Source organism: Lycium barbarum, chromosome 6 (assembly GCF_019175385.1).
Source record: "Lycium barbarum isolate Lr01 chromosome 6, ASM1917538v2, whole genome shotgun sequence".
Taxonomy (NCBI): Eukaryota; Viridiplantae; Streptophyta; class Magnoliopsida; order Solanales; family Solanaceae; genus Lycium; species Lycium barbarum.
In genome coordinates this window covers 89,248,436-89,320,524 of record NC_083342.1, presented here as the reverse complement: position 1 = coordinate 89,320,524, position 72,089 = coordinate 89,248,436, and the positions used below count along the sequence as shown (strand labels likewise).

Genomic DNA, 72,089 nt, shown 5'->3' with positions numbered 1-72,089 from the left:
AACACATTTTTACAGCATATCTTTTAGCACATCCGCTGTCACATCCACTGTATTCTTTCGCACAACACAGCATGTCTTCCAGCACAACCACCGTACTCTTTCTCATAACACACACAGTGATCCCATCACAAATATTAATTCTTTCCTCTTTTGGCATCATCAGAAAAGCAACCATAGTACAGCCAGTAAGAGGTACAAGTAGAGAATATTACAAGCAGAATCAACATGAGCAAGCAAGGAAAAGTGCATAAAAATATAAAAGCCCAAGAATACGAATTAGTACAAACAATACAAGTATATGTCAGAGTAAACTACTAATGTGCCAGTCAGACAAGAAAGATAGAGAACATGGGGGTTAAGACATCAGCCAAGGGAGGACAAGGGAAGGAAGCATAGACTAAAGGAACATGCTAAGAGCTGATTACTAGGGGTGATCCAAGGCTTGAAGAAAATTGTCAATTTTCTCAATATAAGCGCCCTGATCTTGGGGCATCTGTTTCCTGAGATCTTCCACTTTGATCTTTAATTGATCCCTCAGAAGAGCATTCTCATCTTTCATCTGCTTGATTTTTGCATGTGCTGCCTTCAGGGCTTTGGTAAGAACATAGTTAGTGGAGCCTGCTCCTTTAGGCGCACATGCACAATCTTCCAAAGTAGCCATGGAGATCACATTCTTTTTTGTTCTCAAGGTGGATGGGCTAGTTAGCACATTAAAATGCCCAAGGATCTTTGTCAGAAAGAATCCATAAGGAAGACCAAGATCATTTTCACTAGTGCTCACTGCAATGATCATTATTAATTAGTCGATTCAATAATTGACAAAGCTTCCATAAGTACCATATGTTCTGAAGTGACACTGTCATCCCTTCCACTTCTTGGTATGAGCACTTTGTCCACAAACTCGAAAACAGTTGACAATTGGGCTCGAGATCCTGTTTGAGAAGCTTTCCTGGATGGACTGACCTGCCTTCTGTGACAATCACGTTTTTGAAGAAGGTAGAAGCTCTTCTGGTCATATCCCTCAGCCCTTCGGTTGATACTCCCAAGACTTCGGCTAGTACTGCTTCTGTTAGTACAAAGTTTATCATATTCACTGTTAGGGCCAGAGCACTATCATCAAGATGAAGTAGATTTGTATACAGTCCCATTACTTCAGCTCCATACACACAAGGAGCCGGTGGAGTAAGAAGATGAGTCCACTTTTGAAATTCCACCATCTCCCATAGTTCTTTCATCCCCGTCTCTTCTTTTAGGTTTACATCAATTATCATCCCAAAAATAATCTTCTGCATTTGGAGATGTTACTTTCTTACTTCAATTTCAGGTCTCTCAATGGCACTTGGCCTCCGTTTCTTTTGTGAGGCAGATTGAGTATCACTTTCTTCTCCTCCTATCATTTCCTTTGATTTCCTTTTTTTGTTTTCCTTCATACCCCTAGAGATCTGATTACGAACAGAGCGAAGTATGATATCACCATCGGAGTCAACATTTTCTCCTGAGTTTCCTTTTGAGACACCAGGTACTTTAATGCAGATGGGACACCAAGTTTTCTTCTCAGGGTTGTAACGGTTCGTAGTTACGCGGGTGCGTATAAGCTACTACGAACTTATTGGTGCTCTTTCGGACTTTGTTTTAAAAGAATCGAAATCTTGAAAATTTGGAAAACTGAGGGTGAAGGGTTTATTCAAATACCGTGAAAAAATCTTCGTAATCCAGAGTTTCAGGTAAAGGTTCTGATGATCCCCTGGGGAAGGTGTTAGGCACCCCAGTATTAAGGATCCGTACTATACTGTTGACCTTCGAATTCCAATATATGAGTATTTGCATGAACTGTTTATTTAGTGTTTATTCCCGCAAAAACCTTTGTCACTTGCATATCATTTTTTTTTAAAAAAAAAAGTTTGAACAGGTTCCCTTTATGTATAGGGTACTTATATTTGGATTTACAGTATCCAGGTGAAATAGTCTCCCTTTTATAAGGGTAGTATATTTTGTTTGTAAAGAGAGTACAAAAATTGTCATCCTTTTATATATGTCGTTTATTAGAGAATATAAAATTGTCATGGTTTAAATACAGAGTTTTGTCCATACTTAACTCATACTTTGTTTGGGTCGACCCATTTAATACATTTGGAGATAATATGTTTGGAGCGCCTTATCTAAAAACTTGTATATACGAATGTTTTGGTTTGAAGCACATTTATATTAAAGAATATACGTCCTTTATAAGTCTAAAATTGATCTCGGGTTTATAGCCAAAATTATAATTCTCCATAAAAGGGTCCATCCATTTCTTGGGTTTAGCAAAAATAAACTCATGTGTGAAACTTGTTTAAAAGCTTAATGTCACAAACCCCTTTTTACGTCCAAGTGGGCTTCAGCCCAAAAGTCTTTTATTATTTATTTGGTTGGACTTGGCCCATTATAGGTTTATTATCTTTCTGAAAAGAAGAGGTCAGCGAGGATTTTCAGCCCCTAAACTTTTGCCAAATTTGTTATTTGGATCAGGTCCAAAACCATTTACCCTTATTCTTGGTTTGGGTCTGAAAACTTGGTTTGATTTTGTAAAATGTGTGTGATTTATTTCAAGAACCAGTCGGTTTTGCTTAAAAAAATGTCATTTACAACCTTTTGATTTTGAAAATTCCTTTTATTCTTGTTAGCCCGTGTTAAAACAGTTTGGCCGATTATCCATTTGGTCTTGACAAAATCGTTATGCTAAATCCGATTTTTTGAAAACAAAAGTTTTGGGGACTTAAAGCCAATCTAAACGACTTAAGTACCGTTATCCTAAGACAACTAGATCGGACAATAAGTATTCCACTAAATGAGTTTTTTACAAGTTTTGTACAAATACACACAATGCTCAAATGAAGGAAATGGAAACAAAATAAAGAAGAGAGAAAGACTAGGGGCGTGCCAAGCCCCTAGTATGCCATTTTCACCCATGGTTGGGCCTTTTACGCGCCAAGCTATTTAATTCTATCTTTGTGGACTCGATATCTTCGGTTAGTTTATAATTTTCTAAACTTATCACATGTATAACTTACGCACATATGTATCAAACTCTTTCAAGTTACATAATTATGGCATTTGATCACACTGTTGGTTTTACTGGTCGAGACCTTCACAACATAAAAGGAAAACAGTCATCACCACCCATATTCCCGACACCGCACAAGTTCCAAGGGGTTTCATGAACCCTAGGCATGGCTGGACATCGAGGAATGGCTAAGACCTATCCCCAAATCATCTCAACTCCCCAGACCAGTATTGCCAAAGAATGCATCAAATTCCCATAATTATGAACAAGTATCACCACACGTGGAAACAATTTATTTTACAAACAACACTGAAAATAAACTCAAGACCATAGTAGGAGGATCAAACAGATATCATAATATGATGACATAAGATAACAAAATAACTTCAAAAAAAAAAGGAAACATTTAATCACAAGAAGGACCAAAACAGAACTGTCCTCTTCATCCCCTGCCCTTGGGACTGGGTGAAGTCTAGCCTATTTTTAACTAAGTTTGAATTGGGCCAGGCCCAATTGCCTGCTAGAGGGAGATATGATCAAGAGTTGAGACCTAAGTGAAATTTCCATCCCCTTTTTCCATTTGTATATGCTCTGTACATGACTGACATGTTTACTCATATACACCTAATGCATCCCTAATATACACATACGATATGTATATCAAGTGTGTACCCTTCCTTTTCTTCACTAACCTATACATGCCTTATGTATCTAGTCTCTAAGCCCTTATCCCTAAAGTCCATGGCCCAGTGATCAATTAATTACACCAACAATTCATTGAAGGTCTGAACTTTAGAAGTCCTCTATCTTTTATCTCTCCCAAGACCTTTCCCCTCTTATGATCTCATCCTCATACCCCAGTGACAGCACTAAGGACCTTGGGAAGATTTAAAATAGCTCATCACTATCACAAATTTACCACAATTGACTCATTAAAACCTATCCAAACTCTAGAGGTCTTATGGCCAAGTTACAAGCATGATCACTAAAATAGACCCAACATAAATACTTCGGGCAATGACACAGATTAATGTTCAAAGGCAATCTCAATCCAAAGCTCTAACTATGAAATGATTTTGCTCTTTTTATATCACACAGTATCTCAAAGCATATATGTTCTCCTTTAGGACTAACTCATACATAATAAGCAAGACAGAATCAAATACCACTCATTTAGCTTTTACAAAATCTTAAACATCACCATTAGTCTTCTTCTTGGCCATGGCTGCTTATTCATTTTTTGACATTTAAAGCACAACATCCAAAACAGTACAAACAGTTGCACAAAGAGACCTGGACCAACCTTTCCCACTATTTCCCTTCTTCCTTTGTCTTTTTAATTCTCAAGTCTTAAGTGATCAGTATTGGGAAGGATGATTTCTCTACACATAGCACACACATAGACTATTTCACACATGATAAAACAAGACAAACTCACACATGACCAATCTTTAACACATATATTTTATGTTAATCTGCCAACCCTAGAAATTCCTTCTTAATTTTTTTTATTTTTTTGTTGAGAGTCTAGCATCTCTTCACTGAGTTAAACCAAACATAGCTATTGTCACCACTTAATAAGCATGTTTTACTAGTTGGCTGGCCATTTTAGACAAGATAAATATCATCTTAAGGCTATCCTAAATTCACCTTTAATTAATAGTGTCAAAATACCTTTCAAACTACCTAAATGCATTCTCATTCAAACAATATCATCAGAGATCAATTCAAACAAGTCATGATAATCACTATCTAAGCCAAGCTATCATAATCAGAAAACCATCAACAAGTATGAGATTGATAAACCTTTCACATAATTCAAGCCAAGAAAAATCATTCCTTAAACATCAAAATAAGCATATTACTAGTACTAAACTACATTTAACTACACATATAACACTCAACCATACTAAGCTATCATTAATATAGGCAGAAATTTAAATAAAAGTAATAAAATAATAAATTGTTACCTTTTTTTAGTGTAACCGGAGCAAGAATGGACTTGGAGCCTACCTTGTGCTTCCAAAATCAAACTCAGCCACACCAAATGCAAGACATGGAAAAGAAATAAAATTTTAAAACTAAAAAAAGACTCAACCCTTTTGTTAAAGTCTAAATATCACTAGTGAGGCCTAGATTTCGAGTGAAACTCAAAATTCAAGCCTCTTTTGGGGTTGTCCAACTTGTTTTAACATTGAGGGATAGGGTTTTATTAAAATAAAACCCTAAAACTTATCTCAAATCTTACAAAAATGATGTGGGACTTGTGAGTTTTCCACAAGTCTTCATTTTCACCTAACGCCCATTGTAAATCGACGAAAAATTAAGAAATTTCAAAGATTTTACCTTAAAGGGGAATTTGGTAGGATTTTTGTGGAAGAGAAAGCGTGAAGAAGGATGAGAGCAATAAATGCTCCGCCTTTTCCACCACGCCTAGCTCTGTTCACGCTCAGGTGGCGATGGGACATCGCAGTAGAGGAGGGAGTAGGGTGGCATCTAGGGTTTTGAACCCTAGCCTTAGGAAAGAGGAGTGACCCCTTTAGGGGTCATTTGGTTGAGGCGGGGGAGTATTTTATGCCACCTTGGGCCGGGTCTGGGCTGTTGGGCCGGGGCTCTGCCATTTAATAAAATGAAGGGGTGGGGGTGGGGGTCTTTTGTATATAGTATATGTATACAATGCGTATATCAAGTGTATACATACATGTAGGGGCAAGGTGGGTATTTTAATAAAATAGGAAAACACTCAAAACAACCAATTGGTGATCGTAGTAAATAAATCATGGTCAAATTAAGATGTAGTTAAATTTAAAACACGACTAATAAATTCATTTTCACATATACAGCCTCAATTGGCTTTAAAACTAAATGATTGTTACAATTACAACCTTTTATCTAGCTAATTGCAAAAATATCCTTCACTAATCTTAATCTGATTAATTATTTAAAATATAGCCTTATTTTGTTACTGATTAACCAATTAAGGCTAATTTGCGCTAATGACCTTAATTGATTTGCTCATGGACTTGGTCATCTCAATTAAAGCCACTAAGAGGCTAAATTTGCAAAACAACCCCTCTAATTAACCAAATCAATTACCAAAATAATTTATTAATTATACAACTATGCAAACCCACAGAATCAAAGGTTGAGGGGGTAAAATGGTCAATTTCTTTAATTACTCAAATTACCTTGGACAAAAATAGAATAATTTATTTATTAATATGATTTTTCCTTGATTCAACAATTAAGTAAATAATTATTCAAAATTGTTTTGGTTTTAGTTAACCCAAATAAAGTATTCCATCAATGTCATAAAATATCAATTAATTTCACATAATTGATAATGTCCTGAAAATCTCTTTATCAATTTAAAGAGGTGAAATATTGTCCTGAGCAATTTAGACCCTTTAAAATGCACAATTTATTTCATTTGTTATCCAAGGACTCTGAATAATTAAAATAAATTACGGGAGGTCAAAAATTAGGCGTCAATAACTGTCCCTTTGGTGTTCGAGGATGGCGGGACCATCCATGAGCAATGAAATTTGACTAACCCTAATTTTTTGACGGACCCGATTCATCTCACCCTTCAATTTCATGCAATTCACATATGCGGCCGGACCCTGGCTTCTGGGTTTCCTATATATCTCGAGTTATACGAGAATTCAGGCCACCTGTAATTTGACTCAATTAAAGACTTTCAAGTGATTTAGCAGGAAAATCTCGAGATTCCCGGTGTTGTGACCAGGGTTTCTCCGGATGGTGGTTAGAGTGCAACCGACTCTCCGGTTTTGATCCCGCCTACATATCCCTGGTCTCTGGGAATCAGGACACTTGTAGTTCAACTCGCAGGAGAAGAGTATGTCCCTTTTGCATGAATACTTTCAGATTTCCCCAGCGTATATCCGATCGGTCGCGATTTTTAATAAAATAGACAGATTGCGGCTAAGTCTGCGATTGGATGGCTTCCAAGTCTTGGCCGGAGAGCTTGACTCTCATGGGCACCCTATCTTGACTGACTGTGTAATAAACGCTCCACGTTTGCTACACAATTTGTCCGGATTTGGTTCAGCAAGCTAGCTCCTTTTTGGAGGTTGCGCACCTGCTTGCGAAGTTCGACAATATTGCAGATAATTTCATGATATTTGTGTGAATAGCCCTCTCGGCAGTTTGTATGAATGAATGGACTTTTGGCAGTTTGTATGACTGGCCCTCTCAGCAGTTTGTATCAATGGCCCTCTTGGAAACAAAAAGATAAACGTGTAATGGCCCTCTCGACAGTTTGTATGAATGGCCCTCTTGGCAACAGGAAAGTAAATGTGCAATGGCCCTCTCGGCAGTTTGTATGAATGAATGACCCTTTTAGTTGTTTGTATGAATGGCCTTCTTGGCAGCAGGAAAGTTAATATGCAATGGCCCTCTCGGTAGTTTGTATGAATGTATGTCCCCTTTGGCTATTTGTATGAATGACCCTCTTAGCAGCAGGAAAGTAAACGTGCAATGTCCTTCTTGGTAGGAAAGTAAATATGATGGAGATAACAGATATGGCCCTTTCGACTGGATAATCTTTCTTTCGTTCATTGTGTTAGTTGTTGGCCCTTGTGGCCGGATATGCCTTTTCGTCGTTGTCATGACCCTTTTGGTCAGATGTATCTTTGTGCTTATTTATTGTGATCGCCTGATATGCCTTGGTTGCTCCTTCTTTGTATGACCCTTGTGGTCAGATATGTCTTTCTTATTTGTTTGTTGCATGACGCTTGTGGTCAGATATGTCTTTTTTCCTTCATTGTGAGTGAGTCGGTTGATGACGTGTCTGCTGTCCTGTTAGAAACCTACATTCACAGAAAAATTATGAGTTTCCTAAGAGGTCAATTAGCGTCGTTTTCCTCCCGTCTGGTGTCTCTTCTTGATGCTCCTTCGAACCCTCTCAGGATCGGTATTTCGAGAGATAGTTTTAGAGCGTACTTTATACTAGTGGATATATATATATATATATATATATATATATATATATATATATATATATATATATATATATATATATATTTATTGAAAATCTAAATTAAAAATTTATAAAGTGCGTGTCATTCTTTTTTAAAGTATCTTTTTTTTTTTGTGCAAAATCTCTTGTCATGACATGTGTCTCTGAACGAGGTCTTCCGACGCTCCTGGGAGGTATGATTGTTGACTTCTGAACTGGTAGAATTTTTGAGATTTTTCTCAAAACTTTTTCCCTAGTTTCCGGATCTGCTCTGAGCGGCCCTTGCTTTGTCTTGTTATGAAGGAATTTTTGCGGTTCCCTCAAAAATTCTGCCCCAGTGTAGGGTTGACGCTGGCTGACTCTTGTGCCGGTCCCTGTAGCTTGATCTCGTCTATTCCTCCTGCTTTATTGTCTCTGAGGTTGTCCTAAGGGTTCCTTGGGGTTTTTCTTTTATGACGACCGAGCTCGAAAGCACGTATTTATCCCATCGTAGTAGGAATTCAGGTCGAACGTAGTTCAGAATAAAGTAACTGAGCTTTGGTTTTACTAATAATGTGACCGGGTCCGATATGGACTGCCTACGTATCCCGCCGTGGGGAAGTCAAGTCATCGAGTAGTTCATTACTTATATGATTTATTTTTCCTATTCTATTACAAGATATGATTACATGCAAAAAATGATTACAAGGAAATGATACAGCGATTACAAGCAAATGAAATCCCAAACATAATATCTCTTCAGTGCGTCCGCATTGACAGCTTTGGGCCACTCTTGTCCGTCCATCTCGGCTAGGACTATGGCTCCTCCTGATAGAACCTTCCTGACCATGTATGGTAGGGTTATATATCGGTCGGTTCGGTTTGAGTTTCAAAGTTATCGGTTTAACTTATTGGTTATCGGTTTGTAGACATGTTAAACCGTTAAAGAACCATTAAGATATTGATTAATGGGTTATCGGTTAATCGGTTGTTGTTTGTTATCAGTTCGTTTATCGGTTTAACCGTTAAGATTTCACACAAAAAATATACAAGAACAAAGAACCCATAAAAAAAAAAAGGCTTGACACTTTGTACAACATCACTTGCATTAGCTATATCGGCGCACAAAAAACTGATTGCAGCACCACATCACTACTTCATTCAAAATGTATCATAGCACTAAAAACTGACAGCAAAAATATCACCTCATGAAAATGCAGCGCAATGACAACACCAAAAATCCAGCAACTAAAAAATGCACAAGTACCCCTTTGTCAAGTAAAATCGCCGCTTGAGACTTGAGAGAGAGAGACTGTTTATGAAGTGGAAATCAAGTAACCCTAAATCAAGTCAAGTGACTATATATATTAAATGGTAGAATTATAATTAAATAAATGGTTATCAGTTCACCCGTTAACAAAAATGGCAAAACCGTGACCCAACCCAATAAGCCAATAACCACAGGGCACCACCCGATACCCAAACCAGTAATCCTTTAACCCGAACCATTAACCCAATAACGCAATAAGCGGTTCGGGTTATTGGTTTAACCATTAAAATGCACAACCCTAATGTATGGTCCCTGACAGTTTAGCGCAACTTTCCCTAGTATTCTTCTTGATGGGGGAAGACTCCTTGAGTACGAGTTGATCGATTTGAAAAAGTCGGGCTCTAACCCGCTTGTTGAAGGCTTGAGATATTCTTTGTCTGTACAGCTGTCCATGGCATATCGCCATCATTCTCTTTTCATGTATCGTGGCCAGCTGCTCGTAGCGGTTTCTGACCCATTCTACATCATTTAGCTCCGCCTCTTGGATGATTTTGAGTGAAGGGATCTCTACCTCTATGGGTACGACTGCTCCTGTACCATAGACAAGGAGGCACGAGGTTGCCTCGGTGGAAGTTCGGTTGTTGTTCTGTACCCCAATAAAGCATAAGGCAACTGCTCGTGCCAATTCTTATGGTTGTCGATCATATTTCTCAGGATCCTCTTGATGTTATTGTTAGCAGCTTCTACGACTTCATTCATCTGTGGTCGGTAGGCGGTAGAGTTTCTATAGTTACTTTGAATTATTCGCAGATGTCCTTCATCAAATGGTTGTTTAGATTGGCACCATTGTCTGTGATGACGGATTTCGGTACACCAAAACGACATAACTGATTATTTTTTACGAAGTCAGCCATGACTTTCTTGGTTACTAATTTGTGTGAAGTTCCTTCTACCCATTTGGTAAAGTAGTCGATGGCGACTAAGATAAAATGATATCCATTGGAGGCTTGAGACTCGATGGGTCCTATGACGTCCATTCTCCATGCCACGAATGGCCAAGGAGAGCTCATCACATGTAATTCTATGGGGGGTATGTTATACCCTATTTTAACCGAAGTCAAAATAGTTTATAACATTCCGGTAATTCCGGGGTTATTTAAAGTTCGGGAGTCGCCACCTAATTATCTATGGTGAATTAGGACACCTAAATTCATTAAAATTATTTTTAAAGTTAACTCCATTTTAAAGGTCTACGAAACTTAAGATTCTAGGTAAGGGTTCAATTAGTCTAAAGGGAAGGTATTAGGCATCCTTTAAGACCCATTAACAATGGTTAACCGACCGGACTTATGTTAGTTAATTAAGGCTCAGTGTAAGTGTAAAAAAAAAAAAAAGTATTATCCTATAAGGTAGTTGATTTAAACTAAGAAGAGTGGGAATTAGTGTTTAAGAGTGACAGGTAGTGACTAACTTTGTACAGAACTCATAGAGCTAAACGGACGTTGCTAATACGAAGGGGTATCTTTAAAATTTACTTTTTCAACTTAAGCTAACTCCAAACCATGGTTTCTTGTACATGTATTTAATTAGCGTAATACCACATGGCAAGAATTTCTTTTTTAATGTTGTAATAAAACATGAAAGTATTGTCACTATCAATGCTAATGGCTCCCCAACACGTTCTCAATGCACAATTTCTTTTAAGCTAAAACTAATGAAATCCTAGAATATGTTCTCAGTGCATGCTGTCAATAAGTCCATAGATGTAAAAGGAACTGCACAGATAATAAACCTATAAAGAAGTGAAGCCATATGACTTCATGTTAACATTGATTCTCTTTGAGGATACGATGATCCAGAAGGACAAGCTACGAATATTGGGTGTGATGCTATGCACGATGCCACTTAGGCAATGTAAGAGGGCATAGGCGGTGAATGATGTGCGGATTCCGTAAGCGGTATCGTTGAGTCTCAAATGAGACTCTTCGGCTCCGGTGTACATGCAAACAAAGAAAAGAAAGTGTAAGGGATTAGAGTAACGATATAGTTCTTTAATACAATAAGTAAACGAAGTAAAGTGGCACTATTATTCGGCTCACATCCCATAAATTCGAGAAAGTCACCACAAACATATACATGAACAAGAACCTTAAAGACATGAACAATTAATTAATGTTGCACACTAAAATATACATGTGAATAAACAAGAAGCATACTCTACGTGAAGTTGCAAATGCGTGAATAACTTCATGAATTTGTTAGACCTTCAGTGAGTTTAATGTTTTATACCTTGCTCTCATACTTTCTAGTAACCAAATAGAGTGGATAAAGAACTGAAAAGATAATGTTTTAACTGATACTCATCAGGAATTGAACTGGAACTATGTGTTTGAGGGGGCGTTATCATAGCTTTGACTCTTCTCTTTTTAATTATTCAAAGTAGGTTCTGCTAAATTGGGAAGACTTTAATTGCTTCATATCTGTCTCGCTTCTTGGGAGCAGAAGACTAAGGACTATCACTAAACAAGTCATGCTTTAAATTAAGTCATCAAAGTCAAGCAGCAAACTGACCTATATAGGACCATGTAAGGCCATTAAGTTACCAATCCTCAATACGACTTCAATAAATAAAAAAACATTGAACAAACAAACAAGTATCTAGACTAAGTAGTATAAAAATTAGGCAAACTATCACTAACACTAAGTGGAAACTGGACCCGAAACCACTGAACTAAACTAACATTCAAGTCGGTAGAAATCTAAAGAAAGAAAGCAACCTTAAGGGTAAAGAAAAATAGGCAATTAAGTTAGCTTAACTTGAAGTAAGTGGACATAGACGACATGAGGCAGCTCAAGGATATTTCGTTCGACACACATTTTCACACAAAGACCGTAAGCATAATTTCTAACCTATGTAGAAGACTATGCACATTCTGTCCATGAATTTTACACTCGTTTTTTAGCAATTCGAAAAAAAAGAAACTTCCAAATGTGGTTCTTGAAATATGGAAACCTCAGTTAAGTGCACGCTTCGACAATGATTGTATGTCCAAACAGAACAATAGGAGCATGATTTCTACCACGCTCAAATACTATGACCTCCGAGATTCAGAGGCGGAGCCACATTGGCTCCAGGGGGTTCATCTGAACCCCCTCGGCGAAAAATTACAGTGTATTTTCAAAGTTAAAATTATTTTGTTATGTATATATAGTAGATGTTGAACCCCCTTTCTTCGTGTATTTACCTTTTAGAATTTTTGAACCCCCTGGATGAAAATCCTGGCTTCGCCACTGCCGAGATTCAGAACAGTAACCAAACATGACTAATCATAAACATATTTACATACAACGGGATCCCAATAGATTTTCGAGCGAAACACAGAACTTAATTGAAAGAAACCGACGGGTCCAAAATAGAATCTGAGTTTACCTCTTGTTGGTGCAGTGAACGGGGCGCGAAGCCGCGGATCTATACTCGACTCCAAAGTAAAAGTCGAATTGATAAGAGTGAATACTTAATACTTCAAAAAATATTCCAAGATACAGTGATCGGAAAAAATATGTCTTTCAAAGGGTGTTCCCAAATATAGTGATTGTGAAAAGTGTAAATATTTAGGAAGGGCTAAGGTGGCTGAAGAGCTCCCTTCAAATGGGTAAAGAAATGAACATTTATAGTAGCACGTTTAGGGTTTTGGATTCGAAATTGGGCGGGACTTTTGGTATTGGATTCAAATCGAGTCAAAAATGGTCCGTTCAAATCTTGAACGTTGAAAGTATTTTGAGCAGGTAGTCACGTGATTGGCTTCAGATCTTACTCAAAATGGCTAGACTTTCTCTGATTTTTGGAGATTATCGCGTGTTTGAAGCAAGAAAGGGAGAGTTTTGTTATTGTCCACGACAGAAAGCTCTGTAAAAGCAAATATACGAACAATTCGTGTATGGAAATGGTGTGGACAGAACTGTGTAAGGTTAAGGGTGCTTTGGTTTTTTACTGGAAATGGAGGGGATGAAGAAGACGACAGGGAGAGGAGAGAGAGCGTAGGGAGAGAGAGGGAATGCAGCTGTGTTCATTAGGTTTTGTTTAGGGTAGATGAATAGGATTTAACGCATGGGCCGGGTCGGGTAAGGTGTTGGAGTGGACCGGAGCGGGTAGAGTAGAAGGGATAATGGGCCAGTCCGTTGGAATTGTTTAAGGGGTGTGGGCTGCTCCTTTTGCGTTGAATTGCATGGCCTTTTTCTCCTTTATTTAATTATCCCCGAGCTTCTAATTTAATAACTAGTAACTAGTACAATATATATTATGTAAAGATGATTAGTAATTAATATGTAGAAAGTAAAGGACTTACTAAAGTATTAACTTATAATTAATTTAACGAGTATGATGACAAATCATAAAAATTCGTGATAAAGTAACGCCGATAATGTTGACAGAAAACAGTGAAGATGAAAATAACGCTATTAATAGTAGTAGAAAATAAAAATAGTAGTGAAAACAAAGTATTTATTTCGTTAATAATTTTAGAAGCTCCAGGAAATAAATTAAAATAAAGGAGGGACAAAATTGGGTGTCAACAGGGTACCTTTATCAGATCTCCATGTATCTGGCACTTATGGCACTTCTACACGAATTTGCACGAATCATGCTCTACGATCATCCAGTAATATCCTATCCTTAATATTTTCTTTGCGAGGAAGAATCCATTCATGTGGGGTCTGCATGCCCCAGCGTGCACCTCTTTCAGCAATTTTGTAGCATTTTCGGTGTCTACGCACCTGAGTAACCCAAGGTCAGGTGTTCTTTTGTACAATACTTCTTTGTTCAAGAAGAAACCATTAGCCAAGATCCTGATGGTCTTCTTCTAATTTGCTGAACTCTCTGGGGGTACTCTCCTTTCTCTAAGTACGTCTTGATGTCAGCATACCATGGTTAGCCATTTGGCTCGGCCTCGACGTGGGCGCAATGAGCCTGTTTTTCTCTCAGTGTGATCTCTAGAGGGTCAATGTGAGCACTCTCAGGGTGCTGGTCATGGAGGCTATCATAGCCAATGCGTCTGCAACTTATTTTGAGCCCTCAGAGTATGCTTGAAATCGATATTCTCGAATCTCCCGCACAATCTTTGCACTAGATTTACGTATATGAGTATTTTATCATTTTTCGTCGCCCAATTCCCTTTTACTTGATTTAAGAGCAAATCGGAGTCCTTGATTACCAGCAACTCCTGTATATTCATGTCCAACGCCATCCTGAGGCCGAGGACACACGCTTTATACTCCACCATCTTGTTGGTACACCTGAAGTTGAGCTTTGCGGTCATCAGATAGTGTTGTCCTGTTTCCGATATTAACACCGCCCCGATGTCTGATCCTTTATAATTAACTGCTCCGTCGAATAACAGTCTCCATCCTGAGTATGGCTTTTTCACCTCTTCTTCCATCGCCATTACTCCCTCATCTGGGAAAAAGTATGTAAGCTAGACGTCGGCGGGACTTTCTGCCAGCAAGTCAGCTAAGGCTTGTCCTTTGATTGCCTTTTGTACTACATATACGTTGTCGAATTCGCTCAGTAGCATCTGCCATTTAGCCAGCTTCCCCACGGGCATTGATTGCCGAAAAATATATCTCAATAGGTCCATCCTTGATATGAGGTGAGTGGTGAACACTGACAGTTAGTGCCTCAGCTTTTGAGAGATCCGGGTCAGAGCACAACAGGTTTTCTCTACGAGCTTATATCGTGACTCGCAGGATGTAAACTTCTTACTTAAATAGTAGATGGCATGTTCTTTTTGCCCTCTTTATCATTCTGGGCGAGCATTCACCCAAAAGCATTTTCCAACACTGACAGGTATAGTAATAGAGGACTCCCTTGCCTGGGTGGCACTAAGATGGGAGGATTGGAAAGAGATCTTTTGATTTTATCAAACGCGTTTTGGCATTCCTCCATCCAATTCGTGGGAGCGTCTTTCTTGAGCAATTTAAGGATTGGCTCCATATCACAGTTGATTGGGCCATGAACTGCCCAATTTAGTTTAACCTTCCCAAGAAGCTCATGACTTCTTTCTTTGTCTTGGGCGGCGGCAACTCCTGAATTGCTTTGATTTTGGTAGGATCCAGTTCAATACCCCTGCGGCTGACTAGGAATCCTAGCAACTTCCCTGCGGGCACTCCAAATGCGGACTTTGCAGGGTTCAGCCTTAGATTGAACTTGCGAAGTCTGTCAAAGAATTTTCTCAAGTGCGTGGTATATTCTGAGATTTCCTTTGATTTTATGATGACATCATCCACATAGACTTCAATCTCTCGATGCATCATATCATGGAACAGGGTAGTCATAGCTCTCACGTACGTAGCGCCAGCATTTTTTAGGCCGAACGGCATTACCCTATAATGGTAGACTCCCCAAGGGGTGATAAAGGTTGTCTTCTCAGCGTCTTTTTCGCTTAGGAGTATTTGATGGTACCCGGTGAAACAATCCACGAATGACTGCAGCTCGTGTTTAGCGCAGTTATCTATTAGAATATGGATGTTTGGGAGAGGAAAGTTGTCCTTTGGACTGGCCCGATTGAGATCTAAGTAGTCCATACAGATTCGAATTTTTCCGTCCTTCTTGGGTACTGGCACTATGTTGGCCACCCAAGTGGGGTAGGATTTCACCTCCTCTATCCCAAACTTGATTTGTTTCTCCACTTCGTCCTATATCCTAATACTTATGTCTGGCTTAAATGTCCGCGTCTTTTGTTTGATCGGGACAAAACCCTCCTTGATGGGTAATATGTGGGCAACTATTTCAGTGCTCAATCCCGGGAACACGAGCAGACAACTGGGTTGAACCGTTAGAGCTGTTGGACGACCGCGAACCAACCCTGCATTATAACGGTTCCAAAAGAAGTATTTTGGTTTTATACTGAAGGAACGACCACGTGCTCTGCGAAGTTGCCCTTGGAATAAAATGTAAAATAAATGCCAGGAATGGCAGAGTTATCATATGCATGCAATGACAGTTAATAATTCTGAGAAAGTAAACACATAGATAGTTAAGGCAAATATACTCATATTATATTGAAATCCTTATGGTTCACATTTACGCGGATGCTTAAAAGCTACTACGAACTTGTTGGTGCTCCTTCAGACTTTGTTTTAAAAGAGTCGCCACTTAATTTTTAGGAAATTAGAAAAACCAAGGGTGAAGGGTTTATTCAAATACCGTGAAAAATCCTTCGTAATCCAGAGTTCCAGGTAAGGGTTCTGATGATCCCCTGGGGAAGGTCTTAGACACCCCAGTATTAAGGATCCACACTATATGGTTGCCTTCGAATTCCAATGTATGAGTATTTGCATGAACTGTTTATTTAGTGTTTATTTCTGCAAAAATCTTTGTCACTTGCATATCTTTTTTTTTTTTAAAAAAAAAAAAAGTTCGAACATGTTCCTTTATGTATAGGGTACTTAGATTTGGATTTACAGTATTCGGGTGAAATAGTCTCCCTTTTATAAGGGTGGTATATTTTGTTTGTAAAGAGAGTACCAAAATTGTCATCCTTTTATATATGTCGTTTACTAGAGAATATAAAATTGTCATCGTTTAAATACATAGTTTTTTCCAATGCTTAACTCATACTTTGTTTGGGTCGACCCGTTTAATACATTTGGGGCGCCTTATCTAAGAACTTGTATATACGAATGTTTTGGTTTGAAGTACATTTATATTAAAGAATGTATGTCCTTTATAAGTCTAAAATTGATCGGGTTTATAGCCAAAATTATAATTCTCCATAAAAGGGTCCATCCATTTCCTGGGTTTAGCCAAAATAAACTTATGTGTGAAACTTGTTTAAAAGCTTAATGTCATAAACCCCTTTTTACGTCTAAGTGGGCTTCAGCCTAAAACAATTTACCATTATTCTTGGTTTGGGTCCGAAAACTTGGTTTGATTTTGTAAAATGTGTGTGCTTTATTAAAAGAACCAGTCGGTTTTGCTTAAAAAAAATGTCATTTACAACCTTTTGGTTTTGAAAATTCCTTTTGTTCTTGTTAGACCATATTAAAACAGTTTGGTCGATTATCCATTCAGTCTTGACAAAATCGCTATGCTAAATCCGAGTTTTTGAAAAAAAAAGGTTTTGGGGACTTAAAGTCAATCTAAACGGCATAAGTACCGTTATCCTAAGACGACTAGTTCATACAATAAGGATTCCACTATATGAGTTTTTCACAAGTTTTGTACAAATACACACAAAGCTCAAATTAAGGAAATGGAAACAAAATAAAGAAGAGAGAAAGACTAGGGGCGTACCAAGCCCCTAGTGGGCCATTTTTATCCATGACTATGCCTTCAAGCTATTTAATTCTATATTCACGGACTTGATATCTTTAGAGAAAGAATTTTCCTTATTGGGCCTGAGGCCCAATAGGCAGGTTGATCTTGACTCGAGTGGTCATGTGGTGAAGAGGGAATGGGGAAAAAAGAACCCAGTTAGTTTATAATTTTCTGAACTTATCACATGTATAACTTACACACATATGTACCAAACTCTTACAAGTTACGTAACTATGGCATTTTATCACACTGTTGGTTTTACTGGTTGAGAACTTCACAACACCAAAGGAAAACAGTCGTCACCACCCGTATTCCCAAAGCCGCACAAGTTCCAAGGGGTTTCATGAACCCCAGGCATGGATGGACATTGGGGAATGGCTAAGACCTATCCCCAAATCATCTCAACTCCCTAGGCTAGTATTGCCAAAGAATGCATCAAAGTCCCATAATTATGCACAAGTATCACCACATGTGGAAACAATTTATTTTACAAACAACACAGAAAATAAACTCAAGGCCATAGTAGGAGGATCAAACAGATATCACAATATGATGACATAAGATAACAAAATAACTCCAAAAAAGGAAACATTTAATCACAAGAAGGACCAAAATAGAACTATCCTCTTTATTACCTGCCCTTGGGACTGAGTGAAGTCTAGTCTATTTTGAACTGATTCTGAATTGGGCCACGCCCAACTGCCTGCTAGAGGGAGATATGATCAAGAATTGAGACCTAGGTGAAATTTTAATCCCCTTTTTCCATTTGTATATGCTCTGTACATGACTGACATGTTTACTCATATACATCTAATACATCCCTTATATACACATATGATGTGTATATCAAGTGTGTACCCTTCCCTTTCTTCACTAACTTGTACATGCCTTATGTATCTAGTATCTAAGCCCTTATCCCTAAAGTCCATGGCCCAATGAATCAATTAATTACACCAACAATTCATTGAAGGTCTGAAATTTAGAAATCCTCTATCTTTCATCTCTCCCAAGACCCTTCCCCTCTTATGATCTCATCCTCATACCCCAGTGACAACACTAAAAAAATAGCTCATCACTATAACAAATTTACCACAATTGACTCATTAAACCCTATCAAAACTCTAGAGATCTTATGGCCAAGTTACAAGCATGATCACTAAAACAGACCCATCATAAATACTTAGGGCAATGACACAGATTAATGTTCAAAGGCAATCTCAATCCAAAGCTCTAACTATGAAATGATTTTGCTCTTTTTATATCACACAATATCTCAAAGCATATATGTTCTCGTTTAGGACTAACTCACACATAATAAGCAAGACAGAATCAAATACCACTCATTTTAGCTTTTACAAAATCTTAAACATCACAGTTAGTCTTCTTCTTGGCCATGGCTGCTTATTCATTTTTTGAAATTTAAATCACAACATCCAAAACAGTACAAACAGTTGCACAAAGAGACCTGTACCAACCTTTCCCACTATTTCCCTTCTTCCTTTGTCTTTTTAATTCTCAAGTCTTAAGTGATCAGTCTTGGGAAGGATGATTTCTCTACACATAGCACACACATAGATATTTCACACATGATAAAACAACACAGACTCACACATGACCAATCTTTAACATACACATATCTTATGTTAACCTGCCAACCCTTGAAATTCCTTCTTAATTCATTTTAATTCTTTTTTTTTTTTTGAGAATTTAGCACCTCTTCACTGAGTTAAACCAAACATAGCTACTACCACCACTTAATAATCATGTTTTACTAGTTGGTTGGCCATTTTAGACAAGATAATGATCATCTTAAGGCTGACCTAAATCCGTCTTCCATTAATAGTGTCAAAAGACCTTGCAAACTACCCAAACGCATTCTCATTCAAACAATATCATCAGAGCTCAATTCAAACAGGTCATAATAATCACTATCTAAGCCAAGCTGTCATAATCAGGAAACCATCAACAAGTATGGGATTAATAAACCTTTCACATAATTCAAGCCAAAGAAAAATCATTGCTTAAACATCAAACTAAGCATATTACTGTTGGTTGGCTACCTGAACTCTCACCTTATTGGTGAGGGTTCGAATCCCCACATTGTAATCCCCTTCCCCATTTTCCCTTTCCCTACGCCCTATGTAATAAAAAAAAGGAAAAAAAAACTAAGCATATTACTAGTACTTAACTACATTTAACAACACATACAACGCTAAACCATACTAAGCTATCATTAATATAGGCAGAAATTTAAATAAAAGCAATAAAATAATAAATTGTTACCTTTTTTTAGTGCAACTGGAGCAAGAATGGACTTGGAGTCTACCTTGTGCTTCCAAAATCAAACTCAGCTACACCAAATGCAAGACACAGAAGAGAAATAAATTTTTAGAACTAGAAAAAGACTCAACCCTTTTGTTAAAGTCTAAATATCACTAGAGAGGCCCGGATTCGAATGAAACTCAAAGTTCAAGCCTCTTTTCGGGTTGTCCAACTTGTTGTAAAAACTTATCTCAAATCCTACAAAAACGATGTGGGACTTGCGGGTTTTCCAAAATTCTTCACTTGAATCCAAACGTATACGGTCCAGATTAAAGGAAACTAAAATCAACGGCTCATTTTCACCTAAAACCCACTGTAAATTGACGAAAAATAAAGAAATTTTGAAGATTGTACCTTAAAGGGGTGTTTGGCTGGATTTTTGTGGAAGAGAAAGCGTGAAGAAGGACGGGAGAAATAAATGCTCAGTCCTTTCCACCACACTGAGCTCTGTTCAGGCTCAAGTGGCAATGGGACATCGCAGTATGGGAGGGAGTAGGGTGGCGGCTTGGGTTTTGAACCCTAGCCTTAGGAAAGAGGAGTGACCCCTTTAGGGGTCATTTGGTCTAGACGGGGGAGTATTATATGTCGCCTTAGGCCAGGTCTGGGCTGTTGGGCCTGGGCTCGGCCATTTAATAAAATGAAAAGGGAGGGGGAGGGGAGGTCTTTTGTATATAGTATACGTATACAATGTGTATATCAAGTGTATACATACATGTAGGGGCAAGGTGGGTATTTTAATAAAATAGGAAAACACTCAAAACAACCAATTGGTGATCGTAGTAAATAAATCATGCTCAAATTAAGATGTAGTTAAATTTAAAACACGACTAATAAATTCATTTTCGTAGATACGACCTCAATTGACTTTAAGACTAAATGATTGTTACAATTACAACCTTTTATCTAGCTAATTGCAAAATTACCCTTCACTAATCTTAATCTAATAAATTATTTCAAATATAGCCTTATTTTGGTACTGGTAACCAATTAAGGCTAATATGCGCTAATGACCTCAATTGATTTGCCCATGGACTTGGTTATCTCAATTAAAGCCACTAAGAGGCTAAATTTGCAAAATGACCCCTCTAATTAACCAAATTAATTACCAAAACAATTTATTAATTAAACAACTATGCAAACACACCGAATCAAAGGTTGAGGGGTAAAATGGTCAATTCCTTTAATTATTCAAATTACCTTGGACAAAAAATAGAATAAATTATTTATTAATCTGATTTTCATTGATTCAACAATTAAGTAAATAATTATTAAAAATTGTTTTGCTTTTAGTTAACCCAAAAAAAAATACCATCAATGTCATAAAATATCAATTAATTTTCCCATAATTTATAATGTCCTGAAAATCTATTTATCAATTTAAAGAGGTAAAATATCGTCCTGAATAATTTTAGACCCTTTAAACTGCATAGATTATTTCATTTGTTATCCAAGGACTCTGGGTAATTAAAATAAATTACGGGAGGTCAAAAATTAGGTGTCAACAAGGGTGAGAGATGGACACTACATTTGTAGCCATTTCTTTCCTGTTAAGATTTCCAACCTGTTTTCCTTCAGAGTTGTCGATGTTGTCTCTTCTCATTTCAACCTCTCTGCTTTTTTCGTCCGATTCTTTTAAAGAGGAGTCTGACAATCTTTCCTCAAGATTCAAGGGTCCTCTTAGTTTGAAGATGTTACACCCCGTAGTTCTGTACATTGAGATTTATAAGTGTTGGTTGTTTTGAGTATGGACTCTGGAGTTTCCTTCAAGGATATACACACAATTTTATGCGTTTATCTTATGGATATGAAGGTTTATTTCATATAATAAGCTATGGGAGGATTGGAGAGCAAGTGAATTAAGGAAACTAAGTTTATTGGAACTTTGCAGAAAATATGAAGGGCAATTTTGGTCCAATTTGGAGAAAACATATCTTGTAGTGTATGAGAAGTTTTGAGGCAAAGCAAAAGCCTAAAGTGCAGCTCATGAAGTCTAGTTTCCAACGCAAAAAACCGTTCATCGGTACGGCATTGGAGTGAGGAGATATGGACGTTACAAGTCTGGCTGGCAGGCTAGGAATTTGATCTGCGCGAACGCGCAGAAGGGTGACAAATAACCCAACGCGAACACGCCACTACCCAGCGCGAACGCGCTGAGTACTTTCTAGGTCAGTGCAAACCGAATCTAGAAAAGTATAAAAGGGGGATTACCCCCTTATTTTCAAATCAAAACACCCATCAAAAGTTCCCAAATACTCTGGAATATTCCCCTAACCTCCATCAACTAAATTTTAGCGCAAAACACGGGCAATTCCTGAATTCAAGTTCGGGAAGTGTATAGTTGTGATTAAAATATCGTATTGCGGTAAATCTTGGCTTGAGACCAAGACGAATATCGAAGTTATTACTACCCTAGCGAAGAATAAGGTATAAATCTCTCCTTATTAGTATTGATTTCGGTTTATTTATGGGGATAAAGTTATTAAATAGTCGTATAACAAGTTGGTTAGTTGAGAAATTTGGAAAACATCGTGTGGGATGTTTTATGGAGCTTATTGGTGTTGATGATGTTATTGTTGATGTTGGTATTGTTATTGTTATTGTTGGTTGTTGGATTGTGATTTCGGGCTAGACATATAAAAAGGGGAGATGCTGCCTGAATTTTGGCAGATTTTAAAGGAGTTTAATTTGAAGGTTTAGGATAAGTATATGACAATAGACCTAACCATAATATGAATGGTCCTATATGTAGATTGCGAGGCCGGAAATAGGTGGGAAGGTCGAGAAGTGAACTTCCAGGTATGTTAAGGCTGGTCCCTTTCTTTCCAAAGGCATGACTCCTTTCTTGTGAACCATACATGTTTTCTAAAATGTCCCTATTCTCAAAAGCTAGAGATTCATGATTCTGAAAGTTTCTTATGATGCTAAAGATGAGTATGCTTTTATGATGACGTTGATGATCTTATTTCTAAAAATTCCAAAGCTTATGATTTTAATGCTATTATGAGATTATTGAGCTTATTTTATGATTTTCTTGATTTTATTCATTGTTGTTAATCTCACCTCATGATACTTGTTCCTTGGGGGTGAGATAAAGCGATGATGATTGTTCCATAAGATAATCGGAGGTTACCGACCTTACGTCACTCTAATAGAGTTATAGCTTTTACTTGGGCTCTCATGCATGCTACTGATATTACATATGTATGGACTATGGGGAAAGGGCGAGGCGTTATATATGCATAGCCACCTGATCAGTTAGTATATTATGATATCATCTCGGACGCGGGATGCCCGGACGCAGGATGTATGGGTATGGATCGGGCTGCACGTTCTGCAGCAATATAATATATATATATATATATATATATATATATATATATATATATATATATATATATATGGACCGGGCTGCACGTTCCGCAATACTATTATGTTATATATGTATGAGAAATATTTTTTTTATGAAAAAGGCTAAGCATGCATGATATTCGCCTTAAAAGGCAATCAGATGAACAGGTTATCCTTATCTCATGTTATGTTCTGTATCTCCTGTTATGTTGTTATTCATGCCTTATATACTCAGTATGTTGTTCGTACTAACGTCCCTTCTTGTGGACGCTGCATTCATGCCCGCAGGTTCAGGTAGTCAGCCAGACGATTCAGCCCGGTAGGACTTCCACTCAGCTGCAGTCAGTGCGCTCCATTTGGTTCGGAGGTGCAGCCCTTTTTGGTATGCTATCTTGACATGTAGATATATGGGTACGACAGGGCCTTGTCCTGTCTTCTCTACAGTTCATATTCCATAGAGGTCTGTAGAAAGTTGTGTATAGTAGGAGTATCGTGTAGCTATGTCAGCTCTTATTTTGTTGTACAGCATATGCAGTGGCCTAGTTGGCCTACACTGTTATCCTTGGTAGGTATGATTGTTTATATATATGTATGCACGGGTTATGAGTTTTCACTGCAAAGTTCATTGTGTTAATTTTACATAAGACTGTGTAGTTCAGTTATGAGTCATGTATGAGCCACCAGGTTAATCAGTGAGAGGTAGGTATGAGTATAGGGGTGCTTGGTCAGCAGTGGTCCGGCACTCGTCATGGCTCATTGGTCTGGGTCGTGACAAAAGACACCAGATAAAGATGTAGATATACTTTGGTTAGAGAAGATTCAGTGCTCTAAGGATGACGATAAGAGCTCATTTAGATTTGGCTTGAAGGAGAGTTTTGAGATATTTGTACTCGGTAAGAGTGATGAGATAGGAGTTGTTTCAGACGGCCTTGTATAGGACAAAAGAAATAATGAGAAGTTCGACAGTCTGACAGTTTTGGTAAGTGAAGAGAGAGAAGGACTAGAGAGATGCATTTAAGGTGTACGAGATGACATTTTTTGACAGGTGTGTGAGACGAGACAGATTGGGTCAGAAGTGAAGCGTCGATTGGAAGACTTATGGTTTGAAATTTGAATTAGAGGACGCTTGACCGACTTGGAAATTAAATAGTTAAGAACATATGAAGGTACTGAAAGAACTACTAACCTGAGTCATAGATAGACCGGGTCACATGTGTGCATACCCCTTCTTTTGTCACATCCACCTTCCTCTTCTCTCTCCTCGACCTGCATATCATGTCAGTGTTTTGTTTTGGGAAGCCAAACCAGCTTGGGTCCCTTATGGTTATAAAAGGGATGGATCAAGTTCCTCTTCGCCAAACAGGCAGCACATTCCCTTTCTTCTTCTAAGGTCATTTCTTTTAAGAACTGGTTCCTTTTGTGCCTAAACTTGCTTTTTATTTTTATTTTTATGAAGTCTCTGTTCTTCTGAAAAGATTCAATTCTTGCTTTGCAAGACTCGTTGTAGTGACCTACTTGCCCGCAATGAGTTTAAATCCAATTCTCAGTGGTAGAGACATACTTGTTGTGGGAATTGTAAGGTGTCTTCTTGTAAGCAATTCCTTCCCTACCACTTTCTTTACTCTTATACATGGAGGTAATTATGTAAGAGGAACAAGTCCACTTGAGAGTTTTATCAAGAGCAAGCCTAATTCTGTTCAAGTCTTCCTTAAATTGCTTCCTTCTTTTGACTTCAGTAGTGAGACTTAGCTTTGCCTTTTTTATCTCATCTTCAAGCTCTAAGTAAATTTTACTAGCTTTACCTTTCTCTTTAACAGAAGCTCATGAATCCCCTTTTATTTGACTTTCCAGGATAATATTCACCTGATTTTTTCATTAACCTGCTCTCTCATCTCTCTTATCGACACCAATATTTTTTCTCTATCAAGTTCAGATTTTTTTATTTTAAGAGTCAGTGCATCCTTTTCAGCAATAAGGGCATGATAGACATCAATTAACACACCTGACAGTGACATGAGTTTATTTAGAGAGTAGGCTTTCAGATTTTTCTTTACCTCCAAGAAATTTACCTCTCTCTTCTACTTCATCACTCTCGTCACTATCGTCTGAATCTGACTTTGACATGAGGGAAAAGATAGACTTATACTTGGGGGCTTCATTTTCAATGACCACCATGGATGTATCCCCTCTGTCGTCCTCATCTTCAGACTCACTGGAGGAGTCCCTTAATGCAGCAAGTGCCTGCTTCACTATCTTATCAGCAGCTTCATTTCTTCTGAGCCTTTTGTCGGGGAGTGGGTTTCTCCCTGCTGTTCTGTCATAACTGCCCAGTTTACTTAGAGAGCACTTTTTATCGAAGTGACCAAGTATACCACACCTATGGCAGAGATAGTCATTTCCTCTGGAATTTCTGCTGGAGCTTCCTGCCTTCGGGATCCCACCACTTCTTCGGATCAATTTAATAAATCTTCGTGTGGGATACGCCAGCTCAGATTCATCATCACTTGAGTCTTCAGCCATGATGAAATTGTGCATCCTAGTCTTCCACTACCCATAGTATTGTCAATTAAATCTAGATGGCCCGATGAAAGACTCTTTCTTCCATATTTGGTGGCGCTACCATTTTACAGATTCTTTCTAGGTGTTAACCTTTTAGAAATCACCCGCTCTGATACCAATTGATACAGGCTATGCGTCCATCAAACAGTATATGAGAGACCTGGTTGTGTACCAGTTCCCTTATGCAGTGCTGTATGTAAAGGACACATGATGTTATCGTGGAAAACTCCTTGCTCAATGGATTAAAAATCACGACCTGGCCCAATAGGATTTCAACTCTACTACATGAGCAACTTCAGCTTACAACTCTATCGTAATCAAGAAATTAACTCCCATAATCCCTCACCCTTACAATAACGCGTATGCATCCTAGGAACTAACCCCCATAGTCCGTCCACACTTGCAATACTCCGATTACAAGCCACTCCACATAGCTAACCCTAGCTAAGGACCACTAAAGTTGACTACCTCTAGCCAAACCCAACTAATACACCTAAGCTAAATCTAGCTGAGGGTACCACTTAATAGATTGAAAGGTAAATTGCCTAACAACTACTAAGAATTTGATATACCTACAACATATTCCTTTTTGGGAAGAGTAGGTTTAAAAGTTAAAGCACATGAACAAAGACTTACAATAACCTAAAGAACATAGATGATATGGTGTGATTTTACGCCACAATCGATGCTTTTTCAGCTATAAGTTTTACTTGTTTTTAAGCAATTCTATGTGATTTTACGTGGTTTTTATTATGTTTCAGGTAATACGAGGTCCCTAGAGCCTAAGTGTGGAAAATAGAGCGAAAAGATCAAAATAATGGGTGACGAATTCTAAAATTGCAAAGTGCTTAGGGAAGTGAATAAAGCGATGTGAAATTGAAGAGATTTGGAAAAACTGAATAAAAAAGTGGAAGAAGAAGAAAATAACAGAAAAAGAAAGAGAAGACAAGAGACAGTGGGAGCCAAGGAAAAGACAAAGGGGACATAATCATTATTCAATTAATGGAGGAGTTTTTACATTTGAAATACAATTGAAAAGGAAGGAAAAAACGTTACCTGGCATTACCTTGGGAGCGCAAGTAAATTGGTGGCTTTGCACTGTCCGAAATGAATAGGGATTCAGACTTAAAAATCTTCCCAAATTGTTTTGGACTCAATTATTTTATTTGAATTTTTTTCTACACCTATAAATGTTTCATAAGCCATAATTCTTAGACATCTTTGGCATTATACTCAAATTTGGAGGCTAGGGTTCCTACGTAAATATTCTTTCTTTTATTTAATCCTTGCTTATGGGAATTTCTTGGTGACAATTAAGATTGATACTCTTGTTGTGCTTATTTATTCATCGACATTATTTATATTCAAGTAAGTTCTTGTTATTTTAATTATTCTTGTTCTTCAATGTTTCTCAAGGGAGTAGCTAACCCTAGGACTCACCCATTTATTTTGTTTGAAACTCGAAAGAGGAAAAACGAGATTGGAATAGAATAATTAACATGAGTTTGGGGCGTTAACCCTCATCTAATGGAAATTGACCTAGGAATAGGCGATACCACTTGTAGCCATATTCGGGTGTTCTTAATGCTCCTAATTGCTCGAGGGATCTTCAATTAGGTAGTCTAGTTAATTTTCGGGAGAAGTTAATTTAGAGTCATTATCCGAGACTAAATAACATAAACTTGCTATTATTTATAATTCGTGAAATATATTGGATTGTTACTTGAGAAGTAGTTTCCTTTATTCCATTCTTGTTGCCATTGATCAATTTACTTGCTTTCTAGATTAGAATTTATATTTCCGTATTTTATCAAAACCCTATCAAAAAAACCACCATTGATGCGTTCGGTCTAGCTATTGTTAGTGATAATTCCTAATCTGCTTAAATCTCCTACATATTGTTCTCTGTGGGATTCGACCCCAACCTTGTTGGGTTACTATATTTGACAACGTCCGCGTTATGCCATTAATACGTGTAATTTGAGCGTATCAATAGACTAAACTCATATCAGGATCTGGTTCTTCAGGTTGAAAGTAACTTTGTTCGTGAGAGATCTTTAGAACTTGTGTCAGCAGCTTTGCATGATTTAATTCGGTTCTCAAGTCTACAAAATATATTGCCATTATGTTGTATATATAGTGGAAGCATGTGGGGTGAAAATAGACCACTCTTCAAGTTGACCTAAAACATGGGCCAGCTTACTGTTGTACTTGTGTGCAGCAAGTAGCTTGGCTTTACAGTTGTCCTCTACTGACGATGCAAGGTGCATAGACAGCAGATTACAGACCAGGTCTATATCTGGTTCTGAAACAGTTTGACAATCATCAAAACATGAATTCACATAGAACTATCAAATAGCCACTTTGTGAAAGCAGCATCATTTTCAATATGCATGGTGGGGGTAGTTTGGAAGGTTGGAATTGGGGAGGGAGGGGTAGGAGGTGAGAGATAGTGAGTTAGGGAAGTGGAGGTTCGTGTGGTTAGGGGGTTGGATTGGTATTTCTATCAAACCAAACACTAGAAAATATTTTGCACATTCAACCAAACAAAAGAAAATAAGTAGGAAAACCACCTGTTTTCCAAGAAATCATTTTCTAGGAAAACATTTCCATCATACCAAACACACCCATAATTAAAACTATTTTTAGTGTTCCAGATGGATATATTGTAGAAATTTCAAGTTTAGGAGCAATAATAGGAGTGCAATCCTGAAAATCAAGAGGTAGCTCAATTTTCAAGAGAAGAAGATGAATACTTTCAAAAAAAAAATTACTAATGCGCTAATTAGAGAAGTTCAACTTCAAGGAGAGTGCTTGTTAAGCTCGTGTCACCATCGTCTCTGAGTTGTTTTCTCTTTCATTGTTGTTCAAGATTAAGTATGAAGTGTGCAAGTATCTAATTTTGAAATATTGGAAGTGTTTATAAACGAGTCATATTACAAGGGTGTTTTGTGTTAATTTACTCAAATTTCAATGTGTAATACTAGTATTTATAAGCGAAAAAAATGCATATGTAGATATTGCATTCTAATTAGACTGAGAGATCTAAATATCCCTTTGAATTGCCATCAACTATCAGTTAAACACTTTAACTTATCATGTGATTAGATAAACACCTCTTTTTGACAAAATGAAATACACTTCTTGATAGACGAAATTACCTATGATTTTTGCATAATTACCCCATGAGGTATGAACCAAAAAAACTTACTGGCTCCAGCTATTCGGCTTTTCTGGGGGATTTAAACTTTCTAACCAATATAGGAGCCTAGAGGGGCTAGTCTTGAAGACAAATAATGGCATGTGGAAATTTTCATAACAGCGTAAAAAATAAAGAAAGAATTCATAATTTTAAAAATATAACTAGTCTAGTAATAATTGTAAGACACTCTACACAATTTTAATAATGTTTATATACATATAGAGCGAAATCGCAGTGGAATAATGGATAATGTACCTCTAGCCATTATTTCAAAATTGTTGTTCACGTCGTCGGCGTCGGTTTCCAACTCCGGTGAGTCTTCTAAGCACTCAACCCTCACTCTTTAGGTGGTATGAAGTTTTTGAAAAAGTTGTTCTTAGAAAACTCACCGGAGTCGGAAACCAACACCGTCGACGTCAAAAACGATTCCGAAACAGTGATTGGATGTACGCTATCCATTATTCGATTGCGATTTCTCTCTATATGTACGTAGACTTTCTTAAAATTGTATATTATGTCTTACATTGGTATCAGAGACTGCTTGGCACTCCTCCAAGATATAGCTCCATCGACTAACATTAAAATGAATCCTAAAGTTGATTTGCGTGAATCAACATAGCCAGAAAAGTCAGAATTAAAGTAGCCAATGACTTCCAAATCATCTGATCGTTTGTACATAAGAATGTAGTCTTTTGTTCCTTGAGGGTATCTTTAGACTTTCTTTGTAACTCTCCAGTGGTCAAAACCTGAGTTACTCTGATATTAATAACTAAAGCTTGAACTTGTCAAATCAAAATTTTACATCAGCCTCTACCAAAAAAAAATAAAGGAACAAAACAATTATTGACAAATGTCTATAGTGTGGTAAGTTTTGGGAAGAGTCATACTAAATTTTATCATTGAAGTTTGCATGATGAATCGGACGATTCCTAGTATATAGTAATCATGAAAAATGATAATATTCTTAACAAAGGTTGATGATGGCAGTGCGACCACCAAACAGTATATGGAGAGACCTGGTTGTCTACCAGTTCTCTCAGACAATGCAGTAAATAACACAAGATTTTACCGTGGAAAACTCCATGCTCAAGAGATTAAAAACTACGACCTACCATGTAGGATTTCACTTCACTACACTGAGAAACTTCAGATTACAACCTCTTGTATCTAGGAATTTAACCTACATAAATCTCTCACCCTTACAATACACCTATTGTAAGCTACAACTCTTGACTACCTTTGGCCAAGCACAAAACCACGTTTGACTAACTCTAGCCAAACCAACTAATACACTTGACTAACTCTAGCCAAGGGTACCACTCAATAGATTAAATAGGTAAACTGCCTAACAACTACTGAGAATTTAAGCTACCTACAATAGCTTCTTGAAAGAAGAGTAGGTTTATAGTTTAAAGAACAAATGAACAAAGACTTACAACAACCAAAAGAACATAGATATAATCTAGTGTCTGGATCAAGTTCTTCAACTTGTAAGTGGCTTTATTCTTGAGAACTTGTAGCGGCAAGGATTTGCATAAGATGGTTTAGGTTTTCAAGTGATACCCAATATGTTCGAACAAGTTGTATATATATCGGGGAACATGTGGGTGAGATAGAGACCACTCATCTCATGCTTGACTTAAGGCATGGGTCGCAGCACTATTGTGCAGTTGTACAGTTGGCAGTGCATCTTTACAGTTGTTGTTGTTGACTGTACAACTTACAGAAGGAGCAGATAGCGAACCAGGTCTCTTTCTATTTCTTTAGCAGTTTGACAATCATAAAACATATAATGTACTTTGTCTTATCAATTTCCCCCTTTTTGATTATGACAAAATTTGACATAATGTTCCCCCTGAGAATCAAGTCCCATTTGTTCCCCCTACGACATAGACCAGTTTTAAAAGCATAATACATCTTAGCAACAGGATTCAAACACAGACTGGAGAACCAGATCACTCATTAGTGGTCATGCACACAGAACAATCCCCTTAATCACAGCTTTTCTCATCTTCCCCCTTTTGGCATCATCGGAAAGTAATTAAGGTACAGCCAGTAAGAAGTTCAACTATATTAACTCGCAGCCACCGGGGCAACTCATCATGAACAAAGCATAGAAGAGCAGGCTAGCAATAAAGCAAGACAGAGAGATTTCCTAATAAAGATTAGCAAGAACACGTAGATAGTAATCAATTCAGTGTAAAAATATAATAGTTTAAAATACAATTGTGTCATAAGTCAAGGAAGACCCCAAAAAGAGTTATCAACAACAAGATTTAGGAGAAAGGATGACAGGTTTGGAAGGACAAGTACTAGGAAGGATCACTTAGTCAGTTTAGTACTTAAAGGAGCTTATCAATTCTTTCATAGTTGGCGCATTGATCCTTCATTATCTGATGTTTGAGCCCATCTATTGTGACCCTCAACTGATCCCTTCCAATGAGCAGATTTTTAATTTCATCTTGTGAATTAGAGTTCCTCATTTGTTCAGTCAATTGAGCTTTCAGAAGGGTGTTTTCTGCTTTGAGCTGTTAGATTTCTACATTTGTTGCTTCTTAGGCTTCAATTAAGAGCGAGATGGTGGAAGGACTATCAACACCTACTTCTTTAGGCACATAGTCGCAGTCTTCCAAGGTGGCCAGAGAGAACATGTGCTCCTTTGTCCCTATAGTGGCTTTTCCCGTACTCACCTTAAAGTGCGCAAGTATCTTAGATATAAAAAACCCATAAGGAAGACTAGACTTGACTTGCACTATTCTCGCCGCCTTGATCATCCGCTCAAACATGATGGCTGGTAGGTTGATTGGTTCAAATGTTGTCAGAGCTTCCACAAGGACCAGGTCTGCCAGCGACACAGTAAAGGATTGTTTAGTTCTTGGCAAGACCACCTTGTTAATAAATTCAAAAAACAATTGGTACTTAGGTTTGAGCACTCTTTTGGAAAGACTTGCTTTGGTTGCAAACTTTTCATCCTTAACTATCACATTCTTGAACCCGGTGGATTCTTTCTTGTTATGACTCGTACCCCATCAGTTTTTACTCCCAAAATACTCCAAACTATTAACTCAGTCAATACAAACTCTTTGCCATTCACAGTTAGGGCAAGAGTACCATCATCAATCCTGCATAAGTTTTCATATAGCTCAATCACCTCAGCCTCGTATATACTGGGTGCGGGAGGAGTAAAGAGATGCATCTAGTTTTGAAATTCTGCCATTTCCTTCAGTTCTTTCATTTCTGGTTCCTCACAGAGGTTAGTGTCAAAAACCTTCCAAACGGGACTCTTTTCTTTTTCAGACTTTCTTTCCTCCCCTTTGTATCAATGTCACTATTTTGTCTCTTGGAGGGATCAGGTGTCTCATTGGTAGTCATCTTTCACTTTTGTTGTGGAGGAAATTGGGTATAACGTTCCTCTCCTCTAATCTCTTCCCTGCTTTTATTTACTGATTTTTTACCTTAGTTGCTTTCAGTCATAGTGCTAAAATGACTTTCCCTTCCATTCTCTGTCAAAGTCAATATTCGACTAACTTTTCTTTTGAAGCACCTGGAAACGGGATTTTAGGTTTGATGCATTTGTGTTTTGATCAGAGGAGCTTGGGTATTTTGAGAATGATAACTTGGAATCCATTTGCTATGGTTTAAAAGAGAGTTGGTGATACTTCGCAAAAGCTTGACACAAAAAGCAAATATAAAGTGGTTCAGACAAACTTATGTAAAAGGGAGATATAAAGAGAAAGACTAACAGTTTGAAGGTATGAGAGAATAGAGAAAGAAACAAGAAGGGTGTTATAAAGGTTGATATGGCAATTGAGATTGGTGTAGAAAAGAAAAGGAGCTGATTAGTTCAGGGGAGGGACAACAGGTTGGATGGGACATTATTTTGAATTTTGACGAAAAAGGTCACTAGACTATTTTGAAATATTTTTAGCAGTTGAACAATCATATGTGAGCATTTAAATAGACTACTAACCTGAGTCATAGAGACCAGGTCTCTGGATGATGTTCTTGAAGCTATCAGGCAGTGACTCTTAAGTATGCAGTGTTGCTTGTGCATGAGTTATCCTGGTCCTGTCATGCATGTATACCTTTTCTACTGTTGTAGCCATTCTTGTCAGAGGCCTTTCAAGGATTTCCATTTGTCACGCTAACGCTTTAGCAATTGAATTCATCAAGCCCAGGTGCTACCATTTCCTCCCCTTCTGTATGTTTGTCCCTCCAGTAATCTATATAAGCATATCATGTAAGGTCTAGGATTATCTCTTCAAAGCAAGAAAGAGAGACCAGGTGCGCAATTCTCTTTGTGGATGCTTTGGGTACCACTAGAAGACTACTTATTAAAAAAAATATATATGAATATTTTCCCTCTTTTTTTTTCTCTTATGATGGCTTTGAGAAGAGATTTCTTTAGCTGAGTTCATGAATCTTGGAGCTGTCACTGATCGTCAATCGCGTTGACTGCTTCCCCTCTCTCCCCAGCCTATGAGAGATGTCACTGATTTGACCTGGGAACCCAAACCATCTTGGGTCCCTTGTAGTTATAGAAAGGATGGATCAAACTCCTCTTAGCCCACACGGGCACCACATTTTTTCTTTTCTGAGGTCGTTTCTTTTGAGGACCCGCTCCCTCTATTCTCTTCTGACCACTTCTCTTCTGAGGACCGGCTCCTTCCATCCCAACTCCCTTCTTGATATAGTTCTCATTTCTCTAAAAATCCTCACTCCATACCTTACAAGATTCCTTGCAATGGCATTCTTGCCCAAAATGAGTGCACAACCAGTTTTCCGTTGTGGAAACATATTTATCGTGGGAGTTGTAGGGCATCTTCTCCTTCTCAAAATCAAGTCCTTCTCCACTGCCTCCCTTAATCTTGTACATAGTGGTGATTACATCAGAGGACCAGGTTCATTTAAGAAATTTTTTAAGATCGAACTTGACCCTTTTTAAATCTTCTTTTAACTGCTCATTCTTCTCAATCTCGGCAGTGAGACACAGTTTTACTTTCTTTAGCTCATTTTCAAGATCCAAGTGAGACTCACTTGCTTCACCTTTTCCCTTTGAGAGAAACTCCACACTTTCTCTTACTTGACTCTCTAATATGATGTTTCGTTAGTTTTTCTCATGAATTTGTTCCTTCATTTCTCCAATGGAAACACACAAGTCATTTTTTCTTGCTCTATCTCATCGATCACATGATTCAACTCACTCTTTTCAGCAATCAGATCATGATAAGCATCAATCAACATGCTTGATAATAATATGAGTTTATTCTGAGTAAGTTCTTAAGTTTTTTCTTAACCTCAAGAAAGTTTTCCTCTTTGTCTTCATCTTCATCATCATCATCATTATCTGTATCTGATTCGGCCATGAGTGCAAAGATTGAATCATACTTTGTTGCTTAATCTTTAATAGCCACCATTGATGTGATCCCTTGGTCCTCCTCGCCTTATGATTCACTAGAGGAATCTCCCCATGCGGCCAGTGCTTGCTTCACCATTTCATCAGCAACATCTTTTCTTCTGAGTTTTCTATCAAGAACCTGGTTCCTCCAGCTAGTTTTGTCATAGTTTTCCTGCTTGTTTTGAGGACAATCTTTCATGAAGTGGCCAGGTTTCCCACACGAGTAACAGCAGTAGTCGTTTCCTTTGAAGTTTCTGTTGGAGCTTCCTATCTTGGGAATTCCCCTATTTTTCCTGATCATCTTATGAAATCTGTGCGTGAGATAGGCCATTTCAGATTCCTTATCGCTCGAATCTCCTCTTGCGGCTTTGAGAACCAGATCCCTTTCTTTCTTTACTTCATTTTTTTCCACTTTCTTCAGAGTCATCTTCATTTCATAGGTCTTGAGATTTCCAATGAGTATCAATCGTCAGCTTGCTAAGATCCTTGGCTTCATAGATGGCATTTACCTTGTTGTTCCAAGAATCAGGTAAAACACTAAGCAACTTCCTCACCGGTTTAGTAGTTGTGATGACTTCTCCTAAAGAGTTGAGCTCATTGATTACAGAGGTAAACCTATTGTGCATATCATGAATAGATTCACCTTCTTTCATTTTGAACAGCTCATACTCTGTGGTGAGCATGTCCATTTTGGAGTACTTCACCTACGTTGTCCCTTCGTGGGCAGTTTGGAGGGTTTCCCATATCTCCTTAATAGTTGTGCATAATGAAATTCGATTGTGCTCATCTACTCCTATACCACATATAAGAATCTTCTTTGCTTTATAGTTCTTCTCCACAGCCTTCCTGACAGTGTAGTCTTTCCTTGTTTTTGGAGTGGTTGCCAAGCCAGCTTCATCTTTGTTTACAAGAACATAAGGACCATCACAAATGATGTCCCACTTCTCTGAGTCTTCAGCCATAATGAAGTCATGCATCCTAGCCTTCCACCACCTATAATATTTTTCATTGAATCTGGGTAGTCTACTGGATGATTAACGTTCTTCCAAGTTTAGTGGGGCTGCCATTTCACAAATTCTTTCTAGGTGTTATCTTTTAGAAAGTACCTGCTCTGATACCAATTTATGACAGTTGTGCGTCCACCAAATAGTTTATGGAAAGACCTAGTTGTCTACCAGTTCTCTCAAACAGTGCAGTAGGTAAATAAAGCAAGATTTTACCGTGAAAAACTCATTGCTCAAGGGATTATAAACGACGACCTACCACGTAGGATTTTTACTTCACTACACTGAGCAACTTCAGATTACAACCTCTTGCAATCTAGGAATTTAACTCACATAAATCCCTCACCCTTACAATACACCTATTGTAAGCTACAACACTTTGACTACCCTTAGCCAAGCACACAACCACGTTTGACTAACTTTTGCCAAACCAATTAATACACTTGACTAACTCTAGCCAAAGGTACTACTCAATAGATTGAATAGGTTAACTGCCTAACAACTACTGAGAATTTAAGCTACCTACAACAGCTTCTTGAAAGAAGAGTAGGTTTATAGTTTAAAGAACAAATGAACAAAGACTCACAACAACCTAAAGAATATAGATATAGAGCCTGTTTGGATGGGCTTATGCCTATAAGCTGTTTGCAACTTATAAGCTAAAAAAAATAAGTTGGGGTAGTTTAACTTATTTTTTTGGCTTATAAGCTGCTTTAGATAAGCTAAGTCAAATGGGCCCAATTATTTTTTTGAGCTTATTTTAAGCACAAAATGACTTTAAGCTGGCCAGCCAAACACTCAAAAAAGTTGAAAACAGCTTATAAGCAACTTATAAGCCAATCCAAACGGACTCATAATCTGGTGTCTGGATCAGGTTCTTTAGCTTGTAAGTGGCTTTGTTTTTTAGAGCAGTTGAGAACTTGTGGTGGCAAGGATTTGCACAAGATGGTTTAGGTTTTCAAGTGATACCCAATATGTTGGAGCTAGTTGTATACATATTGGGGAACATGTGGGTGAGATAGAGACCACTTATCCTATGTTTGACTTAAGGCATGGGCCGCAGCACTGCTGTACAGTTGTACAGTTGGCAGTGCATCTTTACAGCTGTTCACGTTGACTGTACAACGTACAGAAGGAGCAGATAGCGAACCAGGTCTCTCTTTATTTCTTTAGCAGTTTGACAATCATCAAAACATAGAATGTACTTTGTCTTATCAGTGGTTAAACTTAATTATATGTATTCATTCTTTGGTGTTTTGAAAAAGTTTGAAATGCCTGGCATGGGGAAATCTTTGGAAATTGTTGCATTTGTTATAACTTATTCACGTGTTTAAATCAAGCGTTGGACTTATTTCACTTATTGATGTTTTATTCCCTTTTTGTTGACAGTGCTAGGGGGCTTTGTTGGGTTGGATTGGATTACTATAGCTTGCTTCCCCCTCTTTTTGAAGAGTACATACCTGTGTTCTTCGTGATTTTGGAATGTTAAATGTGTCACTATGCTAGTTCTTTTATGCATTTTCATTTTCTGATGACTTGCCAGGTGGTCCTAAATCTGTTTCCGAAGAACATGAATGCAGCTGTTGAGAATTCCCAGGTATATATTTTAGACCAATGGTAAAAATTCTATACCTAAATGAGAACAGTTTGACCTTAAGTTATCTCAGTAAGGATTGGTAATATGTATACTTTACTTGATTCCAGGTATATATTTTAGACCAATGGTAAAAATTCTGTACCTAATAGTCAGCCTAAATGGGAACACTTTGACCTGAAGTTATATTTTGAAGTAAGCACTTCAGTTAGGATTGGTAATATCTATACTTTACTTGATTCCAGTTGGTCCTCGATTCTCATCGCTGGGTTCCATTACCAGCAGTCGGCTTTCCTGCCTGCAGTTTGAGCGAAGAAAGTCATGAAGATGTTACTCCTCCCTCAAGTCTAATGGAGCACCCACCTTTGGCTGTATTTGTTAATGGTACGTTACATGATCAGTTCACTACTTAAGCCCCTTTGCGAAGGTTCCCTCTTGTTCATTACCTGCAATAGTTAACGCACCAAGAAAAGGATAAGTACCAAAAGATGAGATTACTAGGCCATCGTGAGAAATATCTAGGTTTTAAATTAAAATTGCGTTTTGGGCTTCTGCTGGAGTACTCTAATAAAGTAATGGCGTTATGGATGTAAGTATGTCATAAAAAATGCTTTAATGTCTGTGCCTCTGCCGGTGGTCCCGTACCAAGCAAAGGCAAATTTCTTTTAAAACCCTACAAGTTCATTCTTTGCATTTTCCATGATTAAACAAAGAATAAAAGGATCTTAGAGATTGAGTCTCACTTATCTGTAACGTGTGTGGAGTTCACTCTGTTTCATGTTGCTGAAATTTATTTTAAGCCATTTTTTAAAAGCAGCTGTGGTTGCTGGAATTTTCAAATTCTGATTATCTTATAATTGAGAACTCAACCATATAATTGGAAATTGTTTATCTAGTAATCTAATCTCATTGCGTGATATGGACTACAGGTGGTAAAAGCTGAATCTTTGATATAGGGAGAAGATAGAGCTTCTATTAAATCACCAGGGAACGTTTGCAGATTATCATATTGTATAAATTGTTGTCTCGAACAATTTACTATTAGCTGATACTGTCATGAATAATGGTTTCAACACCACCCTGCATCAATTAGGTGTCAGGTTCTAATCCACCGAAGGCTTCCTCTTTTACCTTCCATTCATCACTATTCACGGCCCCATCCGCACCAATAAAAAAGGAACAAAAGAAAGTCTGTTTGGTCACTGTATTTGGCATCTCTAAGATAATAGCTTCCCCAAGTACTAAGAAACTGACCATTGCACTGATCAAACAACCTTTGGCTTTATGTTTAAAGCTCAAAAAATGGGAAAGGAAATTGTCGGCTTTATGATTTAACTAATTGCTAAATAGTCTTTTTACACCAATCCAGTTATTTTTGCTTCCTCTGTATGTAATTTGCAGGTGTCTCTGCGGCAATGAATGAATTAAGACCTTGTGCTCCCTTAAGTTTAAAACACGTGCTTGCACAAGAACTGGTGAAAGGATTGCAGGCTGTTTCTGATGCTTTACTGAGATATAACAGCACTCGCATGCTTCGAGAGAACGAGTCTCTACTTTTCCTATCACTATGTCGAGCATTTATCGAGGTAGCGTCATATGAACTTGTTTGACCTTCATGTACAGTTGAGATTTGTGCACCAGTTGACCCAAATAGACAAATTATGTACCTTTCAGGTTGCTTTCCCACACTGTATTACTTGCTTTGGCCGTTGTTGTCCTAGTGGAGCTGCTCTAATAGCCGATGCCAAAACTCTTTTTGATGGAATTAGCCGACTATTGGCAACTAGAGAACCTCCAAAACCAGTTCGTAATCCAGAGGCCAAGAGTATATTAGAAAATGGTGACGTGCCTAATGAGGAAAATGGGGAGATTCCTAGTACTGAACCAACTGAGAGTACCAACACAGAAGAGGAACACAACAATGTCCCTTCAGAAAATGAGGAGAAGCCTCGTAATGTATCATCATGATGTTGAAGAGCATATGCATTTAGAAAGCCAGTGTATATGTATACTGCATTTTCTGATGAAGTACTAAAGAGAATCAGAAAGACGCTTGTTTTCCTGCTTCAAATCCAGGGAGTAACCTTTTCATATGAGATAGTGGTGGTGGTTGATTCATTATGATCAAATATGAGCAGTAGCATTTGTACTCATTTTAAAGAAACGATACTGCTCAGATGGCGTTCGGCTTGTAACATCTTTGAAATTTTTTTCTTCCTGTTTCACCTCCACTTAATCATATTGTTAGTGAGAATTAATTGATTTATATACAAGATGTCCCAGTGTAATGAAGATTTTGTACATACAGTGATGCTCCAGGGTCTACGAAGGCACTAAGTTGTATGAGCTCTCAGATATTGTTTAATTTTGAGAACGAAACTGGACTTGTAAGCTTCCTTTGGGGAAAAAAGTGTTTGTTCCATATGCTGTTGCAAATTTGAAATAGCTTTTTAGCAGTGTCCAACAAATATACACAATGGATTTTTCTTCCTTAAAATTAAGGATTGAACTCCCCCAGAGTCTTGCTTTTTCACTGTCCCCTTGTCTGCTCTTGACATAAAAGCAATAGCATTACAGCTCCAGCATGATTGTCATCTTAACTTGCATTGCTAAATTAATACAACTAAAACAGAAACGTGCCTCAATTGTCTCGATAGCCATAGATTTGTTCAAAACATGTCTTCTTTTTGGTCTGCTAAATCAGAATTGGAGAACAATATTTTCAATTTCATTTTTCTTTTAAAGTCTGCCAAAATAATGTCAACTTCAAAATACATAATACTCAAAAGAAAAAATAATTGTTAGAAACCATCTTTAACTCTTCTAGATCCATCTTTTCTCTACTTTTATTCTATAAAAATTGAAATGATTACATAAAACACACATCTTCCGTTGACATACATTAAACAAATCAGAATTGATCTCTTCCAATTTCTTCGTTCAAAATCAAATTAAAATATCCAAATGCCTTATCACTTATCTCATAGAGTAGTTCCACAGCTGCATAATACTTGAGCTGTGTTGGTCAGCTTCGGAAGTTCGCTACACCTTCTCCCTTTTTACTTTCGGTTTTGTTTATTGTTATATTGCTGACTTCTGGAAAGTTGATAAGATAAAGAACAAAAGCCAACACAATAGCCGAAAGATTGATGCTCAATAAAACATGACAGAATCATTTCCAAATCCTATGATAATAGAGATCAGTTGACTAAACAACGTTCAAACCTATTTCCTTATCCCTTTTTTTGTACTTTGTTCAGCTAATGGAAATTGACAACCATTTTGATAATACACCATTTGTCTTCAACCATCTAATCCCATCCTGAAGAAAAGGGTGCTTGTTGAAAGTTGTGCGTCCACTAAACAATATATGAGGGACCTAGTTAGTCACCAGTTCCCTAATGCAGTGCAGTAAGGTAAATAACATAAGATTTTTATCGTGGAAAACTCTTTGCTCAAGGGATTAAAAACAACGACCTACCACATAGGATTTCACTTCATTACACTGAGCAACTTCATATTACAATCTCTTGCAATCTAGGAATATAACTCACATAAATCCCTCACCCTTACAATACACCTATTGTAAGCTATACTTCTTGACTACCCCTATGCAAGCACACAATGACATTTGACTAACTGTAGCCAAACCAAACTAATACACCTTAGCTAACTCTAGTCAGGGTACCACTCAATAGATTGAAGGTAAACTGCCTAACAACTACTAAGAATTTAAGCTACCTACAATAGCTTCTTGAAAGAAGAGTAGGTTTACCATTTATAGAAGAAGTGAACAAAAACTCAAAACAACCTAAAGAACATAGACATAATCCGGTGTCTGGATCAGGTTCTTTAGCTTGTAAGTGACTTTGTTCTTGAGAGCACTTGAAACTTGTGGCGGCAAGAATTTGCACAAGATTGTTTAGGTTTTCAAGTGATACACAATATGTTGGAACAAGTTGTATATATATTGGGGAACATGTGCGTGAGATAGAGACCACTCATCCCATGTTTTAACTTAAAGCATGGGCAGCAGCACTGTTGTACAGTTGTGCAGTTGGCAGTGCAGTTTTACAGTTGTTGCTGCTAATTGTACCCCATACAGAGAGAGCGGACTACGAACCAGGTCTCCCCCTATTTCTCCAGCAGTTTGACAATCATCAAAACATAAAATGTACTTTGTCTTATCAGTGCTTATTTTGCTTCCAAGACTTGGAGTTGATGGAGAGGCTTCAAGTGTATATTCTTTTTCTTGTCATTTTACATGCAATAGCAGTAGAATTTGCTTGTAAGGCCCAAAATGGAGCTAGAAATTGTTCAGCTAATGATCTTGAGACACTTGTTGATTTCAAGAATGGCCTGAATGATCCCGAGAACCGGCTTTCGTCGTGGCGTGGAAGAGACTGTTGTAAGTGGAGAGGAATAGGGTGCAGTAACACTACTGGTTCTGTTATCAAAATAGACCTTCACAATCCATTTCCAGTCAGTTCTGCTGATGTTACCAGGTATGGTTTTTGGAACTTGAGTGGGGAGATTAGACTTTCTTTGGTAAAAATCCATTCTTTAAGATAGTTGGATTTGAGTCTAAACACATTTGGTGGAATCCCAATTCCAAGATTTCTTGGTTATTTGAAGAACTTGGAATATCTAAATCTATCAAAAGCTGGTTTCTTTGGCACAATACCTCCAACTTTGGGAAATCTTTCTCACTTGCAGTATCTTGATGTTTCTTCAGAATTCTCAGCTTTGACTGTTGAAAGTTTTCAGTGGTTAACTGATCTTGTTTCTTTAAAGTATCTCGGTATGAACCAAGTAGAGCTCTCTATGGTAGGATCAAATTGGTTGAAAATGCTAAACCAACTTCCACAGTTAACAGAGTTGCATCTTTCAACTTGTGGCCTGTCTGGCTCCATTTCATATCTTACTCCTGTCAACTTCACTTCATTAGCTGTTATTGATCTTAGTTTCAATATTTTCAATTCAATGTTCCCGAGTTGGATTGTAAATATCAGCAGTATTGAATATACAGACTTAAGCAACTGTGGTTTTAGAGGCAGAATTCCACTTGGCATCAGTGAGATTCCAAGATTAAGATACTTGAACCTTTCACTAAACAACAACCTTAGCACCAGTTACCTTGAACTATTTGGTGGAAGCTGGGAACAGATTGAAGGTCTCGATTTAGGTTCGAACAAACTACATGGAAAATTGCCTAGATCCATCGGATATGACTTATCTGACTCACTTCTATCTTCTTTTTAATAAAATTGAATGTGAAATACCAAATACTATTGGAGGACTATGCAATTTAATCAACTTCGACTTATCAGGAAACAACTTGACAGGAAGTCTACCTGAGATACTCGAAGGAATAGAGAAACGTGATTCCAAGAGGCCTTTGCCTGTTTGATGTACCTGAGGCTGCAGCAACAGTCTTGTTGGTAAAATACCAGAATGGTTGGGTTAGTTGAAAAACCTTCAACAACTTGTATTAGCTTCCAACTTTTTGGAAGGCCCTATATGTCACACCCTAATTCCGCTAGAGTGTGATGGGCACCCGGCCCCACATCCGAAGCCGAGCGAACCCACAGACCTTTAGAACACACATAATCCTAATAGACTTTCTAAATCAAATAAAAATAAAATACACGATAAACTCTCAAAATATTCTTGTCCGATGTTTTCCAAATCAAACAGGATCTATGATCATACAGAATTTAACACATAGTACAGAACGACATATCGGCTGATGAAGCCGCATACACAACTGACATACTATACCCACGACTCTGTCTGCAAAGTCTCTAACAAATAATCAGAAAACATGGCATACACTCTGACTCGGCAGCACTCCAGGAGCAAAAAGAGCTTGCCAATTCTGCTGGAACATCCTCTATAATAACTTCGCATCATCTGGGTGTACCTGCGCGGCATTAAAACGCAGCCCCCGAAGAGCAGGGGGTTAGTACGAAATATGTACTGAGTATGTAAAGCATGAAGTATAATATATAGAATCATAACCGGAACAGGAAGTATAGAAAACGAATGCAATAATCAGAATACCAGAAATGCTTACTCAAATAACATAGGTAATGCATGTCAAAACATATGCCATATCCGGCCCCATTATGGGACACGGTGAACAGAACGTGGTCGCCACCCCGTCACTGGCGCCACAACACAGCATAACTTCAGAGTAGGGAATAGCTCCGTAACATATCACATCATATCAGAATGTGCACATATCAAACATATCAGATGGCCATATCGTATCATATCATAACATATCAGAATAAGTGTACATGGCACATCATACTCCACAACCCATGTACACGTATACCTGCCCCCTCACATCGAGGCACGGCGAACAATGCAGTGGAATACGCGTGATAACATATCCTGGCCCGGGCTCAGTGAAGGAAACATTGAGGCATCCACGAATGGAGTAGTGAGAAACTAATGCAATATAAAATATAACACATTTACGGAGACTCAATAGCATAATTCAGATGACAAACCATATAAAGAAACTAAACGGTAATCATAGCGTATGCCTTACGGATGTCACAATGGTTTATGTCAAAATAAGTTTTCTGAAATCGTTTTCATGTTTCAAAATACGTTGTGGGACTTACGAAATACTTCAAAACAACTGTCGTATAGTAGTTACAAAAGTAGCCAAGAGTTTCCTTTGAATTCCACTTCAAAATAAGTCAAACGGAACAAATCAGAAAAATCCGGGAATAGTGGGCCCACCTCGGGTCAAATGAGGTGGCGCACATAATTTACGTATGTTACACTTCATAACGTTACCGTGAGAGTTCTAAGGTAGTCGGGTCCTATTTGTGCAAGTTCTAGACATTTAGGCACCTTTTCTAACTATTTATAACGTATTCAATTCAATTCTACTGAATGAAAAAGGGGCAAATTCGAACGTAGATTCCGAAGAGTAGAGTCGTCCCCGAGGCTCGTATCAAAGCCTATCATACCTAGGACATGCCAAGAGAAGGAAAGGTAAAGCTTTACATACCTTATGTCACGACCCAACCCCGTAGGCCGTGACTAGTGTCCGTGCTGGACACCCATACGTACCCAATAACCCAAACCAGTGCATAAGCAGAATATACAGATACAGAAGTCGAATGGCTTTACTAATTATCGCAGACAAACAGACATATCGCACGGAAGCCGATAAGGCTATCATTGAACATAGCAACCCAAAACATATACAAAACCCACATGTATGTCTACAGACCTCTACAGATAGCAACAGAAACATAAGACAGGACAGGGCCCCGTCGTACCCCTGAATAACAAACATATGTACAACAGAAGAGTCTGTACCCAAAATATAGGCTCCGGACAAAGGAGCACTCCAAGACAGCAGAATAGGATCCTAAGCGGGCGAATCAGCAAATCGGTCGTCTGTACCTGCGTGGCATGAAACGCAGCCCCCGAAGAAAGGGGGTCAGTACGAAAAACATACTGAATATGTAAAGCACGGAACAGAGTAAACAAAGTCGTAACCGAAGCAGAAGGTACAGCAAATGAGCAGAATATCCAGAATATCAAAATGCTGATCATATAGCATAAACAGTGCATGCAGAAAACATATGTCATATCTGGTCCCATTACGGGACTGAGTAAACAGAACATGGTCGCCACCCCGACACTAGCGCCACAACACATCATACTCCGGAGTAGGGAATATCTCCATAGCATATCATATCACAACAGATGGCCATATCATATCATATCATCAAATAACAACATAAGTGTACATGGCACATCATACACCACAACCCATGTACGTATCATACCTGCCCCCTCACATCGGGGCATGGCGAACAATGCAGAGAAATGCGCATGATAACATATCCTGGCCCGGGCTCAGTGGAGGAAACATTGAGGCATCCACGAATGGAGTAGTGAGAAACTAATGCAAAATAAAAACATAACGCATTTACGGAGACTCAGTAGCATAATTCAGATGACAAACCATATAACAGAAACGGAGCAGTAATCATAGTGTATGCCTTTCGGATATCACAATAGCATATGTCAAAATAAGCTTTCTGAAATCATTTTCATGTTTCAAAATATATTATGGGACTTATCAAAATAATCCAAACAAATGTCATATGGTAGTGAGAAGAGTAGCCAAGAGTTTCCTTTGAGTTCTACTTCAAAATAAGTTAAACGGAACAAATCAGAAAAATCAGGGAATAGTGGGCCCACCTCGGGTCAAATGAGGTGGCGTACATAATTTACGTATATTACACTTCATAACATCACTCGTGAGAGTTTTAAGGTAATCGTGTCCTATTTGTGCAAGTTCTAGACTTTTAGGCACTTTTTCTAACTATTCATAACATATTCAATTCGATTCTACTGAATGAAAAACGGGCAAATTTGGACGTAGATTCCGAAGAGTAGAGTCGTCCCCAAGGCTCGAATCAAAGCCTATCATACCTAGGACATGCCAAGAGAAGAATAGGTAAAGCTTTACATACCTCGATCGCTTCCTAAGTTAATCTCAACTCAAGTCTCGGGCTCCCCAAGATCTACAATAACATAATTAAATACCAACGTTAGCTACAAGTACTTAGGAATTTAATCCTAAGCTAGTACTTGTCTACAGAAATTTTGGCAGCATTTCCCCTATATATTCGCCTATCCGAATATCCAATTGCTCTCCTGTTGACACAGAAATACCAACAATAACATATGGACACAACCATATCTTCAATTCCTTTTATTTAAACAAGAACAACAACATATCAAAACAGCCCCCAACTATAACATAACGATGCCCAAAATGCTAACGAACACTTACAATACACCAAGCAGCCCATATACACTTCTTATACCTTATTTCATGCAATATTTTCAGCAAATTTCAGGGAAATACAACAGCAGCCACACGACACCACATCATCTACTCATATGCAAGAAAACCACATTATTATCTCTACAATCCTTACAACAACCCACAACAATTTTAACTCCAACTCTAACCATTAAATTCCTTCATTCTCCTCACATAATCTATGATTACAACAACCAAAATATTAATTCAAACCAGTCCATCAATTTCAATTAAAGCAGCCCCTAATCCATAAATTTCAACAAAACAACAAACGAGTTATAATGCTGTTTTCTCCGTTCTAATTCGTTAAAACTCTAAATAAACACTTTAATAAAATAAAAGGAATCTTATAAATACCTTAGCAGCAGCTCCACCACGAACATTTCATCCCCCAAGACCAATATTTAGCTCAAATTGAAGGCAACGCAACGTACAACGCTTTTCTCTTCATGAGCTTCGGGATTCGGGGCTCGGATTTTGATCAAAATGGCTTCCTTAGCCTAGAAGCTCTCTCTCTCTCTCTCTCTCTAATGTTTTTGGAGGGTCTTAACTGAAAATGATCAGCCCTCAAATGAATTTTCTATATATTTTAACGTTATTGGGCCTCATGGGCCGAAACATACTAATGGGCCAAAATATGAGTGCTTGGATCGGATTTCCAGTTTCTGCCCCACCAGCCCAACTTGCATCGTCCATATCTCCGTATTCCGATATCATTTTGATGAGAGGTTTGTTTCGTTGAAAACTAGACTCGATGAGATTCATTTTAGGATTTTGAAACACCTTAAAACGCCTCATATACTATGAGATATGCCTCCACCAATATAGGCTAAATTCGGGTCCGAGATTTTACTGCAGTTGTTCCGATTCATTTTGTTTAACTTCTAATCCTCTTCCAACCTCATGTGACCTCTTATACATACATATACAGACTCATATACATCCATAAAAATTCATATACATGTCTCGAAGGGTCCGGAGAATCAAAATAACCTTAAACGTAACTAGAGAACTCACAAGCTTTGACGAAATTCCAACCGCAAAAGTATATTCATATATTTTGTCCATCTTCTATATCATTACTAATAATCACAAATACTTTAAAAGGTCACTCTCATTACCTCATATACATACTCATAACGCGATTTCAAATACTTTAGGTTACCATGTCACCTCGGGATACTTAAGGCAATCATATATATAACGATATTCTTACTACTCGATTAACTTTCCTTGAACCTTCTTAACTCATTCTTTCTTGTCTTAATTCAAGTAGCACAGATTATTATGGAGTGTAACACCTTATTCGCTCCTTACGCCTCTCCAAATTCAAATCCCGTTTCGTCCAAAATCTACATTTGGTCATGTTTACCAAATATTAATCATAAGGCTTTGAGAATTCAATCTTAACCAATACTTGTCTACAGAAATTTGGGCAGCATCTCCCCTATACATACAACATCCCCGAGATTTAACTCGGCTCAAATTAGCAACAACCATACCAACAACAATACCAACAACATCAACAATCGACTAGAAACGCATTCTAACATAAATAGTCTTCTTTCCAACATAGTGCGACAACTTCCAATCTAACTTCGCACTTCCAAACTAATATCAACATTTTCATATTCATTTACTAATTTAAGATCATTCAAATACAATTCGAAAGTATTTCATATCATTCTACAAAGTATGCAAAAATTCCACCAAAATCCACAATTCACCCGAAAACTCCTCAAGGTGCAACAATAACAATGACAACACATTTTCTTTCCTTCCAAATTCACAAACTACACCAACAATTCACACTAACAACATTATCTTCCTACAATTATAAGAAACCATACTAATATCATGTTAACTTCTTCCATAATCCGCAAATGATTACAACTTTATTTCAAGCCATTAAATCTTCATTTAACAACATAAAATCCACAACACAACAACAGTCAAAATACTAAATAAAATTAGCTCACCATACCCCCACCAAAACAGCCCCCTATACGGCTACCACATCAACACCGACAAACGAATTTATATCGCTATTTCTTCCGTTATAATCCGTTAAATCTTTAAATAAACTTGTTAACAATGAAAAAGAACCTTCATATTACCTTAAGTAGGCAGCCACCACGTCATAACTCTCCTCTTTGGTTGATTTTTAGCTCAAATTGAAGACAACGCGACGTACAACACTTTTCTCTTCATGGGCTTCGGAATTCGGGGCTCGGATTTTGGTCAAAAATTGATTTTTCTCTCTAAGATATTTTCTCTCCTTTCCTCCAGAAATTTCTGGGTGTTTAGGTGTGAAAATGAGGGGGAAGGCCGAAATTGACACTTATAAGGACATGGGTAATGGGCCTAACCCGGTTGGGTTCGGATTGGGCCTAGCCCACTGACCTTTCTGCCTTAAAACGTCCATATCTCCGTATTCCGACGTCACCTGGGAACCCACGACCTATGGTTGGAAAGCTAATTCAATTATCTACAACTTATATTTCTTGGTATTTTTCCAAATTCCAAACTTATAATACCGGTTTTGCCCCTAGAAGTCAGATCACTCGAAAACGTTTTCTTAAAAATATTCGTTTGGAGGACTTTCACTTTGATTTGGCCCAAGGGTCCTTCTTGAGTTGTGTTTAACTTCACATATGTGATTCATATGACTTTTCAGATGTCCCAAAAAAAATCTCAATGTGTGGGCCCCACCTCAGCTTACAAATAATTCGACGTTCAAAAATACGGGATGTAATATCCTCCCCCCCCCCCCCCCCTTTAAAACATTCGTCCTCGAATGTTCAGCTGCCGTTATGGGATCTTATAAAACTTTATGGGGGGGTCCCTCTTCTAGTTATCCTTATTTTCATGCCCATTTCTTATCTTCTACCATATTTTCCTTTATAATCAATCTTCTCAGTCTTTACGTGAATCCTTATTCCGTATCATGAGTTTTCTAACCCACCATACCAAGTTAGTATCCTTGTCCTTCCCAAGTCATCTCTTCTCTGTTATTGTTTCGTCACAAGGATTTATCGTTCTTTTTCTTACTTCACATCCCTTGTCGTAGTCGTTATTTCTTTAGTCCCATTTTTTTTGTAATTGGTTCTCGAACCTCACACATTCCTGTTTTGCTCCATATGACCGCTTATTATCCTTTTCATATGCCTATCTTCGAATTCTTATTCAAATAATCTCGTACCTTGCCAATAATTTCTCTCGGGCTTCCCTTACCAGGATTTCTTACCTTTTTTCGACATTTTGGTCTCTTTGTCTTCCACTTACCCACACTTTCCTTTCCCAATATTGTTGTGTTAAAATTTCCAATCTTAATCTGTGGTGAAAATAATAGCACCTCATCTCGTAGCACTCGTACCATTTACTTTTGTTGTTATTTGGAGTTCAGTATCCTTATTCAATTTGGGGTCTTCCTTATCGTATCACCAGTAGCTGGACGCATGTGTCCACTGATACAATCACAAACGAAATATCGTACTCATTCATATATATATATATATATATATATATATATATATATATATATATATATATATATATATATGTATATACATATAATTATTGCCAACTAGCCCACAAAACGCTTCCAAACGTCATTCAAGCCTATCCAAATTCCAAGTTGTGGCGTACTTTCTGTCTCTCTTCTAGTCTATCCTATCGCGTGCTGTGTGGCCCTTTTTGGTCTCCAACCATCCCGTATACTCTAATTTCCCTTTGTGGTTACTCTGGCTTTTCATTTGTCTCTTACGGCTAAATCTTCGAGATTTCTTGCATACTTCCCAGGGGGTCACCCATCTTAAAATTACTCCCACCTTAGCACGCTTAACCACGAAACTTTGGTGGAATCCAGTGCCTTAATACTGATATAATCGCGTTCGCTTTCTCATATGTCCTTTACTACATAATCTGGAGCAAGTCAAGGTTTTACAGATTCCAAAGCATATTCGTAACACGTCCCTTAGTTTACAATTACCATTTTACCCTTTTTGATCTTCAGTGGTCACCTTTACAGATTCTTATCATTCGAAATCCGTACGCAGCGAATACCAACAATACCTTACGGAGCATACGGCTATATATCACATTCTAGCCACCCAGAACTGCCAATTTTAAGGTAACAGATCAAATATATCAATACTTACCGCAGTGACTTTCCATATCATCACCTACCTCCTTCCGTCGTATGTAAGGCTTAAATATGCAATTTCATTTTCCTATAGCTCAGCTCTATCGCACGATCTAAGATAGCAAGAAGGTCAACAATCCCTAGATGCCCCGTAGCCTCCTATTTATAAATGTGGCGCGCTTCACACCATAAACAGGACTCTACCGGACACGACTTTGCAGACAACCCCTAGGACAGACCTGCTCTGATACCACTTTGTCACACCCTAATTCCGCTAGGGTGTGATGGGCACCCGGCCCCACATCCGAAGCCGAGCGAACCCACAGACCTTTAGAACACACATAATCCTAATAGACTTTCTAAATCAAATAAAAATATAATACACGATAAACTCTCAAAATATTCTTGTCCGATGTTTTCCAAATCAAACAGGATCTATGATCATACAGAATTTAACACATAGTACAGAACGACATATCGGCTGATGAAGCCGCATACACAACTGACATACTATACCCACGACTCTGTCTGCAAAGTCTCTAACAAATAATCAGAAAACATGGCATACACTCTGACTCGGCAGCACTCCAGGAGCAAAAGGAGCTTGCCAATTCTGCTGGAACATCCTCTATAATAACTTCGCATCATCTGGGTGTACCTGCGCGGCATGAAAACGAAGCCCCCGAAGAACAGGGGGTCAGTACGAAATATGTACTGAGTATGTAAAGCATGAAGTATAATATATAGAATCATAACCGGAACAGGAAGTATAGAAAACGAATGCAATAATCAGAATACCAGAAATGCTTACTCATATAGCATAGGTAATGCATGTCAAAACATATGCCATATCCGGCCCCATTATGGGACACGGTGAACAGAACGTGGTCGCCACCCCGTCACTGGCGCCACAACACAGCATAACTTCAGAGTAGGGAATAGCTCCGTAACATATCATATCATATCAGAATGTGCACATATCAAACATATCAGATGGCCATATTGTATCATATCATAACATATCAGAATAAGTGTACATGGCACATCATACTTCACAACCCATGTACACGTATACCTGCCCCCTCACATCGAGGCACGGCGAACAATGCAGTGGAATACGCGTGATAACATATCCTGGCCCGGGCTCAGTGAAGGAAACATTGAGGCATCCACGAATGGAGTAGTGAGAAACTAATGCAATATAAAATATAACACATTTACGGAGACTCAATAGCATAATTCAGATGACAAACCATATAAAGAAACTAAACGGTAATCATAGCGTATGCCTTACGGATGTCACAATGGTTTATGTCAAAATAAGTTTTCTGAAATCGTTTTCATGTTTCAAAATACGTTGTGGGACTTACGAAATACTTCAAAACAACTGTCGTATAGTAGTTACAAAAGTAGCCAAGAGTTTCCTTTGAATTCCACTTCAAAATAAGTCAAACGGAACAAATCAGAAAAATCCGGGAATAGTGGGCCCACCTCGGGTCAAATGAGGTGGCGCACATAATTTACGTATGTTACACTTCATAACGTTACCGTGAGAGTTCTAAGGTAGTCGGGTCCTATTTGTGCAAGTTCTAGACATTTAGGCACCTTTTCTAACTATTTATAACGTATTCAATTCAATTCTACTGAATGAAAAAGGGGCAAATTCGAACGTAGATTCCGAAGAGTAGAGTCGTCCCCGAGGCTCGTATCAAAGCCTATCATACCTAGGACATGCCAAGAGAAGGAAAGGTAAAGCTTTACATACCTTATGTCACGACCCAACCCCGTAGGCCGTGACTAGTGTCCGTGCTGGACACCCATACGTACCCAATAACCCAAACCAGTGCATAAGCAGAATATACAGATACAGAAGTCGAATGGCTTTACTAATTATCGCAGACAAACAGACATATCGCACGGAAGCCGATAAGGCTATCATTGAACATAGCAACCCAAAACATATACAAAACCCACATGTATGTCTACAGACCTCTACAGATAGCAACAGAAACATAAGACGGGACAGGGCCCCGTCGTACCCCTGAATAACAAACATATGTACAACAGAAGAGTCTGTACCCAAAGTATAGGCTCCGGACAAAGGAGCACTCCAAGACAGCAGAATAGGATCCTAAGCGGGCGGATCAGCAAATCGGTCGTCTGTACCTGCGTGGCATGAAACGCAGCCCCCGAAAAAAGGGGGTCAGTACGAAAAACGTACTGAATATGTAAAGCACGGAACAGAGTAAACAAAGTCGTAACCGAAGCAGAAGGTACAGCAAATGAACAGAATATCCAGAATATCAAGATGCTGATCATATAGCATAAACAGTGCATGCAGAAAACATATGTCATATCTGGTCCCATTACGGGACTGAGTAAACAGAACGTGGTCGCCACCCCGACACTAGCGCCACAACACATCATACTCCGGAGTAGGGAATATCTCCATAGCATATCATATCACAACAGATGGCCATATCATATCATATCATCAAATAACAACATAAGTGTACATGGCACATCATACACCACAACCCATGTACGTATCATACCTGCCCCCTCACATCGGGGCATGGCGAACAATGCAGAGAAATGCGCATGATAACATATCCTGGCCCGGGCTCAGTGGAGGAAACATTGAGGCATCCACGAATGGAGTAGTGAGAAACTAATGCAAAATAAAAACATAACGCATTTACGGAGACTCAGTAGCATAATTCAGATGACAAACCATATAACAGAAACGGAGCAGTAATCATAGTGTATGCCTTTCGGATATCACAATAGCATATGTCAAAATAAGCTTTCTGAAATCATTTTCATGTTTCAAAATATATTATGGGACTTATCAAAATAATCCAAACAAATGTCATATGGTAGTGAGAAGAGTAGCCAAGAGTTTCCTTTGAGTTCTACTTCAAAATAAGTTAAACGGAACAAATCAGAAAAATCAGGGAATAGTGGGCCCACCTCGGGTCAAATGAGGTGGCGTACATAATTTACGTATATTACACTTCATAACATCACTCGTGAGAGTTTTAAGGTAATCGGGTCCTATTTGTGCAAGTTCTAGACTTTTAGGCACTTTTTCTAACTATTCATAACATATTCAATTCGATTCTACTGAATGAAAAACGGGCAAATTTGGACGTAGATTCCGAAGAGTAGAGTCGTCCCCAAGGCTCGAATCAAAGCCTATCATACCTAGGACATGCCAAGAGAAGAATAGGTAAAGCTTTACATACCTCGATCGCTTCCTAAGCTAATCTCAACTCAAGTCTCGGGCTCCCCAAGATCTACAATAACATAATTAAATACCAACGTTAGCTACAAGTACTTAGGAATTTAATCCTAAGCTAGTACTTGTCTACAGAAATTTTGGCAGCATTTCCCCTATATATTCGCCTATCCGAATTTCCAATTGCTCTCCTGTTGATACAGAAATACCAACAATAACATATGGACACAACCATATCTTCAATTCCTTTTATTTCAACAAGAACAACAACATATCAAAACAGCCCCCAACTATAACATAACGATGCCCAAAATGCTAACGAACACTTACAATACACCAAGCAGCCCATATACACTTCTTATACCTTATTTCATGCAATATTTTCAGCAAATTTCAGGGAAATACAATAGCAGCCACACGACACCACATCATCTACTCATATGCAAGAAAACCACATTATTATCTCTACAATCCTTACAACAACCCACAACAATTTTAACTCCAACTCTAACCATTAAATTCCTTCATTCTCCTCACATAATCTATGATTACAACAACCAAAATATTAATTCAAACCAGTCCATCAATTTCAATTAAAACAGCCCCTAATCCATAAATTTCAACAAAACAACAAACGAGTTATAATGCTGTTTTCTCCGTTCTAATTCGTTAAAACTCTAAATAAACACTTTAATAAAATAAAAGGAATCTTATAAATACCTTAGCAGCAGCTCCACCACGAACATTTCATCCCCCAAGACCAATATTTAGCTCAAATTAAAGGCAACGCAACGTACAACGCTTTTCTCTTCATGAGCTTCGGGATTCGGGGCTCGGATTTTGATCAAAATGGCTTCCTTAGCCTAGAAGCTCTCTCTCTCTCTCTCTCTCTAATGTTTTTGGAGGGTCTTAACTGAAAATGATCAGCCCTCAAATGAATTTTCTATATATTTTAACGTTATTGGGCCTCATGGGCCGAAACATACTAATGGGCCAAAATATGAGTGCTTGGATCGGATTTCCAGTTTCTGCCCCACCAGCCCAACTTGCAACGTCCATATCTCCGTATTCCGATATCATTTTGATGAGAGGTTTGTTTCGTTGAAAACTAGACTCGATGAGATTCATTTTAGGATTTTGAAACCTGCCCCCTCACATCGAGGCACGGCGAACAATGCAGTGGAATACGCGTGATAACATATCCTGGCCCGGGCTCAGTGAAGGAAACATTGAGGCATCCACGAATGGAGTAGTGAGAAACTAATGCAATATAAAATATAACACATTTACGGAGACTCAATAGCATAATTCAGATGACAAACCATATAAAGAAACTAAACGGTAATCATAGCGTATGCCTTACGGATGTCACAATGGTTTATGTCAAAATAAGTTTTCTGAAATCGTTTTCATGTTTCAAAATACATTGTGGGACTTACGAAATACTTCAAAACAACTGTCGTATAGTAGTTAGAAAAGTAGCCAAGAGTTTCCTTTGAATTCCACTTCAAAATAAGTCAAACGGAACAAATCAGAAAAATCCGGGAATAGTGGGCCCACCTCGGGTCAAATGAGGTGGCGCACACAATTTACGTATGTTACACTTCATAACGTTACCGTGAGAGTTCTAAGGTAGTCGGGTCCTATTTGTGCAAGTTCTAGACATTTAGGCACCTTTTCTAACTATTTATAACGTATTCAATTCAATTCTACAGAATGAAAAAGGGGCAAATTCGAACATAGATTCCGAAGAGTAGAGTCGTCCCCGAGGCTCGTATCATACCTAGGACATGCCAAGAGAAGGAAAGGTAAAGCTTTACATACCTTATTCGCTCCTTACGCCTCTCCAAATTCAAATCCCGTTTCGTCCAAAATCTACATTTGGTCATGTTTACCAAATATTAATCATAAGGCTTTAAGAATTCAATCTTAACCAATACTTGTCTACAGAAATTTGGGCAGCATCTCCCCTATACATACAACATCCCCGAGATTTAACTCGGCTCAAATTAGCAACAACCATACCAACAACAATACCAACAACATCAACAATCGACTAGAAACGCATTCTAACATAAATAGTCTTCTTTCCAACATAGTGCGACAACTTCCAATCTAACTTCGCACTTCCAAACTAATATCAACATTTTCATATTCATTTACTAATTTATGATCATTCAAATACAATTCGAAAGTATTTCATATCATTCTACAAAATATGCAAAAATTCCACCAAATTCCACAATTCACCCGAAAACTCCTTAAAGTGCAACAATAACAATGACAACACATTTTCTTTCCTTCCAAATTCACAAACTACACCAACAATTCACACTAACAACATTATCTTCCTACAATTATAAGAAACCAAACTAATATCATGTTAACTTCTTCCATAATCCGCAAATGATTACAACTTTATTTCAAGCCATTAAATCTTCATTTAACAACATAAAATCCACAACACAAAAACAGTCAAAATACTAGATAAAATTAGCTCACCATACCCCCACCAAATCAGCCCCCTATACGGCTACCACATCAATACCGACAAACGAATTTATATCGCTATTTCTTCCGTTCTAATCCGTTAAATCTTTAAATAAACTTGTTAACAATGAAAAGGAACCTTCATATTACCTTAAGTAGGCAGACACCACGTCATAACTCTCCTCTTTGATTGATTTTTATCTCAAATTGAAGACAACGCGACGTACAACACTTTTCTCTTCATGGGCTTCGGAATTCGGGGCTCGGATTTTGGTCAAAAATTGATTTTTCTCTCTAAGATATTTTCTCTCCTTTCCTCCAGAAATTTCTGGGTGTTTAGGTGTGAAAATGAGGGGGAAGGCCGAAATTGGCACTTATAAGGACATGGGTAATGGGCCTAACCCGGTTGGGTTCGGATTGGGCCTAGCCCACTGACCGTTCTGCCTTAAAACGTCAATATCTCCTTATTCCGACGTCACCTGGGAACCCACGACCTATGGTTGGAAAGCTAATTCAATTATCTACAACTTATATTTCTTGGTATTTTTCCAAATTCCAAACTTATAATACCAGTTTTTCCCCTAGAAGTCAGATCACCCGAAAACGTTTTCTTAAAAATATTCGTTTGGAGGACTTTCACTTTGATTTGGCCCAAGGGTCCTTCTTGAGTTGTGTTTAACTTCACATATGTGATTCATATGAATTTTCAGATGTCCAAAAAAAAATCTCGATGTGTGGGCCCCACCTCAGCTTACAAATAATTCGACGTTCAAAAATACGGGATGTAACACTATACCAGCTTCTTTAGGAAAGCTTCATAATTTGACCAACTTGGGGCTTTCAGGAAACCAGCTAAATGGTACTCTACCGGAGAGTTTTGGCCCGCTTCCTGAATTATCTCTGCTTGATTTTCTTCTAATATCCTCATAGGTACTCTATCAGAAGTTCATTTTAAGAACCTGTGCAAAGTGAAGATTCTTGACCTTTCATCCAACTCCTACACCTTGAACGTTAACCCCAACTGGATTCCTCCATTTCAGATTCGAAATCTTGACATGGGTTCTTGCTATTTAGGTCCTTCTTTTCCTACTTGGCTCAAGTCTCAAAAGGAGCTCGGGTTCCTATACATTTCAAATTCAAGTATTTCAAATTCCATTCCAGGCTGGTTTTGGGAAATTTCGTCTAATTTATTGTCACGACCCAACCCCGTAGGCCGTGACTGGTGCCCTAATTGGGCACCCTGACATACCTATCCATATTGAATCACATACAATTAGCATATACGGCCACAATTACTATATGCCGTCTCAAACTATATCAAACTGTATCGAACACATTACAACGCAACCATATGCGGACATATATATATATATATATATCAAAAAGCCGGCAAGGCTATCAAACATATCAAGAGCCGACAAGGCTAACAGATGTATCAAAAGCCGACAAGGCTAACGGATGGCACAACGGCTCAAAACATATACAAAGTGCACGCCGACAAGGCTACCATAACGAATAGGGTCGTACAAACACATCTGTACAGAAGTAGGCACACACACCCACAAATACGTCTACGGACCTCTAAACAGACCAACAGAACATATGGCGGGACAGGGCCCCGCCGTACCCCTGAACAAATATGTACATACACAACGAACAAAATGTATACCAAAATATGTGCTCTGAAATGAGAAGAGCACTCCAACGGCAGAAGGGGGTGTCCTAGACTGGAGGATCACCAAACTGTGCGTCTGTACCTGCGGGCATGAAACGCAGCCCCCGAAGAAAGGGGGTCAGTACGAAATATGTACTGAGTATGCAAAGCAGAATGTACAGAAAGCAAATCTGAGATATAAACGAAATGGAAGTATCAAACATAAGTGCAAATCCAACATATCAAAATTTGTTTACTTTCAAAAACATGTAAGTCATGCATCGGGTACAGAAGAATATGGTCGCCCACCCGTCGATGGCGCCATAACACAGCATAACACCAGAAAGTCTCAAATCTCCGTATCCCCGTCACATATCACATCACAACATAACGCCATACACAGCATAACACCACAATATAGGTGGAATCCGACCCTCTTTTGCGAGTAGCTCGGTGAACCATAAACACAGCATAACTCCGGAGTATATCAAAATGCGCACGACAACAGAACCGGCCCGGGACTCGGCGAAGGGAATAACAGAATGCACGAGTAGAGTCGTGAGTAGTCATATGCATAAAATCATTATCATAAACTCAAACATAAGTAAAATGATCATACTTGAAAATCGAATCATAGTCATAACAAATTCTTTCAAAAGTTCTCCGAGTTACATAAAAGAAAGTCGCGGGACCCACGGACGGGTATTTATCCGAGTCGGGCCCGCCTATGGAAATCATACTCATCATAGGCTATGCAAACTCATACGAAAATATCAAAACAATCCGAGACTTTATACGAAAGATATGGCATTCAAAAATTTCGAAATTCTTTAAAGTGAAACCTTTTTATACAAAGTTCGGAAGGCGATTATTTCAAAGACGTAATGGTTCATACTTTTATCAAATCATACATAAGAGTGCCAAAGAATATATATAGATCATATCGTGCTCGGATTTCGAATCATAGGATTTTCCTAAAGGTTCGTAATCTAGCCTATCCAAACTAAGGCATGCCAAAAGAAGGAAGGTTGGAGCTTTACATACCTCGTACGCACTCCAAGATAGCCAATCTAAAGTAAATCCCAATCTACGCCTCGGGCTCCCCAAGGTCTACAAATACGCCAACGAATACCAAACATTAGCTAAAGGCACTTAAGCCATTCATTCCAACTATTCATTAAATTCTACAGAAAATTCGGCAGCATTTCCCCTGTAAATAGGTCATCCCGAGAATTTAACTCGCTCAAAATCAACAACAACAACCACAATAATCAACCTAGCAACATCGATAATCAATTCGAAAGGCAAAATAATAATAGCAGCTCTCTTTTACACCATTCGACAACTTTCCAATCATTCAATTCAATGGCTTACTTCCAAGCCACAATATCGTTCGTACATTCGATTATTAACCCAAACCCATACTAACAACATTCTCATAAAATATACGAATTACATCAAACGTACAATAAGCCTTAAATCAGCCCCTACCATTCCAACATCATTTTTGAGTCATTAAATGCTCAATTCCAACTAAAATTCATAACGACGACAATTAAAACGCTAAGCGATATTAATTCATTCTTTGCCACACATTGGGACCATATATACGGCCATACCCACATCTATACATATACACATTTAGATGGTTCTAGTCTATCTCTTCACCCTACAACAATCAACAAGCTACAAGGAACTAATTTATCAACTCAATCACACAACACACTCATACCCCTCACACGGCCCACATACCAAACACAAGACCCAACTTCAACATTTCATATTTCATGATTTTTATCCATTTTTGCATACTACAATACGCATACAACATTTATAACTCAAAAACAAGATTAAAACTCACCTTTCTTCTTCAATCCACCAATAGGCTAGGGTTTGCAAATCTCTTAAATGAAAGACTTGATCGCTCCAACGATGCTTCCACGTTACTTAGGGACCTCTAATTAGTGGGTTAACACCAAGGAAATAATTTTTGAGAAGCTAAAAATGGGGGTTGGTTTTCTCCCTCTTTGGCCGAGAGCCTCTATGGCTTCAACTCTTGCTCCTCTTTTTTTTTCTAAGTGTTAAGTGAAGAGAAAGAATGCTTGGTCCTCTTTTAATTCTATAAGTGGTGTCCAAGTGTTCATGGCCCACACAATGTGTTGGACCATTTAAAATTGGCCACACAATGTGTGGGACCACTTAAGGCTACACGGTCACAAGCCCCTTGAGTGCAAGGTTTTTTTTTTATTCCAAATTCTATGAATTGTAGTCCCAAATGTTTTCTAAGTGTTCAATACCAACAATTTCATATATAACTTATGTCTCAAAATAAAATCAGTTGGTCAAAAGTCCCTGTTACATCCCGTATTTTTGAACGTCGAATTATTTGTAAGCTGAGGTGGGGCCCACACATCGAGATTTTTTTTGGGACATCTGAAAAGTCATATGAATCACATATGTGAAGTTAAACGCAACTCAAGAAGGACCCTTGGGCCAAATCAAAGTGAAAGTCCTCCAAACGAATATTTTTAAGAAAACGTTTTCGGGTGATCTGACTTCTAGGGGCAAAACCGGTATTATAAGTTTGGAATTTGGAAAAATACCAAGAAATATAAGTTGTAGATAATTGAATTAGCTTTCCAACCATAGGTCGTGGGTTCCCAGGTGACGTCGGAATAAGGAGATATGGACGTTTTAAGGCAGAAAGGTCAGTGGGCTAGGCCCAATCCGAACCCAACCGGGTTAGGCCCATTACCCATGTCCTTATAAGTGCCAATTTCGGCCTTCCCCCTCATTTTCACACCTAAACACCCAGAAATTTCTGGAGGAAAGGAGAGAAAATATCTTAGAGAGAAAAATCAATTTTTGACCAAAATCCGAGCCCCGAATTCCGAAGCCCATGAAGAGAAAAGTGTTGTACGTCGCGTTGTCTTCAATTTGAGCTAAAAATCAACCAAAGAGGAGAGTTATGACGTGGTGGCTGCCTACTTAAGGTAATATGAAGGTTCCTTTTCATTGTTAACAAGTTTATTTAAAGATTTAACGGATTAGAACGGAAGAAATAGCGATATAAATTCGTTTGTCGGTGTTGATGTGGTAGCCGTATAGGGGGCTGTTTTGGTGGGGTTATGGTGAGCTAATTTTATTTAGTATTTTGACTGTTGTTGTGTTGTGGATTTTATGTTGTTAAATGAAGATTTAATGGCTTGAAATAAAGTTGTAATCATTTGCGGATTATGGAAGAAGTTAACATGATATTAGTATGGTTTCTTATAATTGTAGGAAGATAATGTTGTTAGTGTGAATTGTTGGTGTAGTTTGTGAATTTGGAAGGAAAGAAAATGTGTTGTCATTGTTATTGTTGCACCTTGAGGAGTTTTCGGGTGAATTGTGGATTTTGGTGGAATTTTTGCATATTTTGTAGAATGATATGAAATACTTTCGAATTGTATTTGAATGATCTTAAATTAGTAAATGAATATGAAAATGTTGATATTAGTTTGGAAGTGCGAAGTTAGATTGGAAGTTGTCGCACTATGTTGGAAAGAAGACTATTTATGTTAGAATGCGTTTCTAGTCGATTTTTGATGTTGTTGGTATGGTTGTTGCTAATTTGAGCCGAGTTAAATCTCGGGGATGTTGTATGTATAGGGGAGATGCTGCCCAAATTTCTGTAGACAAGTATTGGTTAAGATTGAATTCTTAAAGCCTTATGATTAATATTTGGTAAACATGACCAAATGTAGATTTTGGACGAAACGGGATTTGAATTTGGAGAGGCGTAAGGAGCGAATAAGGTATGTAAAGCTTTACCTTTCCTTCTCTTGGCATGTCCTAGGTATGATAGGCTTTGATACGAGCCTCGGGGACGACTCTACTCTTCGGAATCTACGTTCGAATTTGCCCCTTTTTCATTCAGTAGAATTGAATTGAATACGTTATAAATAGTTAGAAAAGGTGCCTAAATGTCTAGAACTTGCACAAATAGGACCCGACTACCTTAGAACTCTCACGGTAACGTTATGAAGTGTAACATACGTAAATTATGTGCGCCACCTCATTTGACCCGGGGTGGGCCCACTATTCCCGGATTTTTCTGATTTGTTCCGTTTGACTTATTTTGAAGTGGAATTCAAAGGAAACTCTCGGCTACTTTTCTAACTACTATACGACAGTTGTTTTGAAGTATTTCGTAAGTCCCACAACGTATTTTGAAACATGAAAACGATTTCAGAAAACTTAATTTGACATAAACCATTGTGACATCCGTAAAGCATACGCTATGATTACCGTTTAGTTTCTTTATATGGTTTGTCATCTGAATTATGCTATTGAGTCTCCGTAAATGTGTTATATTTTATATTGCATTAGTTTCTCACTACTCCATTCGTGGATGCCTCAATGTTTCCTTCACTGAGCCCGGACCAGGATATGTTATCACGCGTATTCCACTGCATTGTTCGCCGTGCCTCGATGTGAGGGGGCAGGTATACGTGTACATGGGTTGTGAAGTATGATGTGCCATGTACACTTATTCTGATATGTTATGATATGATACAATATGGCCATCTGATATGTTTGATATGTGCACATTCTGATATGATATGATATGTTACGGAGCTATTCCCTACTCTGAAGTTATGCTGTGTTGTGGCGCCAGTGACGGGGTGGCGACCACGTTCTGTTCACCGTGTCCCATAATGGGGCCGGATATGGCATATGTTTTGACATGCATTACCTATGCTATATGAGTAAGCATTTCTGGTATTCTGATTATTGCATTCGTTTTCTATACTTCCTGTTCCGGTTATGATTCTATATATTATACTTCATGCTTTACATACTCAGTACATATTTCGTACTGACCCCCTGCTCTTCGGGGGCTGCGTTTTCATGCCGCGCAGGTACACCCAGATGATGCGAAGTTATTATAGAGGATGTTCCAGCAGAATTGGCAAGCTCCTTTTGCTCCTGGAGTGCTGCCGAGTCAGAGTGTATGCCATGTTTTCTGATTATTTGTTAGAGACTTTGCAGACAGAGTCGTGGGTATAGTATGTCAGTTGTGTATACGGCTTCATCAGCCGATATGTCGTTCTGTACTATGTGTTAAATTCTGTATGATCATAGATCCTGTTTGATTTGGAAAACATCGGACAAGAATATTTTGAGAGTTTATCGTGTATTATATTTTTATTTGATTTAGAAAGTCTATTAGGATTATGTGTGTTCTAAAGGTCTGTGGGTTCGCTCGGCTTCGGATGTGGGGCCGGGTGCCCATCACACCCTAGCGGAATTAAGGTGTGACAAAGTGGTATCAGAGCAGGTCTGTCCTAGGGGTTGTCTGCAAAGTCGTGTCCGGTAGAGTCCTGTTTATGGTGTGAAGCGCGCCACATTTATAAATAGGAGGCTACGGGGTATCTAGGGATTGTTGACCTTCTTGCTATCTTAGATCGTGCGATAGAGCTGAGCTATAGGAAAATGAAATTGCATATTTAAGCCTTACATACGACGGAAGGAGGTAAGTGATGATATGGAAAGTCACTGCGGTAAGTATTGATATATTTGATCTGTTACCTTAAAATTGGCAGTTCTGGGTGGCTAGAATGTGATATATAGTCGTATGCTCCGTAAGGTATTGTTGGTATTCGCTGCGTACGGATTTCGAATGATAAGAATCTGTAAAGGTGACCACTGAAGATCAAAAAGGGTAAAATGGTAATTGTAAACTAAGGGACGTGTTACGAATATGCTTTGGAATCTGTAAAACCTTGACTTGCTCCAGATTATGTAGTAAAGGACATATGAGAAAGCGAACGCGATTATATCAGTATTAAGGCACTGGATTCCGCCAAAGTTTCGTGGTTAAGCGTGCTAAGGTGGGAGTAATTTTAAGATGGGTGACCCCCTGGGAAGTATGCAAGAAATCTCGAAGATTTAGCCATAAGAGACAAATGAAAAGCCAGAGTAACCACAAAGGGAAATTAGAGTATACGGGATGGTTGGAGACCAAAAAGGGCCATACAGCACGCGATAGGATAGACTAGAAGAGAGACAGAAAGTACGCCACAACTTGGAATTTGGATAGGCTTGAATGACGTTTGGAAGCGTTTTGTGGGCTAGTTGGCAATAATTATATGTATATGTATATATATATATATATATATATATATATATATATATATATATATGAATGAGTACGATATTTCGTTTGTGATTGTATCAGTGGACACATGCGTCCAGCTACTGGTGATACGATAAGGAAGACCCCAAATTGAATAAGGATACTGAACTCCAAATAACAACAAAAGTAAATGGTATGAGTGCTACGAGATGAGGTGCTATTATTTTCACCACAGATTAAGATTGGAAATTTTAACACAACAATATTGGGAAAGGAAAGTGTGGGTAAGTGGAAGACAAAGAGACCAAAATGTCGGAAAAAGGTAAGAAATCCTGGTAAGGGAAGCCCGAGAGAAATTATTGGCAAGGTACGAGATTATTTGAATAAGAATTCGAAGATAGGCATATGAAAAGGATAATAAGCGGTCATATGGAGCAAAACAGGAATGTGTGAGGTTCGAGAACCAATTACAAAAAAAATGGGACTAAAGAAATAACGACTACGACAAGGGATGTGAAGTAAGAAAAAGAACGATAAATCCTTGTGACGAAACAATAACAGAGAAGAGATGACTTGGGAAGGACAAGGATACTAACTTGGTATGGTGGGTTAGAAAACTCATGATACGGAATAAGGATTCACGTAAAGACTGAGAAGATTGATTATAAAGGAAAATATGGTAGAAGATAAGAAATGGGCATGAAAATAAGGATAACTAGAAGAGGGACCCCCCCATAAAGTTTTATAAGATCCCATAACGGCAGCTGAACATTCGAGGACGAATGTTTTAAAGGGGGGGAGGATGTTACATCCCGTATTTTTGAACGTCGAATTATTTGTAAGCTGAGGTGGGGCCCACACATCGAGATTTTTTTTGGGACATCTGAAAAGTCATATGAATCACATATGTGAAGTTAAACACAACTCAAGAAGGACCCTTGGGCCAAATCAAAGTGAAAGTCCTCCAAACGAATATTTTTAAGAAAACGTTTTCGGGTGATCTGACTTCTAGGGGCAAAACCGGTATTATAAGTTTGGAATTTGGAAAAATACCAAGAAATATAAGTTGTAGATAATTGAATTAGATTTCCAACCATAGGTCGTGGGTTCCCAGGTGACGTCGGAATAAGGAGATATGGACGTTTTAAGGCAGAAAGGTCAGTGGGCTAGGCCCAATCCGAACCCAACCGGGTTAGGCCCATTACCCATGTCCTTATAAGTGCCAATTTCGGCCTTCCCCCTCATTTTCACACCTAAACACCCAGAAATTTCTGGAGGAAAGGAGAGAAAATATCTTAGAGAGAAAAATCAATTTTTGACCAAAATCCGAGCCCCGAATTCCGAAGCCCATGAAGAGAAAAGTGTTGTACGTCGCGTTGTCTTCAATTTGAGCTAAAAATCAACCAAAGAGGAGAGTTATGACGTGGTGGCTGCCTACTTAAGGTAATATGAAAGTTCCTTTTCATTGTTAACAAGTTTATTTAAAGATTTAACGGATTAGAACGGAAGAAATAGCGATATAAATTCGTTTATCGGTGTTGATGTGGTAGCCGTATAGGGGGCTGTTTTGGTGGGGGTATGGTGAGCTAATTTTATTTAGTATTTTGACTGTTGTTGTGTTGTGGATTTTATGTTGTTAAATGAAGATTTAATGGCTTGAAATAAAGTTGTAATCATTTGCGGATTATGGAAGAAGTTAACATGATATTAGTATGGTTTCTTATAATTGTAGGAAGATAATGTTGTTAGTGTGAATTGTTGGTGTAGTTTGTGAATTTGGAAGGAAAGAAAATGTGTTGTCATTGTTATTGTTGCACCTTGAGGAGTTTTCGGGTGAATTGTGGATTTTGGTGGAATTTTTGCATATTTTGTAGAATGATATGAAATACTTTCGAATTGTATTTGAATGATCTTAAATTAGTAAATGAATATGAAAATGTTGATATTAGTTTGGAAGTGCGAAGTTAGATTGGAAGTTGTCGCACTATGTTGGAAAGAAGACTATTTATGTTAGAATGCGTTTCTAGTCGATTGTTGATGTTGTTGGTATGGTTGTTGCTAATTTGAGCCGAGTTAAATCTCGGGGATGTTGTATGTATAGGGGAGATGCTGCCCAAATTTCTGTAGACAAGTATTGGTTAAGATTGAATTCTTAAAGCCTTATGATTAATATTTGGTAAACATGACCAAATGTAGATTTTGGACGAAACGGGATTTGAATTTGGAGAGGCGTAAGGAGCGAATAAGGTATGTAAAGCTTTACCTTTCCTTCTCTTGGCATGTCCTAGGTATGATAGGCTTTGATACGAGCCTCGGGGACGACTCTACTCTTCGGAATCTACGTTCGAATTTGCCCCTTTTTCATTCAGTAGAATTGAATTGAATACGTTATAAATAGTTAGAAAAGGTGCCTAAATGTCTAGAACTTGCACAAATAGGACCCGACTACCTTAGAACTCTCACGGTAACGTTATGAAGTGTAACATACGTAAATTATGTGCGCCACCTCATTTGACCCGAGGTGGGCCCACTATTCCCGGATTTTTCTGATTTGTTCCGTTTGACTTATTTTGAAGTGGAATTCAAAGGAAACTCTTGGCTACTTTTCTAACTACTATACGACAGTTGTTTTGAAGTATTTCGTAAGTCCCACAACGTATTTTGAAACATGAAAACGATTTCAGAAAACTTATTTTGACATAAACCATTGTGACATCCGTAAGGCATACGCTATGATTACCGTTTAGTTTCTTTATATGGTTTGTCATCTGAATTATGCTATTGAGTCTCCGTAAATGTGTTATATTTTATATTGCATTAGTTTCTCACTACTCCATTCGTGGATGCCTCAATGTTTCCTTCACTGAGCCCGGGCCAGGATATGTTATCACGCGTATTCCACTGCATTGTTCGCCGTGCCTCGATGTGAGGGGGCAGGTATACGTGTACATGGGTTGTGGAGTATGATGTGCCATGTACACTTATTCTGATATGTTATGATATGATACGATATGGCCATCTGATATGTTTGATATGTGCACATTCTGATATGATGTGATATGTTACGGAGCTATTCCCTACTCTGAAGTTATGCTGTGTTGTGGCGCCAGCGACGGGGTGGCGACCACGTTCTGTTCACCGTGTCCCATAATGGGGCCGGATATGGCATATGTTTTGACATGCATTACCTATGTTATATGAGTAAGCATTTCTGGTATTCTGATTATTGCATTCGTTTTCTATACTTCCTGTTCCGGTTATGATTCTATATATTATACTTCATACTTTACATACTCAGTACATATTTCGTACTGACCCCCTGCTCTTCGGGGGCTGCGTTTTCATGCCGCGCAGGTACACCCAGATGATGCGAAGTTATTATAGAGGATGTTCCAGCAGAATTGGCAAGCTCCTTTTGCTCCTGGAGTGCTGCCGAGTCAGAGTGTATGCCATGTTTTCTGATTATTTGTTAGAGACTTTGCAGACAGAGTCGTGGGTATAGTATGTCAGTTGTGTATGCGGCTTCATCAGCTGATATGTCGTTCTGTACTATGTGTTAAATTCTGTATGATCATAGATCCTGTTTGATTTGGAAAACATCGGACAAGAATATTTTGAGAGTTTATCGTGTATTATATTTTTATTTGATTTAGAAAGTCTATTAGGATTATGTGTGTTCTAAAGGTCTGTGGGTTCGCTCGGCTTCGGATGTGGGGCCGGGTGCCCATCACACCCTAGCGGAATTAGGGTGTGACAGTCCCGACTTCAAATCCCGGATTAGTCTTGGCCTTAAATTATCATAGTTAATCCGGGCTGTCCCAATGTATAAAAATACGGGGCGTAACATTTATCCCTGCTGAATTGTTCTTTTAATCAGTTAAATGGTAATCTTCGAAATCCATTACCAGTGTTCTTTGCAGATATTTATCTGAGTTCTAACCTATGTAAGGGAACCATTCTTTACCTAGTGTCTCAGTTGGATTGCTTGATCTTTCAAACAATAAGTTTCAAGGTTTAATCCCTCAGAATATTTCTGAAGCCATGCCAGACTTCGTATTTTTGTCTCTCCCGCGTAATGAAATTTCGGGTGAAATACCAGCTACTATGGGAAAGATGACCCTTCTTCAATTCATTGATGTGTCAAACAATAAGCTAACAGGAAGTATCCCTTCAAGCATAGGGGAGTGTTCTTACTTGAAAGCTTTAGACCTTGGGAACAATAATCTATCTGGCTCAGTTCCAAGTTCCTTGGGCCAATTGAGCCAGCTTCAGTCATTTCACTTAATAACAACATATTCTCAGGAGGGATCCCCTTTTCTTGGAAAAATTTATCTAGTTTGGAGACACTTGATCTAGGCAACAACAGACTAGCCGGAAAGTTTCCCTCTTGGATCTCTGATGGTTTTCCAAATCTTAGAATCCTCAGTTTAAGGTCAAACTCATTTTCAGGAGAACTTCCTTCAGAAATATCAAATCTGAGTTCATTGCAGGTCCTTGATCTTGCAGGAAACAACTTGACTGGCACCGTTCCAACAAGCTTAGGAGACCTGAAGGCCATGGTACAGGAGCAAAAGGTGAATGAATATCTGTTGTACGGGAAGTATAGAGGGATTTACTAAGAAGAAAGCTTGGGAGTGAATTCGAAAAACCAGTTTCAAAAGTACACTAAGACTCTATCACTTCTGACCTCAATAGACTTGTCTAGGAACAACTTCAATGGAGCATTTCCTGTGGAATTGACAAAGTTGCATGGCCTCATAGTTTTGAACTTGTCTGGAAACCAAATCAGTGAATAAATCCCAGAAAACATTTCAAGCTTACATCAGTTGGCATCGCTTGATCTCTCGAGTAATATGCTTTCTGGAGTCATCCCATCAAGCATGGAATCAATGTCATTCTTGAGCTATCTCAACTTCTCAAGCAACAATTTATCCGGCATGGTTCCTTATAAGGGTCAGATGACAACTTTTACAGAGTCTGCATTTGAGGGGAATCCCCATCTTTGTGGAGACTCAGACAATAGAACAGTACTAGAGAATGAAAGCAGTGGCGAATTTCATGATAGATGGTTTTACGTGAGTGTTGGATTGGGATTTATTACAGGTATTCTTGTTCCTTACAGTATCTTACTCGTTTGAAAGCCATGGAGACGAGCATATTTCAATTTCTTGGACAAACTCACCAACAGAATTTTCCTAGTCTGAAGGCACAGAATAACCAGTAACGGATTGACCGGCACCAGAAGATCAGATCCGGGCACTAGTTTTTTCATATTAAGTTCCAGTCATTGTTTATAGAAGGTGAATCCAATTGTAGATAAGACATCTTTGTACTATTCTTAAAATCAATGTCAGGGGAGGTAAGGTATTTAGGTTTATATGAATACAATTAAGCTGTTTAATCCTGCCATTCTATTTTCGTAGCCGGAGTTCAACTTTTCCTGTATGTTGTGTGGCTGATACTATTTGTGAATATATATATATAAAAAAAAAAAAAAAGGAATTTGATGTTGTAGATTATTTTCACCTAAAGGGCTCGCGCAATACTTAGTAATTATGCAAAACTTGTCCATATTGATAACAGAAAGTTGGCGATTGATTTTCTTCCTCCAACTACATTAATCTCCCTAGATTGCGATATCTTAACGTTTTGCTTCTGGTTTGGGTGTCTTCAGATTTAGATGGAGAACTACCCGTGTTGGTATCTCACAATGAACAATTTTGTACCTCTTTTAACAATAAAATAGAAATAATGAGGTTCTAAATCCATCTTTGATTTAACTACTTTAAAAAGTACATCCCAGTAGCTTTGAACAGTAAGTGTAGTGAATTTGCAATTTGAGAAATATTTTTCACCTCTAAATGGTAAATAGATCGGCTTTCATTTTATTCAAGATTGAAACTTTTAAACTCGGGTAGGTTAGCAAATGGTGGGGCTAAAAGTGTACAGGACTAAACTAAGAATGATGAAAAATACAATAAACAAATTCTTAATAGTCAACTAAGACTAACATTAGAAGATTAGAAATAAAAGGTACAATTAAAGCAGGAGGAATAGTAAGAAAGTCCGCTTTAATTAGTAACTGCATAACCTAGAGCAGGTAACGAATAACAGATGCTAAGACACAACAACATTCATGAAATTATAAGTCTACTGTTATTTCAATGATTTGAGATAGTTCACATATACAAAAGGGCATATACTCAAAGAGTGGACTAACTGGAAAAAATAGCCAACTGAATGATGTAACACTCTCCACTATTTGTAAGACAAAAAAGATTCTATTTAGGACAAATTTGACTCAGAATCTTAAAATCTTCTCCTATCCCAGCAGCGTCTAGGAGCAGCACAGGGGTCTCTAGCAGTTTTAGGCATATCATGGAAGTCCACCATTATTATCCTTCTCTTAGCTCTGCTTTGCTCCGCAAACCTCTCCTCGAATTTCCTTTTACTTGATTCAAAATCCATTGATGATCTCTTCTTCAAGTCTTTGATGTCCTCTGTTGTTTTCGCAGTATTGCTCTGTTTCTGGAGTTCCTTTCCTTGGTGAAGCCGCCTCGAACCGTCATCAGTAAATTGTTTGCCATGATGAGGATCAACTTGCACACGCTTGATGGCTGCATTCCCCGAAACTCCCCTACGGCACTGCTTTTCTGCTGATCCCATATTAACCCTAGTAATAGTTGTCCTGTTGTTGCTTTGGGTAATATGGGAAGACTGCTTTGTTCCTTGTCGGTCTCCACCATTATCCAATCGTTTGCGTTGAACCATATCCGTCTCCGTCTTCCTTAAATTTCCAGTGCAATTCTTGGACGTTACTGCTACTGTATTCATCTTCTTGTCACCCTGTTGCCTATGCGACTGTTTTGTTCCTTCTTTTTTGAGTTGCTCTCCCAATTCCTCAGCCCCTTTGTGTGTTTTCATGGACCCTTTTATTTCTCTTGAATCCCCACTGCGATTATTGGACACTGTTGTTACTGTCGTATTCATGTTCTTGCCTTGAGTGTCGACATCAATATTGGTCTTCTCGAAACTATGTTTCTCTGTTGGTAATGTTGAGTTGTTGTTTTCTTGAAACCTAGGACTTGTTTCTTGAACAATTGCTTCTATTTGGTGCCCAAATTCCGCAAATGAATCAGCAACATCATATTCATCTTCTTCTTCTTCTTCTTCATCATCTTCAGGTTTTCCCGAATTCATCAATAGTTTCAACAAGTCATCTTTGTAATTCTTGAACTCAGTAGGATATTTCCATTCACAAACACCAATAGCAGCTTGAATCAACTCAAAAATATTTGGCTTTTTTGTTATTGAGAAGTGATTTAGAAACATCTTTTCTAGATCCACAACTATCCTCACCATGACTGAAGTAGAAATTTTCTGAAAAAAATTACTTAGGAGTGAAGTGAGGCTTAAGTTTACTTCATCTCAACTTATATATAGGCATATGGACTCCTCCTAAATTGATCAAACTTAGGAAACTCTCTTCTCCAAGCAACCGCCAAAAACTTTCCTAATTCTCTTTCCTTATTTTGATCCATTTGGGAAACTATTAGTCTCTTACTACTAACTTTGTGCAATAGTTTTGTATTTTGTTTTAAAACCTACTCCATTAATGTTATTTTTGCTTTTGTTTTCATGCATTCTGATCAAATTAATTTTGTTATAAAAAAAATACAAAATTTATAATTTCGATGAAAATTATGAAATTTTGTCTAACAGTTTTGTATATTAATTTTGTAGTTTTTTTTTTTTTCAAAAGCTATCAGTCTTGTGTTTTGTTTTCATAATCGTTGTGATCAAATTAATTTTGTGATAAAAAAGTAACAAATTAATAGTTTCCAAGCAAATTAGGAATAAATGTGTGTATTAGTTATTTCAAATCAAATGAGAAAATTAGTTCTATAAAATAAGTGAGAAAGAAGGTATGCATAAGAGTTTTCGGTACATGATTCTTTTATTTTTATTTTTCTTTTTTGAAAAAAAAAAAAGCAGAAGAAGTTTAGTAAAAAAAAAAAACAATAGAATGTTTTCATATTTTTTAAATAGAATGTTTCCTAATAATGCGAAAACTAGCTTATGACACATCATATATACCTATCAAAATTTAGTTGTTCAACTTTTCATGTTACATCTAATTTACCATACAATACTCGAGTCATCTAATAAGCTAATTGTTCATCACTTTGAGTTTATATTTTTTTCCTTTAAATTTATTATTACTAATTATATTGTGCTTTTAATATTATCTATACCGGTTTATTCAAGTCAGCTACCGAAAGTCTTGCAAGCAATCGACACTATACTAAGCGAGCTAGAAGTTACAATGAATCTTTTTTGGAAACTTTTTCTTAGCTTTGACCGCGACTTTTACTTAATATATTTTATAGGTAGTATACGTGAAATTTTAAATCAATGAGTTTTATTTAATTATTTTTTTTCATTATTATTAGAATTATAAGGAGAAGAGGAAGAGGAAATCTCATATAGAGTGTGTTTGGTACGAAAGAAAACGTTTTTAGTTTTTCTATGCTTGGTTGGTCAAAATGTCTTGGA

General features: G+C 38.0%; 1 protein-coding gene and 3 long non-coding RNA genes across 4 annotated transcripts; 3 read left to right on the top strand and 1 right to left on the bottom strand.

The window, feature by feature from the left end:
• Positions 1 to 35,540: 35,540 nt before the first annotated feature.
• Positions 35,541 to 39,338, top strand: LOC132644175 (conserved oligomeric Golgi complex subunit 8-like). The gene is made up of 8 exons (XM_060360754.1): positions 35,541 to 35,611; positions 36,328 to 36,433; positions 36,553 to 36,573; positions 36,964 to 37,017; positions 37,138 to 37,209; positions 37,260 to 37,398; positions 38,416 to 38,600; positions 38,689 to 39,338. The coding sequence occupies exons 1-8, from the start codon at positions 35,541 to 35,543 to the stop codon at positions 38,980 to 38,982; spliced, it is 942 nt and encodes a 313-aa protein (XP_060216737.1). The 3' UTR covers positions 38,983 to 39,338.
• Positions 39,339 to 42,535: 3,197 nt separating this feature from the next.
• Positions 42,536 to 48,178, bottom strand: LOC132644734 (uncharacterized). The gene is made up of 3 exons (XR_009583898.1): positions 48,001 to 48,178; positions 47,185 to 47,235; positions 42,536 to 42,937 (listed from the first exon to the last, which is right to left on the bottom strand). It is a non-coding gene; the product is annotated as an uncharacterized LOC132644734 (long non-coding RNA).
• Positions 48,179 to 60,194: 12,016 nt separating this feature from the next.
• LOC132599793 (uncharacterized) lies at positions 60,195 to 62,647 on the top strand. Its single transcript, XR_009567018.1, has 3 exons — positions 60,195 to 60,405; positions 61,159 to 61,209; positions 62,317 to 62,647. It is a non-coding gene; the product is annotated as an uncharacterized LOC132599793 (long non-coding RNA).
• A 2,146-nt stretch (positions 62,648 to 64,793) lies between these two features.
• On the top strand, positions 64,794 to 67,283 carry LOC132644733 (uncharacterized). Its single transcript, XR_009583897.1, has 3 exons — positions 64,794 to 64,976; positions 65,730 to 65,780; positions 66,888 to 67,283. It is a non-coding gene; the product is annotated as an uncharacterized LOC132644733 (long non-coding RNA).
• Positions 67,284 to 72,089: the final 4,806 nt, after the last annotated feature.

Coding starts and splice junctions, on each gene's coding strand:
- LOC132644175 (XM_060360754.1), top strand. CDS start 35,541: ATGACAGTTGTGCGTCCACCAAATAGTTTATGGAAAGACCTAGTTGTC. Junction 36,434..36,552: donor ACATATTGGGGAACATGTGG/GTGAGATAGAGA, acceptor TACAACGTACAG/AAGGAGCAGATAGCGAACCA. Junction 38,601..38,688: donor TATGTCGAGCATTTATCGAG/GTAGCGTCATAT, acceptor TGTACCTTTCAG/GTTGCTTTCCCACACTGTAT.